Source organism: Quercus lobata, chromosome 5 (genome assembly GCF_001633185.2).
Source record: "Quercus lobata isolate SW786 chromosome 5, ValleyOak3.0 Primary Assembly, whole genome shotgun sequence".
Taxonomy (NCBI): Eukaryota; Viridiplantae; Streptophyta; class Magnoliopsida; order Fagales; family Fagaceae; genus Quercus; species Quercus lobata.
Window position 1 is genome coordinate 51616356 of NC_044908.1, and position 72089 is coordinate 51688444.

At 33.0% G+C, this 72089-nt stretch overlaps 3 protein-coding genes across 5 annotated transcripts in view; 2 read left to right on the forward strand and 1 right to left on the reverse strand.

The window, feature by feature from the left end:
- Positions 1-2851: 2851 nt before the first annotated feature.
- LOC115991689 (probable leucine-rich repeat receptor-like serine/threonine-protein kinase At3g14840) lies at positions 2852-36691 on the reverse strand. 3 transcript variants are annotated; one of them, XM_031115539.1, is made up of 24 exons: positions 36580-36691; positions 32671-32848; positions 30562-30633; positions 30403-30471; positions 30254-30325; positions 29850-29921; positions 29651-29722; positions 29441-29512; positions 29277-29348; positions 29075-29146; positions 28911-28982; positions 28312-28380; positions 27893-27958; positions 26333-26395; positions 26206-26241; positions 26055-26095; positions 25454-25830; positions 25190-25385; positions 24751-24888; positions 23741-23859; positions 23403-23613; positions 23056-23293; positions 4388-4538; positions 2852-3793 (listed from the first exon to the last, which is right to left on the reverse strand). In XM_031115539.1, the coding sequence occupies exons 1-24, from the start codon at positions 36680-36682 to the stop codon at positions 3431-3433; spliced, it is 2994 nt and encodes a 997-aa protein (XP_030971399.1). In that variant the 5' UTR covers positions 36683-36691; the 3' UTR covers positions 2852-3430. The 3 variants fall into 3 exon arrangements, with proteins under 3 accessions (XP_030971399.1, XP_030971402.1, XP_030971400.1); XM_031115540.1 differs by lacking the exon at positions 2852-3793 and adding an exon at positions 22877-22961 and having other exon boundaries at positions 4455-4538; XM_031115542.1 differs by lacking the exon at positions 4388-4538 and having other exon boundaries at positions 3665-3793.
- A 2239-nt stretch (positions 36692-38930) lies between these two features.
- LOC115988313 (probable leucine-rich repeat receptor-like serine/threonine-protein kinase At3g14840) lies at positions 38931-60086 on the forward strand. The gene is made up of 25 exons (XM_031111841.1): positions 38931-39180; positions 39509-39639; positions 45962-46139; positions 46615-46686; positions 46777-46845; positions 46964-47035; positions 47334-47405; positions 47535-47606; positions 47744-47815; positions 47907-47978; positions 48091-48162; positions 48259-48330; positions 50524-50592; positions 50961-51026; positions 51605-51676; positions 51761-51799; positions 51923-51963; positions 53169-53545; positions 53614-53809; positions 54136-54282; positions 55098-55216; positions 55321-55531; positions 55640-55877; positions 58591-58741; positions 59486-60086. Exons 2-25 carry the CDS (start codon positions 39546-39548, stop codon positions 59828-59830), a joined length of 2988 nt encoding a protein of 995 aa, XP_030967701.1. The 5' UTR covers positions 38931-39180; positions 39509-39545; the 3' UTR covers positions 59831-60086.
- An 11426-nt stretch (positions 60087-71512) lies between these two features.
- LOC115990650 (probable LRR receptor-like serine/threonine-protein kinase At1g53440) overlaps positions 71513-72089 on the forward strand; it is a 10229-nt gene continuing 9652 nt past the window's right edge. The window contains exons 1-2 of the mRNA XM_031114461.1: positions 71513-71708; positions 71842-72058. Coding sequence (XP_030970321.1) covers positions 71577-71708; positions 71842-72058 — 349 coding nt within the window. The 5' untranslated portion in view covers positions 71513-71576. The remainder of the gene's footprint in view (positions 71709-71841; positions 72059-72089) is intronic.

A 72089-nucleotide genomic window follows, 5' to 3' on the forward strand; every position in this document is an offset into this window, starting at 1 on the left:
AACAAAATAAGAGAGCCAAGGTGGAGGAATTCGTCTCATATCCTTGAGATCATTCAAAATATCACTTAGCCTCCAAAGAAACATATGCCAAGACATGCACACATCAGATGTCACTCTCTCCCAAAAAATCCCCCTCACCTAACTATCTTGGAAGGCAATGCCCAAGCAAAGCTTCTTGGACTTGAGTTCCAAATCCCACAAGTCTTGTGCAAAAGCACTAAGTCTGTGAGAATTGGGGCCAGGATTCTCGTGGCTGACTCATTCTCATGAAATTCATTTACATATATGTATATGTATTAAAATGTATATCCTAATTTAAGAAACTAACAATTATTTGAAGATATGTGTATTGTATGGTGTGTTCTTATGCAGGACTTATAGAGGTAAAGGGAAAGGGCAAAACTCCATTGCATAATAAGCATGGAGATAGATCTTATAGTTTAAGGAATCAACATTCTGGGTTCCATGGATTATAGGCCTAGTACCCCTAGGAACCACGACATCCCGTTTGGGGTACCACAACATCACATTTAGGGTACCATAACATCACGCTGGGGGAACCAAGTGAATGAACTTTTTTAAATGTTCACACAATAAAAAATAAGCTTGAAATATTCTATTTCAATCTCCTTTTCATTGTGAATATTATGAATAATTATTTTACTTATTTAGCAAGAGTAAAGAGTCATTCGTTGACACTAAAACACTTATAATGGTATTTTATTGTTTAGGAGGAATCGCATTTTTGCCTTGAGGAACTTTATGTGACTTGCGCACAAACTGGTTCATATAACGGCCCCAATAGGCCGTGGAGAATTGGACCCAGTCTAACCATCCATCCTTGGAGGCCTAAGATCCCTTGTCATCAATGGATTTGGGTACTTTCCAAAAAAGGAACCCACACAATTATTACATATTATATTCTATGAGACAACAATGGTGAGACCAATTAATTTCTTCCTTTAAATGCTTTTGGTAGTCCAAATAATAACAATGACATGAAAATATAAAAATATGTAATTAAGCTAGAAACATGTAATTAATTTTGAAATGGGAAATATGAGAATGCATACAATGATGACACGTGTACTTTTCTTAAAGCATATGAGAATAACACGTAATAAAATCATTATAATCTATTTTGATTTCATAAATATAATTAGGAAAAAATTATAAAGACAATTAATTTCTTCCCGTTAACATTTTAGCAAACGAGGAAAAAAAACTATTAATGATTGGTTACAATTAACCAAATGTTGTGTGTTTAGTACTTCTAAAATTGTTTCTAAAAAAAAGTACTACTAAAATTTTACCATAAACGTTTTAGGAAGTTCAACAGTAAAAGAAAAACAGCTTTATTTTTTTTAGTTTTGAGAAACCAGCTGAAGCTTTTCAGTAACAATTTGTCAAGAATTATAAAACTGTTAGCCTCATAGTGAATATCTTCCCTCCATATCTGTGGACCAGTAGAATTTTTGGCTAATTTAGCCAGTTTATCCGCTACAGCATTACCTATACATTTTACATGGAAAAAAGAAGCAAAGCGAAAATTAGAAACTAATTGTCGAGTCTCATCAGTTATGTGTCCAAAGGAAGCCAAGCTTGATGAAATTGCCGAAAGATGCTTGTAAACTACTTCGGAGTCTCCCTCAAAAATTACCTCTTGGAGACCAAATTCGATGACAAAAGTGATTGATTTTCGCCATGCCATGGCCTTTAAATCATCAACTGATGGAGGCAGCAGTACCCTCCACTAAAATAGGTTACAAAATAGTGTGCGTTTAATGCCACTAAAATTAGTGGTGTATTAATTAAAAAAATGGTGTATATTTATTATTATTATTCTAAACAAATTGATAGTATATATTACTAATAATATTTTCAGTAAATGTAATAACTAATAATAATAAATTAGAAATGCATGAAGACTAAAAAAAAAAAAAAAAAAAAAAAAAAAAAAAAAAAAAACCAAAAGTGTTATTTTGGTATCGCATTACCCTATAATTAAAAACAATTCCAAAAGGAAATAATGGGTAATTAAACTAATGGTACAAGTACGTTAATTTCCATGCATCACAACAACAACAACAATAATAATTAGTACTTTTAAAAAAATTTGTTCAACACACAAGGGTTTATTGCTAGTTAGATTTTAAATCCATATTTTAAAATAAATAGATGAATATATATAGGTATTTTAGAAGTTTTAGTAAAAAATTCATTAAATCTAATTCTTTTCCTTTCTTTTCCTTCCAATTTGGGGGGGGGGGGGGGGTGTGAAAATTTGAGAGAATAGAGTCCATTCTCTTCCACTTAAACTCCCGAACAATGGAATAGAAAAATATTTTAAACTTATTCTTTTCATTCCATTCATTTCCCTTCTCCCAAACGAGTTGTTATAAAGATACAAGAGAGTAAATGACAAATTTTGGGGTAAGAGAGAGCCTACAATTTCACAAAATAAAGAAAATTAATGTCATGGCATCTAGTTCTTTTTTTCTAATGTTAGACTTAGATCTAATAAAATCCAATGATTCAAAAATATTGTAACTCTAGTGAAGATAAACCAAGTATAACTTAAACTCATCCAGTTCGACAGATTGCAAAGGTTTATCCAAAGGAATCAAGCTGATTGGTGGTTTAACCCCCAAACCAAGCCCAATTACCCTTGGCAATTGGCATAGAGCATATTTTTGTCCACAAGCCGACAATGGGCTAAATAGATGAGTGTGCCCGCCTCACTCCCAAAAAAAATCCCATCCGAAGTATCATGTTGGAATTAAAACCATAGAGCTTAGCTTTTCACTCCTGGAGTAAATATAGTTTCTTATCATTAAACAAACATTTACCTGTCTTATAAGTTTAGAGGGCAGTAGCATGCTTTTACGTTACCAAGAATCAAGAGTTATAGGATAAAGATCCTGGGCAGATGTACAAGAAGAGTATATACATCTCTATAATTAATAATAATTACATGCTCAACACTATAGATATAGGGAACAATTCCTCAGTTTGTAAAAAGTACATGGAGTTTCCTCTTACAAATGTTGGAGTTGAAAGTTGAAACCACATAGCTGATCTTTCTTTCTTTTCTTTTTTCTTTTTTTTTTACGAGATATCCAAATCTTTTTGAAACCTAACTAATCCCTAGGCTGTTTGGAGCAATAGGCATAGGCAATCCTCCTGTGGCACATTCATGGATAAATTTCTTAGGTAACTGCAAGTCTGCAAGGAGCATAGGAGTTGGCTGTATACTAATAGAGGGAGTCAAACTCAAGATCTCAAAATGAGAAACTTGAGACTAATGAACCACAAGACTTAATCACATAGCTAATCCATTTATCTTTTGGAGTTAGTGAAACAAATATATTGTTTCTTATCATTAAACAAGCACATATTAGTTGATTATATATGTTACCGAGAGTCAAGATTAGTGGGATAGAGATACTGGGGCTGATGTAGAAGAAGACCCAATCCATCTAGCCTTTAATGACTGAGTGAGGCTCTGACTTTCCATTGAGCTTTCACGTTGGCTCTGACCAAATTGGTCACTTAAGGAATCTAACGCCCATTCATTACTATAAACTCTTAGATCAATGTTCGATTCATCAACGACTGTTTGTCCTTCAAGCATGCTCACTACGGCACTCATGGTGGGCCTAAGCACTGGTGATGGATTAATGCATAATAAAGCTACCTTAATCATTCTAAGTGCCTCTTCCTTACTGAATTCAGTCCCCAATTCTGGATCTACAAGCTCCATCATATTCCCCTTCTGATGTAAAATGATGGCCTGAAGTGACAAAGAAGAGAGTTTGGGAGTGAGAAGGAAACCAATGGGAAAAAAAAAAAAAAACTGATTTAATTTCGCAATTTTATATTAATGAGCAAACCAATAGGCTTCTTATTCAAATGATGAAAAAATCAGTGAGTAAACTAATAAAAGAATTTTTTTTTTTTTTATAATTTAAATATAAAGCAATTAATAACAATGTCTTTTTGTAGGGAAATTCATCCTTTCAATTTTTTTTTTTTTTTTTGCAAAATATAATTAAATTTTCTAGTGTTTTGAAGAATTTTAACAAAGCGTTAAGACATCATCAGCACATCACTTAGATTTCTATGAAAAATTAGTTATGCAACTTGAGCCTTGAAGACGCAAGCAAAAAATATTGTTCAATTGGCTAAATTCTTGCCTCATATAACTGGGGGTCAGACAATTTCAACTAAATTATGGATGATGATTTTCCACCTTGAGCCCCGCGAAGCATAAAGCAGGTTGACCTAGTCAAATGAAGTAGCTCCAAAAGAAGCAACCTGGGTTCATGCTTCATACGGTGCTTTTAGCTGCGAAGTTTCAAAAGAACATTGGAAGGATGTATCTTACCCAATCTAGAAGACATGCATGGTTCTCGTTTGGTCCATGTTTCCTATTGTTCTTCCCAGAAACAATTTCCAATACAACAACTCCAAAACTATAAACATCTGCCTTGTAAGTTAAAATACCCCATAATGCATATTCTGGTGCCATATAGCCCCTGCAACATATACATTCAGCTATGATATTTGGTTCACTAGTATGATAGTATAAATTTCTAAATCCAACAGGACTGACAGCAGTTAACTCTCAACTTTTATTAAGCGTGCAATCATGTAATTAAGACAGCCACTATATGAGAGAGTTTAGCTTCACTGAACTAGAAGTGATAACAAAACAATAAAGGAAAATATTAGACCTACTACAAATTTTATTACAAAAAACTTACAGAAGTATAAATAAATGTGATTGGTGCCAAATTAGCAACATAATAAAAAAATTTCTTAATTACTTTCTTGGTTTATGTTTTAAAAGTTGACTCATCAATTTGTAAGGTCTACGTAATAAAATTAGTAATAGTTTGTTTTTAGAAGAAAATTAGTAATAGTTGTAACATAAAAAATAAATAAATAAATAAAAGAAGAAGAGCAAGAGTAATAACTAATACGTATATTAAATTAGAGAGATTAAGTTTTTTGTAAGTGGCAAAATGATAAATGTTTTTTTTCTCCTTTTTTTTTTGGGGGGGGGGGGGGGTGTTTGGATTGTATATAATGTGGTGTGAATCCTAAATTAGGCCTGTCAGTAATTTAGTACCAATTGATTTTGTTGGACTTGATTGATGTTGGTTAACTCTTTCTTCTTAGAAGAAAAAAAGGGACTGGTGTGTGTAATCATTGATTCATGCCCCATGGTACATTGCCACTTAGGTATTTTAGTAAGCCCATGGGTACCACCATTAAATAGTAGGATGTGCTACTACTTGAACCCATTACCACAATGTCTGCATATTAGGAAATATATCATACCGCTAACCAAACCGGTACCCGAAATATATCATACCGCTGGCCAAACCAATACAGCCTCTGGTATGGTATTGACTTCCTTAACCACTACACCACACTTGCCGGCGGTATGTTGATTAACTCTAATTGATGCTATTAGAGGGATTTCATTTTTACCTTCATATCTTATGTAATCTTATTATGATTTTATTTTCTTTCTATCTTGGATGTAAAATTTGGAGAGCCTATTGTGAAGCACATGGATTTTCTATTGTAGCTAGTTGATTATGGATTAATGTAAGGATTTTTTTTATTCTCATACATTCACTTTTATGTGTTAAATGTTGACATTTTTAAAATGTGAACATTCTCACATCAATTGTGAATGTATGTTTGAACTAGTGTGAAAGAATTTTTCCTTAATGTAATTTGGGTTGAATTATTCTTCTACTTGGTGCTAATCTATATATATCTAAAAGTTAAAGTGTAGCATTTATTGTTGTTATACTCCGGTCGAGCCATATCAACAACCATATTGTAGGGCGAAGGGGTCCAAGAATGCATATTGGGCCTTGAGCGTTGTCTGAGGACGCTTATTGGTCCGAGGACAGATAAACAGTAATGAAGACATAAGACCCAGAGCTCCACGAGTAAGTTACGACTAAGAAGGTTAGGAAAGGTAGGTTGAGGAGGAGTGTCTCCTCGGCTAAGCGAAGCAGAGGTCAAATGATGTGTTCTGTTATCCAGAGTGACATTCTAGGAGTTTCTATTGATAAGGATATAATTCATGGAAGTGCAGGACAAAGAAAAAGCTATGAAATATCTGAGAGAAAGCTGCTACCACTGCATTAAATACTCTGTAACTAACTCCTTAGCCGCATTAATGAGGAAATGATACCTAAATAGTAATTTTCAGCCTTACAGCTGCCCCCCAAGACTTTAGAAAATGGCTGATAGGACAAGGATCAACACCAGCAATCTAATATACAAGTGAAGGGTGGAGATAGAAGAAAGAAAAGAGTATAAAATAGAAAGATGTCCCTAAGAGAAGGGGATCGGAGATTTGAGAGAAAAACATTGTAACAACAAGAGCTACACTTGTAACCAAAATTCAAAAAAAGATTTACTAGAATTAATCTCCTCGGACTGTGCCGAGGACAATTTTCTTTAGGAAAAACCATTTTATTTTTATTTCCTTGTTATCTGGATCCACTTTAGTTGTTGTTTTAACTCATCAAGGCCTAATTTTACAACTCACTCTCTACAAATTCATTATATTAGGCTTTTTGGGCCTAAATCCATCCATCCTTTGGGCTTGGGAACCAAATTGCGTCCTTACAATTGGCGCCGTCTGTGGGAAATTCTGGTGTTGCTGTGAGTTTAGCGTTCAATTATGGTAGGTTTAAGTCCAAACCAAGCAGAATCTAGGGGGTCCCAACGTCAAGATCATTTCCTCCTTCTTGAACGAAGAAGGGATCGAGAGGGAAATGTGCATACCATCCATACTAGCAGAAGCCAATCTCGAAGTGGGGGTCACGTCTCTCATGAGGAAAATGCTAGAAACATGCAGCTTAAGATGATCATTTGCAAAAGAAGTTGCGCCACGAACGACGGAGAACTCCCTCAGTTTTTGCTTCTTCTTTTGGTGGAGAAGGAGATGGCAGTTACAAACCCAAGTCGAGGACTACCCTAGTGAGTCTTTCTCGTATGATGAGGACTACCATCATGAGCCCCGAAATAGGAACTCGTTTTGCAAAGGCTCAGGAAACGATGCGATGAGAAAAGTGTTGAGCCAGATTTCCAAGTCGCCCTTCACATGCAAAATTGAAGGAGGGAGAATTCCTCGACGATTCACTCAGCCAACGTTCATCATGTACAATAGTCGAATAGACCCTACGGAGCATGTGAGCCACTTCAACCAGAGAATGGCTGTGCACTCCAAGAATGAGGCCTTGATGTGCAAGGTATTCTCATCCAACTTAGGGCCTGTGGCAATGAGGTGGTTCAATGGCCTGGGAGCAGGCTCTATTGGTTCCTTTAAGGAACTCACGAGGGCGTTTGGATCTCGCTTTATCTCATGCAGTAGAGTTCCTCGGCCTTTAGATTCCCTGTTATCTATGACCACGCAAGAAGAAGAGACCTTGAAAAACATACTCAGACAGATACTGAGAAATGTTTAATGAGATAGATGGGGACTTTGATGACGTGGCCATAAGGACTTTTAAGGTCGGCCTACCTGCCGAGCATGATTTGAAAAAGTCTTTAACCAAGAAGCTTGTGAGGAGTGTGCGTCGGCTCATGGACCGTATTAACGAGTATAAACAGGTTGAGGAAGACCAATAGTAAGGGAAAGGAAAAGCTAAAGTTATCCCTTAGGATAGGAGGGATTTCAGGTCGGACAGATATAATAATAATAGACCCCAAAGGAATTTTGTTGGGCAATCTAGGTCTACTGCTACTCAAGTGATTGGCACAGTGTTTCGAGAGCCCGTGCATCAGGTTTTAGAAAAGATCAAGAATGAGTCATACTTCAAATGGCCAAACATGATGAGAGGAGACCCTATGAGGCGCAACCAAAGCCTTCATTACCAATACCACTAGGAACGAGGACTTACTACCGAGCACTATAGAACTTTGTGGAATCATCTGGAATAGCTGGTCAGGGATGGAAGATTGATATAGTTTTTATATTGGCCCAATGGGTAAGGGGATCAGGCAAGATCGGGAGCTCAGGGAGATGCTTCTTCAAGGCCACCTTTGGGCATAATTAATGTCAACTTCGCTGCTCCAGTGAGAACGGGTTCTCACCCTTCCAGGGTGATGTTTATATCTTGACCACCAGCTGAGGACACTAGCCCTGAGCTAAAGTGAGCTAGAGTGGAGGTCCGACCAGTGTTAAGTTTTTCGGATAAGGACAAGATTGGAACCATACAGCCACATGATGATGTTTTAGTGGTCACCCTCAGGATAGAAGGGTATGATGTGAAGAGGATGTTGGTAGATCAAGGCAACAGTGCAGAAATCATGTACCCTGATCTATATAAGAGCTAAGGTTGAGACCTAACGACTTGGCATATTATGATTCACCTTTGGTAGGCTTTGATGGGAAAGTTGTCATTCCAAGGGGTCAAATTAGATTAACAGTACAAGCAGGGTCTGAAGTGGTGGAAGTAGACTTCATTGTGATAGATGCTTACTCCCCCTACACTGCCATTGTGGCAAAGCCCTGACTCCATGCCTTGAGAGCTGTTTCTTCCACCTTGCATTTGAAAGTGAAGTATCCGTCCGGGAACCAGATTGAGGAGCTAATTGGGAGCTAGTCTGTGGCTAGGCAGTGCTTGGTAGCTGCAATTATGCATCAACCTAAAATTGAGTCCTCGGCCTCTGCCGAGGGTGGCTCATAGCAATCAAGGTTTTCGGTCCTATCTACGGATGCGATGTCAGAAAGGGCAAAGTGTGAGAAGCTGAAGAAAATTGTTATAGATGGTGATCCAAAGAAATTTTTTCAGGTTGGAGCTCAGTTGCCTCCTCGGGAGAAGGAAGAGCTGATAATATTTCTTAGAATGAATATTGATATGTTCGCAAGAAATGCTAATGAAGCTCCTAGGAAGCAACTACCTCGACGCTCATCTAAAGAGCATTCTAATGCTGTCAAGAAGGAAGTGAACAAGCTTAAGTAGGCTGGGGCTATTAAGGAAGTGTTCTACCCTGAATGGTTGGCCAACGATAGTAGTGAAGAAGAAAAATGAGAAATGACATGTGTTGACTTCACAAATCTGAACAAAGCTTGCCTCAAGGATCCTTTCCCTATGCCTCGAATAGATCAGTTGGTGGACGCCACTATGGGCCATCCCCGGATGAGTTTTTTGGACACCTTTCAAGGGTACCACCAGATACCTTTAGCTTTAGATGATCAAGAGAAGACAGTTTTTATTACTTCTACTAGGAATTACCACTATAAGGTGATGCCCTTTAATTTAAAGAATGTAGGATCTACCTACAGAGGATGACGATCAGGATGTTTGAATCACAGCTAGAAAAAAAATTTTTGAAGTCTACATAGATGATATGGTGGTCAAGAGTAAGTTAGAGTCCGAGCATGTTAACAACCCCAGTAATATCTTTGAGATATTGAGGAAACACAATATGCGCCTTAATGCTTCTAAGTGCTCTTTTGGTGTTGGTTCAGGAAATTTGTTTGGATACATGGTCACTCACCGTGGAATTGAAGTCAATCCTGACCAAATTAAAGCAATTAATAGCTTGCAACCACCTCGGAATCCTAAAGATGTCCAAAAGTTGACAAGGATGATTACTGTCCTGAACCGATTCATTTCTCGGTCAACAGACAGATGCAAGCCTTTCTTCTAGTTGTTGAACAAGTAGAAGAGATTTAAATGGATCGAGGAGTGTGCCTTGGCCTTCAAGCAGTTGAAGGAATACCTTTCTCGGCCACCAATTACGTCCAAACCCGATGTGAATAAGGTTTTGTTTGCTTACATTGATGTGGCTTCCCATGCGGTGAGCCTGGTGTTGGTGCGAGTTAATAGTGGCGTACAGAAACCAATTTATTATGTGAGCAGATCACTACATGAGACCGAAATTCGTTACTTACTGCTGGAAAAGGCTATTTTGGGAGTGGTGCATGCTACACATAAGCTCCCCCACTATTTCCAATCTCACACGATTATTTTAACTCAACTTTCACTTAAATCACTTCTTCGGAGTGCTGATTACACTAAAAGGATTGCCAAATGCGGTACAATCCTTGGGGTTTTTGATATCAAGTACATACCTTGAACCTTTATAAAGGGCGAGGTCCTTGTTGACTTAGTGGTTGAATTTGTTGAGCCCTTGCTAGAAGAAAATTCCTAGAGGCCGAATATAGATGAAAAATCAGTTAGCACGATCTCCCTAAAGGAACGTCTACCATGGAAGGTGTATATGGATGGTGCAGTAAATCAAAGAGGATTAGGAGTGGGGCTGGTTGTGATATCACCTAAAAGGATCGTTATTGAGAAATCTTTAAGGCTGAACTTCTCGGCCACGAATAACAAAGCTGAGTATGAAGCTCTATTGGTAAGAATGACTATGGTTCAGAAAATTGGAAGAAAAATAGTGGAGCTGTTTTCAAATTTGAGATTGGTCGTAGGCCAGGTAAAGGGAGAGTTGGCAGCCAGGGATCTGAGAATGCAAGAGTACTTGAATCAGGTTAGACACTTGCGGTCAAGTTTTAAGTCTTTCACTTTATTGCAGATTCTTAGGAGCAGAAATACGCATGCTGACTCTCTTGCCACACTCGCAACCTCCTTGGCATAAGATTTACCTCAAGTTATCCTTGTGGAAGATTTGTGTAAACCCATTGAAATGAGAAGAGTGACAATCCATATTCATCAAGTCAGAGTGGGACCTAATTGGATGGACTCTATTGTACTATTCCTTAAAGGAGAATATCTTACCCGAGGGGAAGTTCGAGGCTGACAAAGTATGAAGAAAGACTCCTCGGTTTTGGCTATCCGAGGACCAAAAGTTGTATAATCGCTCCTTTTCTAGACCATATTTGCTATGCATACACCCTGAGGTAGTAGAACTACTCTTAGAAGAGTTACATGAAAGGATTTGTGGAAGCCACACAGGGCGCAGGTCCTTGTCTTATAGGGCCCTTACTCAAGAATATTGGTGGCCAAATATGCAAAGAGAAGCGCAAGAGTATGTGAAGAAATGCGATTAATGGCAAAGATTTGCCCCAAACATTTATCAACCTAGAGGTGTCCTTAATCCTTTGTCCAACCCTTGGCCTTTTACTCAATGGGGCTTGGATATTGTAGGGCCTTTCCCTAAGGCAGTAGAGAATAAAAGATGGCTGCTGATCGGCACAGATTACTTCACCAAATGGGTTGAAGCTGAACCACTAGCAAAAATTAGGGACATGGATGCCAAGTGATTTGTCTGGAAAAATATTGTTACTTGGTTTGGAATCTTTTGTACACTCATCTCAGACAATGGTCTTCAGTTTGATAGTAAAGCCTTTAGGAGGTATTGCTGTGATCTAGGCATTACAAATAGATATTCCACCCCAACTTATCCACAAGAGAATGGACAAACCGAGACTGTCAATAAGGCCATAGTGAATGGACTCAAGAAGAGGTTGGATGATGCAGAGGGAAAATAGGTAGAAGAGTTGCCATATGTTCAATGACTTATAGGGCCGAGGCTGTAATTTCTCTAGAACCTAGATTCCCAACACTGAGGATGAGCTCTTTCACTCCGAACAATAACGATGGGCTGCTAGAGAAGAGTTTCGATTTAATTGAAGAGCGAAGAGAAAACATCATGGTTCAATTGGCATATTATCAACACAAGCTCAAGCAGAGGTACAACTCAAATGTGAAGTTAAGGCCATTGGTGCCTGGGGATTTGGTATTAAGAAAGGTTTTGAGAATTGCTAGGAACCCAACATGGGGAAAATTAGGGCCCAACTGGGAAGGACTATATCGTATCACCTCGGTCGTTGGAATACATGTATTACCTAGAAGATCTAGACGAAAAACTTGCACCCCGTCCCTGGAATGTAAATAACCTACGAAGGTATTATTATTAATAAAAGTCATTTTTGCTACATTTTTATTACATTATGCGTTACATCTATCATCCGTTTAAGTATCAAATAAAACCTTAGTCATGCCCAGTTTCTTGGACCACGTACCTTGGATAAATTGATATTTTAAGTCATTTTTCTAAGTGTTAAACAGAATCTTAGTTATCTCTGGTTCCTCGAGCCACCTACTTTGGGTAAATTAATACTTCATGACATTTTATTCAACATTTAAATTCAGTCACTTCCTCCATACTTATGCAGCACAAATAAATAAATAAAAAATGGCAAGACACACACCTGTCTTCCTTTACCATACATTATGGTTATATAATTTATAATTTAGATAGCACTCTTTGAATGTGTCTAGGCCTATAGATTGAACAATTTGTAGACTTAAAAGGCTATTGAAAATGGACTTTTTGAATCAAGACTAAAAAAAATACGGACTACTATATATCATTTAGATAAAAACATTTATCATAGATATATTAATTTTTTTTGCCACAAATTTAAATCACGCAAACTTAATAATTTTATATTATGCGTTAGCATCGTCTCTGCTTCTTATTCTTCTTCTCATAAATATTATATATCATCTTTAAAGGATGCCAACAATATTGATTTTATGGGAAAAGTTACATAAATATTGAGAAAAAAATGTTTTATATTACAATTTACCAAAAATGCTTTTTAAAAATTTAAACCTTTCTATTTTTCATATCACTGATGTGTTTTACAGCTACCATATGTGATAACTTAAGTCTTAATATTCTTAAGTTGTTTCAGCAAAAAGAAAAAAATTAAAAAAAAAAGGTTTGCAAATGATGGAACCACTGGCAACAATATTTTCATAGTTATAGTTCTAGCTAAAGCAATCAACGATACTTTTAGTCTTCAAAAAACACATATCTACTAGTGGTTAAATGTTCATTTTAGGTAGTTTTAACTTTTCACATTATTTTACCTTTACATATTCATCTATTTTAATTTAGATTTTTTTCAAAAAAATTATTTAGATATTTATAAGTAAATAATGAAATAATGATCATGAATAATAATGAAAAATTATCTATACATATTTCTCTTGTGCAATCTACTTTAATTTAGATGTTTATAAATTTTTGATACATGATAAAAATTCTACTTTAGCCTAACTAAATGTATATGTGTGTGAAGTTCTCTCCTAGAGACTTGAATCTCAACTCTTACCATCGACACCCTACAAGAACTTATACTTATGAAGTGACCACCGCACTAATGGTGCGTGGCAGTGATGTTTATAACTTAATAATGAAATTTATAAACAAGGTAATTTTTTTTATCAGATAAACAAGGTAATTAAAATTCAAAAAGTCCCCATATCTTTTCTAAAAAAAAAACCTTTTACATTTCCTTGGAATTTTGAATTTTTTTTTTAAAAAAAAAAACTTTGACATACCACTAACCTAACTACTTCACACATTAAAGAATTTCAAGGCTCATTATTAATTCCTTCAAGATATTATGAATGTCTTAATTGATTGAAACCCAACTAGAGAAATGTCTTTCATATTTCCTTGAAAAAAAAAAAAAAAAAAAAACCTTTGATATACCACTAATATAACTACATCTATAACTATTTAAGTTATCCATGATATCTATTTCTTAATGATAACCATAAAAACTACAACTAGCAAGGGAACATACAAAGTAATCAAGAATAAATGATGGAAGAAAAAAAGAAATGAAACCAAACATCAATTTTAATTGTTATTTGGAAAATAAAAAAGTGGCCAAAAGGAGTAAAAAATAAAATAAAAATGACTACATGGAGGACACCGAAAAATTTATAATGCAATAAAATCAACTATTAAATTCACTTAATTAAATCAATAATCAACAATTAAATATAATAATACAAAATTTAAACTTAAAACTAATCAAACTCTAATTAGGGAAATTATATTTCCTAACAGAACTAAAAATGAGATTTTCTCCAATAATTTAGAAATTATATTGGAAATAAAGTTGAAAAATTTTATAATCTTATTTTTTGACATTTCATTTAACCATATATATATATATATATAATCATAATTTGCATACACCATAACTTAAAAAAATCTAATGAACAATTCTACCTCTTATTTAATGTCTATATTATGCAAATCATGAACCAATAAATATAGAATCCGAATTTGGTAAAGATGGGGTGTAAAACTCATGTTTTACACCATCCAATAAGAGATTGCCACATCAACATTTTACTTAAAATTCAATACATCATACCGCATCTAATAACATCTCAATAAACTTCCAATTTGGTTGGATTTATATATAAATATTTGAATTTATTGAGTGTGGTTGTGTTTATTCTTAAATATGTAACAAGATAATGTGTTATGTTAGGATTGAAGAGGTAAAACATGAGTTTTACACCACATTCTAACTAAATTAATCTCATAAATATTTGATAATAATAAGAAATGTTATAAACAAGATTATGAAAAGTATGATAATACTATTTTTTTTTTTTTTTAATTCTATACAAAGTTTAGGGACTAAAATAGTATTTTACCTAAAAAATTATCACGCACTATGCGCAGGTCTACAACTAGTTCAAAGAAAGTCTATGTACTGATTCTTGGGTTCTTATAATTCTCCCATGCTTGGTTATTACTTGTTGGCTATATATATATATATATATATATATATTTCACTACTTGGAGCTAATTCCAAACAAATCCTAGGCCCTACATGCTTTATTTCACTTATGCCTATACATGGTTTAGTTCTCTATCCTTATTAACTGGTCTCCTTGTGGGTTTTTTGAGAATTATAGGGAGTTAAGACAACGAGACCCCTTGTCTCCTTCGTTTTTTGTCATAGTTATAGATGCAATCAGCAGAATGTTGGATAAGGCTATGAATGAAGGTCACTTTTCAGGTTTCAGTGTGCCTAATTCAATAGGAAACACTTTGATGGCATCTCATAATCTCTTTACAAATAATACTATGATTTTTTGTGGTGCTGATATGGAACAGCTTCTGAGAATTCATTTGGTGTTTATCTAGTTCAAAGGTTGTGTTGGGTCTGAAAATAAACTTGGGCAAGTCTAAATTGGCTCATGTGGGGGCAGTTACTAACATTGAGGAGTTGGTGGATGTCTTATGTTGTAAGTGGGGCTCGCTTCCAATGAAATATTTAGGCCTTCCTTTTGTTGATAAATTTAAGGAGAAGACTATTTGGAATGCTATTTTAGAGAAGGTGGAAAGGCGGTTTGCAGGGTGAAAACAGTTATACTTATCCAAGAGACATAGAGTCACTATAATTAAAAGTACTTTATCTACTTTTCCTATATTTCTTCTCTTTATTTCCTATGCCAGCTGATGTGTTTAATCGAATTGAATAATTTCAACAAAACTTTTTATAGAGTGGTCTTGAGAATGAGTCCAAATTTCATCTAGTGAATTGGACTAAGGTTTGTAGTCCTTTCCAGCAAGAGGGTTGGCCATTAGGAGTTTGAGGCATTTCAATGAAACTTTATAAGGGAAATGTTTGTGGAGATTATGATTATGTTTGTTCATTTAGACCCCTTAAACAAACTGTTTAACTTAATTTATTAACCAAGTGATTACTTAGATTAATTTTCAGATTTAGGTTAAACACAAATAAATCATATCATGCAAAGATGCAAAAAAGTAAATAACACCACGATATGATGACCTAGGAAAATCGATGAAACTAACCGTTTCCAGGTAAAAACTTGGGGAAGATTTGATCTAATTATCCTCAAGGTAAATTAAATCCATTATAAGAGAATTGAAGTTTTTACAATTAGATTTAACTCTAAATCTATTGTTACCTCATGTAGTAACCAACTAACACGATCACATGCAAGCTCCGAATCCATAGACTCCTACTCTTCTTGGATTTACACCAACATAAGCCGCCTTGTTTGTGACCTTGAGATCTCACTCAAAGGTTTCAAATCACCTTCAGTAATGATCTTGATACAACAACTATGTCCTACCAAAGCTTGATTGTAGTTTTGGCTCCGGTAGATTCTTGTGTAGTTAGAAGGTATAAAACCTCTCTGATCTCACAAAGAGTAACACACGTCTTCCAGAAGTCTTCAAAACATGGCTAAGGTTTCCCTTTTATATGTGGAGAAGTTTAGATGAAATCTTAAACGTTTTCACGGGCTTGATCCTGTTTAAAATTTTGCAGAAAAAACTGGACCTGCGATTTTTGATCGGTCTAGCCTAATTCTCGATCGGTCGAACAAGGCAGAATCACACTCCTTTTTTCTGCAATCAGCTAGACTTAAACCTTGAAACAACCACTTTTAAGCATTGCCTAAAATCCTAGTCTAGACATGTTTAGTTCTCGGTTTGCTAATAAAATACAAATGTGATTCTAAATATTTAAATCTAAATCTTTGGAACCTAACAGATTAAGAGGGATGCACTTTGGAGGAGGGTTAATTGAGGAAAAGTACGGTTGTGAGTGGGGAAATTGGTGTTACAATTAAGTTTTTACTCCTTATGGAGTCAATTTGTGGAAGAATATAAGATGAGGTTGACCCAATTTTATCTAGTATGAAGTAAGGGATGGGTATAGAGTGAAGATTTGGTATGATTTGTGGTGTGGGGGAGCTCTCCAATGATGTGCTTTCTTTGAGTATTCTAGATCACTTGTGATAAGGAGGCTAAAGCGGATGATCTTATGAAATTCACCATTATGGTCCTTCATTAGAATGCGAATTTCATGAGAGCTATTCAAGATTGGGAATTAGAGTGCCTATCAAATTTTATAAACTCCATCTATGGCATTCCAATGAAGGGAAGTGGGGAGGACAAGATTTGTTGGATTGTAGCTAAGAAAAAGCGTTTTGGGGTTAGTGGGTACTGTCAGGTCTTGCTTAATGCTAATGATCAGTCATTCCCTTGGGAAAGCATATGGAAGTCAAAAATCCTATTTAGAGTTGCTTTTTTGTATGGACTATTGCCTTGGGAAAATTTTGACAACTAACAATTTATAGAAATAGAGTGTTTGGATTTTGGATTGGTGTTATATATGTAAATGAAACAAGGAATAGCAAACACCTATTACTCCATTGACCTATTGCTACTAATTTATGGTCTATGGTGTTTGGCTTGTTTAGATTTTGTTGGGAGAAGTCCATGACTGTTGTTGAGTTACTAGCTTGTTGGCAATGGCATTATGGTCTTCATCAAAATGGTCGGATTTGGTTGGCTACCCCTCACTGTTTGATGTAATGTTTTTGGAGGGACAGGAATAACCAATGTTTTGATTATAAATTTGCTTGACCTTGAACTATTTTTCTTTAGAATTCTGTTGGATTGGACGTCAGTTTTGTGTAGTTATACTATACTTTCAGTTAGTGATTTGATAGATTTGTGTAATTTAAGTGATTGATTTCATAGCCCCAATTGTATACTCCCTGTATACTTTGGGTGACTCATATTTTTTAACATCAATAAAACTTTATTATTTATATTAAAAAATTCTTCTTATTGTTATTGTCACTATTGATGCTCAAGTTTATCCTTTGGTGGTTTGTAAGATAGGCTTATGTTAGGAGATAACATCTTGGTGAGACTTCATTTGAGAAGTTAATATAACATATAAGGACACTACTTAACCCAAAAGTTTAAGCCAATGGATTTGAGCCTTTTTATGATGTATTAATCACTCACTCTTGTGGTTATTTTCCTGTGTAGGACTTCACCTTTTAGTTAATTATATCATTCACATGTGAATAGTGTAACAAATCCCCCCTTCACTTGTGAGCCTTCTACTACATCACTTTTGACTACACTTCATTTGGAAGCCTTTTTCTTAACAATTCTTGGTTTCATCCATTACCATCACCGATAGAGTGCCCTTTTCTCAACCATGAATACAACAAACATAGGAGTCTTCCTTGCACAACAAGGTGAGTCACTAACAAGCATAATTGCCTTAGACTAACCACTAAGTTGAACCTTTTACATAGTGGACATGGGAGTCTTCCTCATTCTACTTGGTGGGACCCACTAATGAACACTCATCACTTTTTTAGGAGATAGCACTTTGTGGAAAATCTAATTAATAGGTCAATATAACATATAAGAACACGATAACCGAAAAGCTTAAGCCTAAGGGTTTGGACCTAGTTATGTTATATTAAATCCCTTGATCATTTACATTTTCTCCACCTGAGACATCCAAACACATTTATTCCTAACAATCTATCCCTCACGTGTGAGCCATTGCCTCTTTGTAGGTTTTGAGAACTCTTTGTAGGCTACGAACAAGTCTTACTTGCTCCTTTCCTATGAGCTCTTCTTCTCTTGTGCGTCATCCATTTTCCTCTCATACGCTATCCACGAGAACCACATGTTAACCCCATATGCTCATTCATGAGAACCCTATACGTCCACTTTCATGGGAACCTCTTGTTGTGTCTTCCTACTTTGATCTAGCATTATTGGCGAAAATATTTTGTTGGGCCAATTTCCAAGCTCATTTGTGGGGACTTTATGGGCTTGCTTAGTATGATGCACACTTTTGTGGGATCCAAGTACACACACCCTGTCCTAGCTCTAATTGCAAAAGGGATCGTGATAGCCTTACCACCTTACTACGCACCACCATATTGACCTTAAAGAGACTTAAAATTAAGAAGTTAATATAACATATGATGACACCATTTGACTCAAAATATTTATAAAAAGAATATATTTGAGCTCAATTCTGTTATATTAATCACCCATTGTTGTGGTTATACCCAAAATGGGACATCACTTCTTAATTAACTTCATCACTCACACGTGAATATTCCAAAAGCTTGGATAAGGGTTGGCTTTCTATGTGAAGCCCATAAATAGGAATCACTTGGTGGAAGTTGTTTTAGAAGCTTATGGGGCAATTGATGAATCAAAGGAAGAAACTCAATTCTTGACTCAAAATAGGAACATATTTGACTAAAGTACATTTTTGGCCTTAAATTTTCAAGAAAATAAAAGATACTTTTTTGAGTTGAAAACCACATTAGGAGGTTTATATGCCACCTTCGCCAAGGGGACCAGTTTCTTCACATACAAAAACTCTTGCATCACGAATATTGATTTTTTTAGAGTTGTTAAGGACTGTTTTTCGGCCCACGTGGCATTACTTCATTGGCACCCCATGCCACATCAACATATTATTGGTTTTTTTTGGGTAAATCTATTTAAAACCCAAAATAAGCTCATATCTCATTCAACTACATGGATTGGGCTCACATGGCTCGCAAGATCCTTATTTCAAGAGACAAATTCATGGTCCATATTTTCTCTTCATCAATTAGGATTATAACCCCACGACATTATCAACATCAACATATGGATTAAACTTAAGCAATGAATCAAAACTCACAGCCCATATTACCTCTCTTACACTTATGGCAAGCGGCTTCTTCAACAAGAGCCCATATTTGCACAAAATAACAACAAAACCCGAGGTACGTCATCTCATCTTCGGCTTATGACCCAAGCTCATAAGTCTCTTTGGGGAAACTTTGGAAGTCATGGTTTGGAGGGCCAAGAGGTATGTTCAATAAAGCTTCAGCGATTTAAAGTTGATAAAAGAAAAATGTTGTTTGGCATGTCTTCTCCAACTCCCTAAACTCTGATGAGTCCATATATAGCGGGTAACATATGGTAAGCATCTCTTATCACATAGCACTTTAAATGATAAAATTCTCCATTGCTCTTTTCCTAAATCTTAATATTCATCATGTGACAAATACTCAATTTCTCCAGCCATCTAACTACTGGGAAGATAACTGTTCATTCAATCCCCAGCTGTTGTTATACAAATTTAGAAACTTCATTATATTATTCTACATAAATCTTATTACTTCTTTCAGCTAAAATCCAACTCAAATACATAGTCTGATTGGCTATCTTTATTCTCCAACTACATACAAAATATTCATGATATCCTTTATATCTAGCTGCTGTCTGCCACAATAAGACCATATATTTCTCTGCCAGTTGCTAGAGCAAAGCATTAAATACTCTTCTTACTCACCAAGATTATGTCACAACTCAGTGTAACCTTGACCAAATCTCTAAAACTTCCTTAGCCTTCAACCAATTCTTCTATTACTTGCTAGAAGTGTGTTGTAATGAAACCTTGGACCAAAAACACGAACACCCGAAAAGGAAACATTTCCAACTGAATCACAGCAGTGCATTCAGCACTTGACACCTGGCTGGAAGTGATATCATCAACCATTTGATGCTGAAATCCCAGCAACCAACTGTTATACCCAAAATAGCAAGATACCCTTCAAAGAGATCTTACCAATTTTCAGCCAAATCCATCCAATAAATGCTGAATGTCCTCTTTAGCAATCTAAAATCACCCATCTGACCTCATTAGCTTCTGCTCAAAGTAAACAGCTTTTCCTAACAGCTGGGATAGCTTTTTCATGATAGCTGTCATAGGTTTTTTTGACAGCTGGGACAATTTTTTTCATGATAGCTATCACAGCTTTTTCTAACAACTAGAACAGTCTTTTTCAGAATAGCTGTGACAGCTGACCCAGCAGCCTAAACATCACTGATTTTTCCACATTTGGCTAAAACCAAAACCAACTATTGAAACTACCTTTCTCTTCCTAAAATATCTTCCTTTTTCTGTTGCTCTTTCCCCAGCAGTTCTTACTTGAAACAACACGAATACCTTAAAACTAAACATACCATTTTTGGCCAAATCTTAAGATGGATTTTCTGAAAATTCATTGCCAGTTGGGACAGATTTTGATTGATATTCTTTGCTAAAATACCCCTTTAAACTCAGCTCTAAAGGGACCCTTCATAAACACCTCAAAGGGGACACCAATGTAGGAGAACAACCCTCTCATAAAGTTCTCTCTCCTTCTAATTATCTTCTAAAGCTCTTAATGAAGTACTGAGCTTCTGAGTTTTTTAGTTTCCAGATTAGGAACTAAACTCTTCAGCCCTTAGCTCATAAATGCCTTTATAAGCCTTCAAATAATCCCAGCAGAAAATCCCAACAATTTTGCTAAACACATTACAATACTATTACTCTCATATACTCATTATCTCACTTTAAAATTCTACGGTTTTGCTGCCCATAAACACATGTCAATACTCTTCTACACTTATCTTACTGTTCTTATCTCCAAATACCTAAACACATCTTCATACTCTTCTCTTACAAAATCTTTTCTCTTGGAAAGCAATCTCTACAACTTCTCCAGCGGTTATAATATCATATATTTTACTATCTTTAACCTCCATATCTCTCATACTTCCATATATCATACATATTACAAATACTACATCTCACAAAACATCTATATCTTTTACCATCTCCACACTTCTCAAGAAATATCAAACACTCATACTAAAAACCCTTCTCATGGAAGGCATGAACTTCTATTACTAAAGTCCTTCTCCTAGAAGGCACCAAGATCTCATATCAAAGCCCTTCTCTTACAAGGCACAACTACTTCTTACAAAAGTTCTTCTCTTAGAAGGCACAACTACTTCTTACATAAAGCTCTTCTCTTAGAAGGCACATATACTCCATACAAAAGTCCTTCTCATGGAAGGCAACTCTATTCATAACTTCACAACAATTAAAAGAATATTATCAAAAGGGAAACTCATTTAAGTGCATGATAAGAGGGGCAAGCTTAACCAGCCTCTACACACAGCTGGGCATACTCTCTCTCTCCCTCCAGTTGCACCCATTTTTTCCCTTTAATCACAAAGTTATCATGGCAAACTGCCTCTCTACCACTGGAGTCACTCTGCTAGGATATTATCAACTCACAAAAGCTATACAGCTGAGCTACAAACCATACAAAGATAAATGACCTTGCTTCCTTATTTTTAAATTTACATCATTGAGTATATGATTATTTCACATTTAAATACTAGATTTCAACTATTATTACAATTACTAATCAAAGCTACCATATCAAACGCATATTAGATATTTATTCGACCATTATCGCGATTCTTAGACTTTGTCTTTAATGATTTTATAGGTTTAAAAAATACGCCAGTAGCCGTTGGACCACGTGGCCCAATGTTGAGTTCTAGACGCAACTCTCCAAAAAGAACTCGGGCCTAGTAAGGTCATCCCTCCAACGGACCACACGTGGCTAGGCATCCGAAAAAGGCCCCCGAACAAGAGTTGTTTGCATTTTGGCTTTTTATGTTTCAGAATTTTCATTTTGACCCTTCGTGTTTGTTTCATTTTCATATTAACCATTTATGTTTTAAAATTTTCATTTCGTCCCTTCATGTTTGATTTAAAATTTCCATGTTTGGCCCTTCAATTTATGTTTGATTCAATATTTTGTGTTTGATTCAGTTAATAACTCATAATGAAGATCTATAGAAGATGATATAGAACAAACAATCCTACTAGTAGAGGGATCATCGTAGGTTGCAACGCAAAAAGCTTGGCAAGTGAAAATACACTAATAGAAATCCATGGAATTGGTAGTAGAATCACAAGAAATTTGGTGACTTGAAAGGAAGCGAGGTGGGTAGTAAATTCACTACTTTCCTAAAATTTGTAAGAATTCTAGCTTTCTTGTTGATTTTGGGACATTGCAAATTCACATGTGAGTGATAGGGTTAATTAACAAGTGATGTCCCATATTGTTCACAGCAAGAGGTCTAACTTTCTTGTTAATTTTGGGACATTTCCTAAAATTTGTAATGTCATCTTTTCTAATATTCTCAATTTTGTAGTTTTTAACAATATTTCCTCTTTGTTTTTTTTTAGCCTAATCCGTGCCTAACACAAATTAAGGGTTATTTGGGGTTTCCCACCCACCTATGGTTGCTCCAATGTTTTCCTATATAAGTTAGTGGCTATAGCCCACTAGGCATCAAGTTATTCAGTAATAAAATTCAAGAGATAATTTTCTTCTCTTACCTTTGCCTCGTGGATTTAAGGTTTTCTCTTGGTACTTAGGGGCATTTCTTGAGTTAGACATGTTCTACTTCTTATGGCTACTTGACTGCGTTAGCAAAGGTGATAAAATAGAAATGAATTGGGGGAAAATAGACTCCAAAGCAAGTTAAGAGGGGCCAAAAGAAAGGGAGGTAGCTCACATTGTTCCAGCAATTCTGGTTTTAATGCTTGTGTTCTCATCTTCATCGAGCTTGGCCAAACCAAAGTCAGAGATCTTAGGGTTAAGGTCCCTATCAAGCAACACATTAGTAGATTTGATGTCTCTATGAACAATTTTCAGTGTTGATTCCTCATGCAAGAAAGCTAGACCTCTTGCTATGCCAACACATATTTTCTGCCTTGTAAGCCAATCCAATTTTAACTGACCATCTGCAGGACCTGAAATTTATGTTCAGAACCCAATCAATGAACTTCATCATTAGTGTTTTGTCCTTGTTATTTTGTTATCAACATAAAATCAATGGTAAGGTATAAAAAAATGTCTTACCAAACAGAGTATGTGCAAGGCTATTGTTTTCCATGTACTCATATACCAACAATAATTGTTTTCCTTCAATACAACATCCATACAATCTAACCAGATTTGGATGTTGTAAACCAGACATAATGCCTATTTCATTCACAAATTCACGACTTCCTTGCTTTGATTTTGATGAAAGTTGTTTAACCGCAATTACAGTACCATCTAATAGTATACCCTACATCAAGAATTGAAAAATAAACATTTTCTTGTATGTATTTCTCCAAATGAGTGATCAATAAGAAGAACAAAGAAAAGGATGGAAAACAAATTCATTCTAGAATAGAGAAAAAGTTCTCAGATACCTTGTAAACTGATCCAAAACCACCTTCTCCAATCTTGTTTGCTGTATTGAAGTTATCAGTGGCAGCTTTTATTTGTCTATATGTAAAAAAGCCCGTTTGGAGATCTAATCTTCTCAACTCTGTAAAAGGAATCAGGCTAAGATGTCATACTACATCTTACGGTGAAACATATCCAATTTTTAACCAAATATTTGTGTGCCTATTGACTTGCTACAGACTTAAAGAATGAAAAAAAAAAAAAAAAAAAAAATTGCTTTTAGAAGGCACTCTATTGTAGTTGATCAAACAGAAGCTGTAAGAAACAAAAAGAAGATATATGAACAGGTACTGAAAACCCAAAGTTGATAGGTTTATCCTTTTGCTTCTTTCTAACTTCTGCACAGCAATAACAAGAAGGTCTAAAAACTAAATGAAAAAAGAGTGATATTCCATTAGTTTATTATAGAATGAGATGTGCTTAACGCTTAACACTAGATCATTTCACAACTGAAATAAGAATATTAAACAGATGAACCAAATTTCATGTGACTTTGAGGACATGTCAAAACTGAATTCATTCAAAATTGATAACCTTTCCTCCCAGAAACTTAATTTACGCACTTCATCAGACAATTGCTCAACTACAGCGAGCCTACGCCATCCATGCAATATTCATTTTAAAAATTACTTTATGCAGATTTTACAAAAAAGCAATGATACTAGGCTTTTGCATAATTCCATGGGCTCATTTATCATCATAGGTAGAATTAAATCACAACAATCATCATGCAAATCCCAAGATAAGTTCATATGCTTAACACTCTGCAATCCCGCAATCATGCAGTTTCTTTTCAAATTGCATTTTGGAAAACTGATCATCTGTGGAAAGATATGGAAAAATAAAATATTGAACTGCAATAACATACAAGCCCTTCTATACTTTTTCCATACATTGTTCTAACTTCCTGCCATAGATGGAGAAAATGAATACTGTCCTTTCTAATCTTTACATCAATATTTGCCGAGGTTACCTTTTTCCCTTGATATCCTCCCTCCCAAATAGCCTTTCCACCGAAGAATGCCCAAAATCATAAAAATGAGAAGTAGCGCCAAAACTACAGCTCCAACCACAATGGTCATCTTCATCTTATCATTAAGGTGAATGAAACCTATAGAAAGAAAAATAGCGCAGAACAGTGATTATAAGATTGCATTCAGAAATATACATCATACCATACAGAAAATCCAAATCAAGATTGATTAGTTCAAAGAAAACTTGGCAGGGCATAGTTATTATAAAGTTTTGGTTGTCTTCCATCTAAATGCACGTTAACCTGGTTTTGAGTCTTTCTTTTTAAATGCAGATAATTATGGAGTTCTACTTCCAATAAATTGCTATTTTTCATCAATTTAATCTGAATGTGGAAGAAGTTGGACAATGACAAGATTCTTAATCTCCAATACAGTTACCAGATTCCACAGAGATAGCTGAAATGAGAGGACCATATATTCCTGTCTCTGGGGCAGTTGTTGTCCCTTTCCCAGCCCAATAAAAGCGAATCATCAAAACGCTATTTTTAACAACTGCATTAAATTTCATAACAACTGCTTTATCAACCCCCGGTGCAGTGTTTTCAATATCAAAATCTTTCATCACCCGTTCCTCCTGCAGCAAATCAATTCGTTCAACTCCTCCACTATAACATATAGATAAAAATAAATTTGATGGAATACCTGGAGATAAACATCAAATATCCGCCTTCCAAGACTGTAAAAGGATCTGTTGTCTCTGAATACTATCTCCGCAAAGTGAAGTTTCACTTTATAACGTCCATTTGCTAAGCAGCGAGCATAATATGTGATTGAAAGAGGAGATAGGCGTGCACTTGTGTACAGTTCAGACTCTTTCATTGTAAGTGCAGATACATTCTTTGCTACATAGCCATTTGAGGTATTGCCATCCCAATTTCCAGTGCCACTGAATCCCCAATTCTTCCTCTCCATCACAGGAAAAAATACTGCAGGACCAGCTATGCCATCATCCTCTTCATACATTATGTTTCCAACAGTGGTTGCTTTCCCACCACAATTTATGTGCAATGAATACCGATCTACATAGATGATGCACCCTATTATTGATCAAATACAAAAGGACATAATAGAACAACAATGAAGTATCCATTGTATTGTTAATTAATTTATGTACTTATTCTGTACAAGATTAAATATTTAACCAAAAAGGTTTCTCCATTTTGGAAGGAAACTACAAAAGAGGAAACCACTAAATAGCTGAAGCATACACCTCATAACTTGATTTCAATGGATCTATGATTACCTTTTGAACATGGAAAGTCCTTCAGGCATTCATTAAGTATTCTTAATCAGTGAAGTAGATAAAGAGTGTCAGTTATTCAACATAAAAGTGAAGAAGGAAAAAAAAAAAAAAGCTTTGGTTCTTCTTAGGAGTCTACAAGTTTGAAGCTTACAAGTTGTTCCTTCCAGAGAAGCTTTTGAACAAATTTCTGGCGCAATGGAAAAATCAGTTAGTTTCAGAAAATTGGAAAGGTTATCAAGAGAGAAAAGTGTGTAAAGCTCCAGTAGGCAGAAACTTACAAATTTGGTCGACAGGGTGGTGCAGAGTGCTCTGACAAATTATTGTAAGAAAGATCTATATGGCTGCACAAATTATATTACAACTTGAGAAATGCTACTAACACCTTAGCATAATATTTAGACCCCTTAATCAAATTTTACAGCTTAAACAAAATAAGACAAAATCAACCAATTGGTCCAATATATGTGTTTAGCCAAAATTTCATATTGCAAGCATATTCACGAATGAACTAAAACATATAAATAGTAATATGAAAATGCGGAAAATAAATCAAACCAAATGTAAACACGAAGACGTGTTTACAAAGAGGAAAACCCAAGCAGTTGGGTGGAAAAAACCTCTCTGCTGACACTTCTATTAAAAAACTCCACTAGTATGAATAGTTGCAGTACAAGGATGATTATAAACCCTCCAAGTCTATATCCCCCTAAGTACTTGAGCCACCAAACTTGATTTGGATTTGAGATAACTCCAACAGTTTCCAAACTAATCAATTCTCTAACACTCAAATATGGTGAAGAATATGATGGTTAAAATATCCTCTTTAAGATATATTAATGGTGAGAGGGAAAGGAGAAGAAAGAATGAAAGAATTCACTCTAACGTCATGGGTTCTCTCTCTCATACAAAGGTTGGGATGAACAATGCTCACTCTTGGTTTATGAGCTTTGCTCACACTCTTTTCACACATCCAACATCCAGAGAGTGTGTTTCTTGGCTTATATGTTAAAGTTGGAAAAATCAGATCAGGCCTGTGCAAGACATTCTGTATGCATGCAGCTTGCGACCACTAGTTGTGACTTGCATAAATAAAAGACTCCATCTTTAGCTTCCACGTGTCAACTTGTAGGCTAAGCAGGTCGCAGGCAGGGTGCAGAATGTAGCTTTGACCAAGATTTGACCTAGCTCAAGAACATTCTACCCAAAAACAATAATGCCCAAAAAAAAAAGCATAAAAATGAGAGAATTAATTATAAGCAAATTAAGCCAAAAAAAAACATGGACTTAACATAACTCACTACAACTCGCAACAAAAAAACAAATTGATACTTTATAAGAGTATTTAGCTAAAATTATTAATACCTTAAATTATTCAAAATGGATATAAAATTGGTAAAAAGAAATCGTTTCAATAATTCAGAAACAGCATCACAGAAAATATGTCCTTTTGAAGTTTGAATTAATTGTCAGTCAATATTATCATTGTAGGCTTTCTTCTCGAAATTATCTACGAAAAGAAAGATTTTGGGCAATGTATAAAGTCCCTAAAGTAGCATTATGATAAAGTGTAGAGTAATATATCTTACGTATAACACTGTTCTAATATCATGAAGTAAGTAACATTAAAAATATGTTTGTGCAAGAGTAATTCTATAGACAACAATTAAGTTGGCAAGTTTCATTGGTTCTCATATATGCTCATCATTGATATCACTTTTTTACCAACTAATAACTTGCCACCACAAGAGTTGTTAATTTTTTTGTGACTCTGAACTTATTGTTTGTCTAGATTCACACATAATTGCAAAATTGATGTAGAATTTAGGATAAAACCATACAAGCGATTGTCTCTGCTCTTAATCCAGTCTGGAATAGTTCCATTGAGAAAGTTGCTTGTCAGATACCTATTAGTAAGAGATCACACAATATCATCAATAAATATTTAATAGCATGACTATATTTGGGGGTCTTGCTCTATTTTCTTTTGTAATTTTGGTAATATTTGAATACCAAATTTTCTTAAAAGGCCCAATTAGGTCCTTTTAGGTTAGTCTATGGAGAGGATTCTAGTTTTAGGTGTATGCGGAGTGAAGCTCCTCGCAGATTGACCCATAGATGTTGACCAAAACTCATTGTCCAAACCCAATTACATAAGGTCCTTTTAGGTTACATATCGTTGTGTGCTCTAGCTGCTTGAATGTTTGTTTGAATTTACTCTACAATTGAATCTGATTAAGGGTTTAGTAGTGAAGCTTACATGAACTTCAACGCTAATAGACCATCCAAATGTGGAATACGTCCCTCCAATCTATTGAAGCTGAGATCCCTGTAAGAATATAACAATACAGATGTCATAATAACAGAAAAGATGGTTTATATTACTGTACAGTTGAATATAGAAAAACTTATAAAACAAACAATGCCCACTACTAAAAAGCATGTAAGTCAAAATTGAAAAAATAATATTTTGTGAAAACAAAATGATAGAGAAACACAAAAAATGTTCAATCAATCAAAGGATATAAATTTTAGCTCGGATACCACATCTCTGTCAAATAGTACCCAATTTAGCCTCGTTTCTTTTTTAACTTTATAAAATATTGCCAAAATTTTTATTTTTTCTTTTCTAATTTTGATTTTTGCCACAACTTTTATTAAAATAATTACGTCCTCTAATTTCTAGAAAATAAAGAATTATTGAAAGTCGAAGTCTTTAAACTTCTTAATTTCTAATTTCGATTTGAACTTTCATATGCATGTATAATAAGTAATGGGATAATTGAGCATGTTTTGTCCAATCGTATAAGGCTGCAGTTCACTTATTTTCCAGTAAAAGAGAAAGTATAGAAGAACTACAAAATTTTGAGTTGTGTCATGTTTGATATATATGTAGGAATTTGTCCAAAGATATTACAGCTCCTCAACATCCTGCAATGTAAACAAACATCAGGTAAGGTGAACCTGCTATAAACTTTGTATTATTCCAATTCGTTGCACTTTACAACAAAAGAAAGGCTTACAATATTGTCATGCTTGTCATGCTACTTAAGTTTGGAAAATTTGAACCCTCTCCAACTAAGTCACTGATCCTTCTACATGGAGTTTCATCATCAATAACTATTAGTTCCTCAGGAAAAAAAAAAATCTTAAATTTAAAAATTAAATGACTATATCCTAGTGATTATATGACACAAAAACTCTAACTTAGCAGGCAGAACTCACAGCTCTGTTAAGTTACTCAGGATAGAAATGCTAGAAGGAATTGGCCCCTCAAAACCACTAGCTTGGATCACTCTGTTAACAACACAATTCAAATGGGTTTAGATCACACCTGAAACCTTTTACTATAAAGAGATTTAGATAAGGATGTAAGAAAAAGCACGTACAATTTCTCTAGTTGTTTCCAACTTCGGAAAAAGTCAGGCATTCTTCCAGTGAAGTTGTTACTGCTAATTCTACTGCATGTATCCCAAAACAGAAATATTATTGAACAAAATACAAACAAGAAGAATGCTACAGTCACCAAAATGGCTAAGATTTTTTTCAAGCAAAATCTAAAGGTACTACCAGTCACAAAAAAGGCTTTAAACACTTACAGTTCCGTTAATTTGGTCAACTTAGTAAGAGCGAATGGCAACTCTCCTGAGAGATTGTTAGCACTAAGAATGCTACAGTCACCAAAATTAAAGTTGAGGTCATTTCATGTGTTCAGGATTAAGCAAATCAATGACAATTTAGAAATGACAAATCAAAATTTATTTGAAAAATTAAGGGAAAAAACACAAAGAAACTCACATATTCTCCAAGTTAACCAACTTTCCAAGCTCAGGGGGAACCATTCCTGAAAACAGATTGTTCTCGATATTCCTGAATGTATAATATATTCTTAAATATTAAAGCCGGTTAGACCAAATGGAAGTATGACATAATTTATTGTCTATATGACGAGTGATGATAGAAATACTTCAATTTTTTCTGCTCTGATGTGTAACCAATCACCAATAAACAATTCAAACATTCATTCATTTTTTTCTGCTCTGATGTGTAACCAATCACCAATAAACAATTCAAACATTCATTCATTAGGTGATTGACGTTCACTGATTACTTTTATTGCCACATCAATTTATAACTTTTATATTGTTAAATTGGTAGTAACTCGGGTATTTTCCAAAAAGAATGATAAAATAAGAGCATACATATATCTAAGTGTGGTAATGTTTCCCAAGAAGCTTGGAATTGGTCCTGATAAGTTGTTCACAGTGAGGGACCTGTAGCAAATTCATTTAATTAAATATGAATGAGCCTATAATGGCTAATCTTGGACATGAACTGAGGAATCACTTACAAATATTCCAACTTTGTAGAAGCCCATTCGTGGGGTATGTTACCACTAAGGAAGTTACGAGTGAGATCACTATAATCAACAGGAAATTGTGCAATTATGTGGTTAAATCAATTATGGGAGTGCTATTTAGTAAAACAAACAATGGGTACTCTTTCTTACAGGTACGTCAGGTAGGGTAGCTTCACCAGAGATCGTGGAAGCACACCGCCGAGATCCTGCCCTTTAAGAATCCTGTGTGACAAGGATATTTTGAATTGCTTAGATAAAGAGGGAGAGAAAGAGAGAGAAAAAGAGAGAGTATTAATAAAATTTTAGGATAAGATCTCTTATTAATGCTCTATTTCCGTCTCATTTTAAAAAAAATTAAATTAATATTATGTGCTTACAACCAATAAAAATTTGAGAGAATCAAGATTCAATTGGAATAGAGGAGATCATTTTCCCAAAATTTTAAAGAATAATAGAGTATTTATTACATACAAACTGTTTTACACACACTCCAAAAGTAATGGAAATAAGTTTGGATTTAGAAATTGTGACTTTAATTTCAATTGAATAAAGGCGAAAACACCATTTTGGTCCCTACATTTTGAGGTCACAGTCAATTTGGTCCCTATACTTTTGTATCGATCAATTTGATCCCTATTATTTTAAACTTACAGTCAATTTGGTCCTCACTAACGAAAAATGCTTATGTGGCAAACAGGTTATACATTTGGCATATTTAATATTTAAAAATTAGATCAGATGCTAACGTGTCTAAGTTTAAGTGGCCATGTCAGCACTTAGGTAGCGAAAAAAGCCATATAAGCTTTTATATATTTTTTTTGTCTTTTTGTTTTTTATAAACCTACAATCTCACAAAAATAAAACCAAATTTCTTAAATAATAATATTTCATCTCTCTCTCTCTCTCTCTCTCTCTCTCTCTCTCTCTCTCTCTCTCTTTGCATGATGAGGAGCCAAAGCCAACAACAATCATTGTCACTCCAATGCCATAACCAATCCTTCGACTCAAACTTCGTTGTTCTGACCAACATCCATGTGCGATGAGGAGCTTGTGGAATGCTATTGTTGCACAAGGTGGCGACGATCCGAGGCTAGGTCCATGCTAGTCGAGCTTGAGACGAGTAGATTCGAGTTAGGTGGGTCAAGATTGATTGGATTTGGTTTTCTTTGGGGTTGTTGGCCACGGATTAAGCTCTATTGTGGATCTGGGTTTAGGATGGTATTGGACGGTAGGGGTATTGGTGGATTTGGGTTTGTAGTCAACGATTTTAGGATTAGTTTGAATCTTTAAATTTGGGGCTTTTGTTTGAAATATCTAGAATTAGTTTGAAATTGGGTTTGGTGGACCTGCATTTGGGTTTTCTTTTAGGCGAGGATTTAGTCTTTTAGAAACAACATGACCTATGTTGATTTAAGATTGTTGGACTAAATTATTGTTTAGTTACCAAGAAATTACAAGAAAGGAAAAAACCAATATCAATAAAATAAAAATGAAATTCTACCAGGTTAAGAAAATTGTGAGAAACTTAGAAGAAAAAAATACAAGACCGAAAAAATTAGTAAAGAAAAGAAAATTATTTTTTAAAGTTGATGCGGTTTTTTTTTTTTGCCACCTAATCGTTGACACGGCTACTTAAACTTAGACACATCAGTATCTAATACAATTTTTTAATATTAAATAAGCCAAATGTACAAACCGTTTGCCACATAAGCATTTTCCGTTAGTGAGTTAACGGCAAGGATCAAATTGACTGTAAATTTACAATAGTAGGGACCAAATTGACTGATAACAAGACATGGGGACCAAATTGACTATGACTTCAAAATGTAGGGACCAAAATTGTGTTTTTGCCTTGAATAAAACAAACTCTACATGTTGTATAATTTCTCAAGCAATACAATAAGACCCGCATATAGTAGAGGTGGCAATTTTTACCTAAACCTATTAACTCACATATGACCCACTTAATTTGGATAATATTAGGGTTAAATGGACAAGACCCAAATAGGTAATTCAATTAAATAAGTCCTAGTAGGTAAGCCAACTGGGTACTCAAGAATCCATCTAAAATTTAAAGTTTAATACATAAATAAATAAATATATATATATATATATATATATAAAGAAGGAAGAAGCTACAGTAAACCCTAATAAGCTAAACCAGCTGCCACTTCTTCCATCTAATAAGGAGAAAATTTTCACACTATGCAGTTTGTTCTTTTGGTTGATTAGCAAAATAAAAGTTTAACTTTTACTTACAATGCAACGACGTGGCATACACTATCAGGGTAGGAGCAATTGCAAAAGAGAGAATTGTTGGATGGTGGGTTCCAATCCAATTTTGGCGTTAACCAACTTAGGTCATTTATGCATGGTTCCACATTGGTATTCCAGTCTTTCTTTCCCAATTGTTCAGCTATTTCGCCAAGGGCTTTCACTGCATGATAAATCAAAATTAATCAATTTTCTTTTAACCTTTTACATTTTTGTTGGCTTTAGATTTAATATAGTCAATAGCATTCAAATTCCTTGACCAAGTAATAAACTCAAATAATGTAATATTATGATCATAAAAATATGAATTAAAGTTTAACTTAAAAGTGTTATATCCACAACATTTTTACAATAAATCTTAAATGCTAGGTTACTATTAGCGGTTATGAGTGGATAAAAAAGTAATTTAAGCTGTGAATTCAAATTAGAACCATAAAAACTTACCACCGTGAAACTTGAACCTTAAGATGCACATTAAAAATTTTAAGAAAGAGAAAAAAATCCAATTGTAATGCCTCATTAATGAATAAGAAATGAGCTGCCTCAAGCAAATTAAAAGAATTAAGATCAAAATCTTCAAAGTTATCTCAAGATCTTTTCTTCTCCCACATTTTATTTTGAGCTATGAGAAATTGAATAAGCAATTGGGCTCTTTCATTGGGCCAATTGACTATGGGTACCCTATCTATCTATGTAAAGTACTAAAATGGTTGGGCTAATGAGGTGGTACTGAGTTTGTAATGCCTTCATTTCAACTAATAGGTTGAGAGGCTTGAATCTCACCTGATACCTTTTAGTGTTTCTAATTTAGCTGTTTAGGGAAGCAAGATTTAAACATAATATTGAGGACAAAGTTAATTCCAAATTTTATTATTAGTATTAGAAAAAAATGACTTAATTTATTAAATGGAAAAAAAAATTAAAATAGTAAATATAAGACAAATGTAACCTATAATTTGTTTTCCCATGCTTGGTTTCAATTGATTTTTTCATGCCTAGTTTAGAGTTAGTATATGCTTAAGCTATTCATTTATAATTTAAGCTCACTATAAATAGATATTTCGAACAAGTAAAAAATATAAATAATCAATATATAGTCATTCTCTTATGAAGTTCAAACTTCAAAGATTCATATAAATATAAGATATTCACACAAATTACCTGAATACTTAAAAAGTAAAATTAAAAATAAATTAACATAGAAGTATATATCTACAACATGATCATATATTTTAAAATTTTAAAATATTCTATGTAGGCCTTGACTTTCTAAAGATGATGCATGAGTTTTTATTTTTTATTCTTTTGATTAGCTTAAAAGTACCAATATTTATTCTTTCTATCATAGATTTCATTTTGAAGTATCAAAATATGTGTTGATTGAAAAGACTTTAAAATGTATATAACATTGTTAAAGAATTATAAAATTCAACACATTAGTTAGAAAATATTGTGATAATATGTTATGATTTCAATGTTACATATAAGAATATTTTCCTTGATTACAATAGTAGAGTTAAAAGTTATTTTTATAACAATAAGTTTTAATTTTGGAATATTATATTCTTGGCGTGATAGCCACTCCGCAATTATGATTACTTGTGGGGTATGAGAAGCAAGGGTTCGGATTCAAATCGTTAAAAGAGAGCTCCATACACATATACGTTTAGATTAGGTTAGAGTAGATTGAGGTGTTGATTTGGGTTTTTGGTAATATGGTTGATTAAGTTTGGTTTGGGTTTTTGGTTGGGTTGATCATGGTGATTTTTAGTTGGGTGCCAATGGTGTTGTTGTCAGCTGTGAGTGATCTACTAGTGGGTTTTTGGTTGGGTTAATCACAATAAGTTTTTGATTGGGTGTTGGTGGATCATGGTGGTTTTGGGTTTCGATAGTGCATTGGTGATGTGAACTAGTGGGTGATCATGGAGGTTTCAATGGTTGCTATAGGTTGTGGATGATTCTGGTGGTATCATGGGTTATAGGAAAATGAATTTTATTGGGTTGTATACTTGTATGTTAAAAGAAGATAAAATGTAGAGTGTATTTTTAAGTGATGTGTTAAAATAAAATTAAAAAAACAGCCTTTTAAGGTGCAAATTAAAGGTTGGTTTAAGAACCACTTATTTTGCTAAAATTAAAAACTTTTTACTGAAAATATGTAAAAATATAAAATAAAATAAAAATAAAAAAAGAAGCTAAAAGTTGACTTTTGAAGCGATGAGACCAACTTAATAGCACAATGGAACCTATTTTAAGAGAAAAATAAGCTAAAAAATAAAATAAACTAACTTTTTCTCAAATTTAAATACTCTCATCCCCAAAAAATTTGAAAAAACATGCAAAAGTAAAATCACACATGCAGCTTGTACGAAGACAAATCAATAACCGTCCATACTAAAGTTTTTTTTTTTTTTTTTTTTTTTTTTAAACCTCTATACTAAAGTTGGTGACGAAGGATAGATTTGAATCCCGTTCTCGTTCTATAGTTAAGCTTCTTTTTTTTTTTTTCATAACACGTTCTATAGTTAAGCTAGTGCAAAAGAGAGAGTGAGGTTGAGAATTAAAAATTTTAATTTTCAATCTTAACCTTAGGTGAGAAAAGTTGAAAAATTAAAAACTAAATTAAACTCTCACACTGTCAATCATTGAAAAATTACTGTATCTCCTGAGTCTCAATCCCAGAAGGAAACATGTGGCTGTGGATGATATATGTTTGAAAAAGACAGGTCCATATGTATCATTTATATTTATTTTTTTCCATATAACTGTCTTTCTCGTATCCATGACCAATTCTCTGGCCAGCCAAATTTCGGTGGGTTTGTAAGGTTTTTAATATATATACATATAACTTTTCTCAGGAAAAAAAAAAAAACGCCAACACAATCTCTCTATTTTTCTAATCTTCCTTCCCTCACCTCTCCTCTTCTCTCTGCAAATTGCCGCCATCACCTGAGCATGAGAGGCCCATCAATGGAATCTTTATTCAACACAAGATTCCAAAGGAAATCAAATCCAACAAATCAGATCCAGTACCTCTCTTCTCTAGATCTTTTACCCAGAAAGACAAGAATTAAAGAGAGAGAAAAAAACCAACTCAAGAATTAGAAAAACGCCAACTGAATTTCTCGATTTTTCTCATCTTAATTTCATTCTTTGGCTGTCCTCCTCTCTACAACATTACCGCCGTCACTGGGCAACTGTAAACGCAACCCACGTTGCAAGCTATGATTCAAAACCAGATTTCAAAGCAAATCAAACAGTGGCTCGTCGGTGTGGATGGGTCTGCAGTTGGTGATAAGAGGCGTCAAAATCCTAATTGGGACTGTCTGCCGTTGGAGGTTGGGCATGGTGCTTCTGCTATGTTGTAATATTCCCTCCTTTGTGATCTATATTATGTCTATATGGTTCAAATAAATTAATAATGGTATTGTCTTCGGATTTTTATATTGTTATATTAATTTAACAATGATTTTCGCAGCAGTTTTTTTTTTTTTTTTTTCTTCTTTTTAATTCTTGTCTTTCTGGGTAAAGATCTAAAGAAGAGAGGTACTGGATTTGTTTTGTTGGATTTGATTTCCTTTGGAATCCTGTGTTTAATAAAGCTTCCATTTTGCAGAGAGAAGAGGAGAGGTGAGGGAAGAGAGATTGTGTTGGCGTTTTTTCAATCGTTAGACTAATAAAGTAATCAAATAACAATAATCAATCGGAGCAATATATTGGACATCAACTATATACTGTTTTCGCCTACTCCTAGCTTCTAATGTTGACGATTTTTATTGAACACAGCTGAATGTATAGATGTCCAGTTTGAAATAACAGATTTGATCCTATATATGAAGTAAAAATATACAGAAATATTATATAGATAGAAAGCAGAGCAAAGAATGTCCTGACCTTCATCACCATGAGTTGTCCGGCCTGTTCCAGGTTGTGCTGCCATGCATGTAAGTAACAAGAACACAATGAATCTAACGTAAGGAAGAACAAGCCTCGCCATTATTGTTTGCTCTGCAGGGCCGGCTCAATGGTATAAGTCATTGATGCGGCCGCCTAAGACCCCATGTGAAAAAAAGACCCCTAAATTTTAACCATAGTATTAATTAAACTAAAATATTAACTAATAAATAAAATAATATTTTCTTATCAAATGAAAAACAAATGAAAAGGATAAAGAAATACTATGTCTATAATATTTTTTACAATATTTTTATAAAAAATTTTAATAGCATATTATTAAAGGTTGTTATTGATAGCAAAAAAATAATTTTAGTGACAGGTTCAACTAGAAAACAAGAAGCAACTTAACACCTAAGATTTGTCATGAAAAATATTATGAATGTAACACTTCTAAAAGAAAAAAAAAAAAAAAACAATTCACAAAAAAATTCACAACATTTTTCACAATAGTCAAGTTAGCAAATTTTTACTAATTTTCAACTAGATTCACCATTGACATCACTCTTTTACTCACTACTATTAATCTGTTACATCAACAAATATAAAAAGTTTTGTCAATTTTTTTTATTTATAAAATTAAAAAAAAAAAATTCTACGTGATTTATATTGATTAATAGTAATTTTATATATAAAACAAGATAAACCAATTTTCACCTTATACCTCCAAACACATCTAGCCGCCCTCTGCCGACTAGCTATTCCACGAGCTCTGCTTTCAAAAATTCCATGTATATAGATATACTTGTTAAATGTTAAGGGACCCTACAATTTTTGCTTTCGAATCTTCAATATGTCAGGCCGGACATATGGGCCCTACTCTTAATGTCCCATCCATATGTCAGGCTTTTTTTTAGGTTTGTCACGTGCTTTTTCATTCAACGTTTAACTTAGGGTGTGTTTGTATTCGCATTTGCTGCGTTGTGTTTTACTTTCTACATTTTTTTTTTTTTTTTTGTTCACGCGTTTTCTTCCTCACAAGTGGCTACTGTTTATATACAGTACATGAATTGACCAGTTTTATATAAACAGTGCATTTGTGTACTGTTTATGAACCCACAAATTTCATTTTTTATCAATTTTTTCATTAAAAATAGGTTCCACGATACTATTTACACATTTAAAAATTATTTTGCTACAGTGTTTTCAGTTTTCAGTTTTCAGTTTTAGCAAAATAAGTTCTATCCAAACACACACTTATTTGTTTGTAAGTTTCTCAAAAAAAAAAAATAAATAAATAAATTTCTCAAACAAAAATGTTTATTTATATAATACTGATTTTTTGAATATTATTTTTTAAATTTCAAGTATACTTTAACTAAAATTTTAAAAAATAAATAAATAAGTGAAAGAAACTTATGTCAAACTGACGGATGATCTTTACATATAGCCCGTAAAAGTCTTTAAATTACGATTATGTGGGTTTATTATTATTATTATTATTTTTTTCTAGTTTTTTTCAATCGGTAGTTGGAAGGATATGGATTTGATGCGATAGTCTTATTCAATAGTGAACTAACGGCTGAAAATAAAAGGTTGGAAAGTTATTTTAATATCAGCCCTTGAATTAGAATTTTTTATCCATTGCACGAGATCTCAATCTATAATAAGACATGGCAAAATGGTCTGTTGGGGTTCGGGTTCGGGTTGGGCCAATCGAGTTGTGGGTCAAACGGATCATTTTAAGTAAGTTAAAAATGAGTTCGAGTTAATCAGGTTGTGAGTTGGATCTACCCGTATTTCTAACATGAATTTTTTTATTTTTTATTTTTATAAAAAAATAACATATATTTGGCATTTGGAAAGTTATGCAACAAATTACTTAATGTAAAATGTATTATTTTGAATTTACCATTTATATCAAGAATGAACTCAATTAAACTTATAAATACTTATTCAATAATTTTAAAATTATATAAATCCTAACATTGATATATAAAACAAAATAACACAAAGATAAGCAAAACAAATACACAAGTTTTATTTCTACACAATATCAATATTTCAAAATATAAAACAAATTTACAAATAATTTTGTTACAATATTTTCAATTTTCAGTTTTTAATAAAATAAATTGTATCCAAACGGACCATAAGTTAACAAAATACCTTATAAATAAAATAAACTAATAGAAAAAAAAAAATATATATATATATATATATATTTATATATATATGACAGCTTGCTCGCACTTGTTTTGAGGATATATACTCGCACTTGTTTCGAGGATATATATATATATCCTCGAAACAAGTGCGGGCAAGCTGTCAAACACCAAGTACAAACCAATTACACAGTTATCAAAGTCTATAGTAGACTCACAATTTCACGTTCACAAATGCACACACGGGGTTATCAAATTTACAAACAAAAACTATAGAGTTTTCTGCTGATCAGTGCGACAGAGGAAGCAAAGCAAAAATTTTAAATTAAAAAAAAAAAAATAAAAAAGGAGAGAAAGAGAGTCAGAGAGAGAGAGACCAAACTGCTATTACAGATCTGGATGGAGGCGCGCTGTAACTCAAAACGGTGACTACTATGTAAGAATTTTCTCTTTATTAGAAGTATTTCTGATTCACATGGAAGAGGAGTCCTCGAACAAAGGTTTTTTTTTTTTTTTTTTACATACCCACACTAGTTGATTTTAAAAATAGCAAAAAACAAAAAAGGAAATTTATTATTGAATTTTGACGTTGTACTTATACATTCTTCTGATAATGTGCTTGTCAACGAAGTCAAGCTAAGCAAGGCGCACTTCATAAAATTAAATTCATTTGGGACCCTTAAATGTACTTTCCGTGATGTTATGTTATGTTTTTTGTTGAAGCATTATGTGATGATAGTATCATACTTTCTGTGATTCAAAAGCAAGCAGAGATCGTGACTCAGCGGAGGAGCAGACACGATGAAAAGGGTTCTTCCTGATATTAGCTTTACTGTTGCTGTGTTCTTGTTAGTTTTGTGCATGGCAGCACAAGCAGCAACTCCTGTTAATGAAGGTAAGGAAGTCTTAATTTCCACTTCTATCTATTTCTAATTCTCTGTATATATTTCTTCATCTCGCTTCAATTCATACTATTTCAAACTGGTGGAAAAATGGACATCTATGCATTTAGCAGAATTTAAATATGGGCAACATCAGGAGCAGGCAAAAACAATATATAAGATCATATCCAAGATATTTATTTAATTATTCGTATTAACTAGTATTTTCTTTCTTATTCATGTTAATTTTTACATATTCTTTATGAGAAAAAATTCACACCGTATTAAGCGTGATAGGTCACTTTTACGCCATCCAATTGTAATTTGCCACCTCATATTATTGTAAAATAAAATAATAGATTAAGGACAACCACAAACTATAACCCCTAATACAATCTCCAGAAAATCAAATCCTCCCCAGCTGAGACTCCTCCAGCGACATTGTCGGACTAGAGGAATGAGGAGTCATCTCCTTCCTATAATTTTCTTCCTACATAAAAACCCATTTCACAAAACTGCTCAATTTTAACAAATCAACATTTTGTTTTTAGATTTGCTTGAAGTTCCTCTTTTCTGGGTTTTTTGTTTTTTCGGGTGAATGAAGCACTCTTCAGTTTACAATTATTGCAACTGCAACTATAGACAAATTTGTTGAAGTTGTTACAACTCTTTGAAGAGTAAAGATGGAGGGTGTAAATGGGTTTTGCTATATAAGCATTTTCAACGGATTTCTTTGATTCCGACAACGTTGTCGGAGGCGTTGACAGCTTTTTGAATCAACGATGGGGGAGAGAGTGATGGGCTTGTGGTGGGTGAGTTTAGCATGGTGTATTTAGCTTTCTTTAAATTGTTGATGTGGCACCTCCTCATTGGTTGCTGTAAAACCAACCTTTTGCGTCAGAACCGGCCCAAATTAACACTCTTTCTTTATTACTATTATGTATGCATCATAACTTCCCATAAAAAAAAAAAAAAATGTATGTATTGTAACTAGGAGCAAGAGTGTACAGTATTTAGGTGATGTTTTTTAGGTGTTATTTTTAAGATCCTGTCGTGTGGATTTTTTTTAAGGGATAGAAATATATTTTTTAGTTAAATAGCCACATGGCTGAATTTTAAGAGGAGAACCTAAAATACAGCATCTAAGATATCGTATCTAAGTTTTGTCCTATAACTAAACTATGTCTTGCATTTTCTAACACAGTACCAAAGTTATGTTTTATCTTTTATAATATGGAATCAAGTATCAAAGAGAGCTAACCACCAAGTGTGGTCCAGTGGCTTGTCCACCACTGGGTAAGGCCCTAGGTTTTGACTGAGTTTGCTCCCTAGTTCGAGTCTTAACAGCTGCAACACCTTGTGGCTAATAGCAAGCTCCTACTGCGAGTGGGAATTGGTTGAGGTGTGTGTAAGCTAGCTGGGACATGAAAAAAAAAAGTATCAAAGAGAGTCGAGGATTCCAACAATATCCCAAAAAGGAAAAAACCTAATAATAAAAAATAAGAAGACAAAAAACAGGCTTTATTGTTTCAAGTTTTAACATAAATATGCCGTTTAAAGGAAAAAAAAAAAAAACAAAACAAAACCTTACTGCACCACCATGAGCTGCTTCCAGCCTCCACTCGGTGACTTGTGCCAACTCTTTCCACAGATCAATCAGCACCAGTATCTCTTTATCTCGCTCTCTTTCTTTCTTGCTCTATGTAGAACTCTCTTTCTTTGTCCGCATTGTATTTGTGTCTCTCTTTTATTGTTGTGATTGTTTGTATATCAGTATATCTACTCTATGCGAAAACCTAAATAATAGGTAAAGTTTAGAGAAAGTTTAATTAGAATTTGAAATTAGAATCTAAGTTTGCATCATATGTCTAAATTTATGTGGAGACCACACCATAATTATACATTTAAGTTTTTTAATCTTTGTGTGAAGTGAGTTAATGAATATAAAATACTAAGAATCTAACATTAATGAACTATAAGATTTAAAAAAAAAAAATCAATCACATAGACTCAATAAAAATCACCGCACAATAAAGATCACCACACGTTTTATTTTATTAAAAATTAGAAAAAAAAATGATCATAAGTAGTATTAAATTTAGGTAAGAATTTTAATATGTGACTAATTACGTTTACTTTAAAAAAATAATTTAACTAATAATTTATATTTTTATAATAAAAATTGTGTTTAATCTTAAATGTATCTGTATGTATGCATGTGTTACATGCTAATTTAAGATAAAAAGTGCTCAAAGGTCAAGAGTTACTGTTTAATATTTCAAATGTTGAAGCTTTAGATGTTAAAGCTCCTAAAAAGGCTCAAAGATGAGAATTGAAGAAATAATATATTGCTTCCTTAAGATGATCTAAGAGCATTTGCATTGGTGGAGCTAAAATTTTTAGTTTTTATTTTCTCAAAAATTTACTTTATCTATTTTACAACATCACTTTACAAAACAAAAAACACCTAACATCAATGATTTTATTTTAACATTCAACACATTAAAATAATATAAACAATAAAATAAAATAATATATCTATTATAATAAACAACAGCCACAACTACCACTAGAGTCATGGAAACCACCACATAGTCACAATCACAGCCATGAAAAACCCAACAACCCCATATTGCAAACCGATTGGTAACCCACCACAACAACCCAATCAACAAACCGCCAACCCAACCATTGTCGTTGCCATAGCCAAAACCAACACCACACAATCAACGCAACTCAACCATACAAACCCACATCACCACTAAAACCACTGATCCAAACCACCCAACCAAACAAACTTGAAATCCACCACAAACTCGGCAGTGTGGTAATCGTGCTTGGTTCGGCTTGGGGCTTGGGTCGGCCACGAGTGGAGGAAGAAAGATGGGTTGAAGTTGGGCAAGGGAGAGGGAGGAATTGGGCTTGGGTCGGCGAGAGTGGAGGAAGAGAGAAAAAAATGAAGGGGAGAGGGTGAGACTATGTTCATGAACTGAAGAGAATGAGTGGAATAGGAAGAGGGAAAAAAAAAAAAAAAAAAGAGAATAAAAAGGAAAGAAACAGAAACATTATTTTAATGAGAGGACAAATAAAATAGATGATTTTGCTTTAACATTTGAGTTATAGTGCACAACTATAATATCTGCATTTGATTTTCAAGTTTTGCTTCTATTCATGTGGTCCATAATATAATATATGCTATTTTCTCATATAAAAAAAATTTACACCAATAAGAAAAACTAAAGAAAAAGTTATTTTTTTCTTAAAAAATAAAAAAGAAAAAAGAAAAAAGAAAAAGTTGTCTTGTGAGTTCCAGTTAGCTCAACTGATAAAGTCTTTAATGGTTGAATAAGAGATCTGTGGTTCAATTTCTATTTGCACCAGAAACCAATTGGTGTCTTGGTTTGATGATAAAGAGCTATTATTAAAAGCGGATGTCATAGATTGAAACTCTTTCTTAAAAAAAGAAAAAGAAAAAGTTATTTTCATCTATGGAAAAAAAAAAAAACATAACTCCTTTGCATGAAATCTACAATTGTACTTTCTTTATATATATATATATATATATATAGTATCTATATATCTAATTCTCCAAGCACAAATATTTATTATTAAAAAAAAAGCTTTGGTTTTTGGAAAATAAAGAAGGTTTTTTTTTTTTTTTTTTTTTTTTTTTTTTTTTTTTGGGATAACTAAGAAGGTTTAATTGAAGAGATTTATGTTTCTATTCTTAGAAACATATATCTTGAATATAACATGGTTTAATAAGCCACTTATGCTATAAAAGTAATATTAGAGCATTTACATTAGTACATGCAAAAGTTTATGCCTATTTTAGAGGGAAATGATTAATTATTAAATCATTTCTATAATGTAGTGGACTTTAAAAATAAAAAATAAAAACTAAAAAAATCTAGAGGAGACTATAAATTAAATTTTATTTAAAGGAGCCTTTAACTTTGTTTTTTTTTTTTTTTTTTTTTTAATTTGTTTTATCTCTTCTAGTATTGTTTTGTAAACTTTTGAAAAATCATATTCTTTATATTTATTCCAATATATATTTGTTTAATTTGGATAAATCAACCCAATATTAGATAAACATTGATTAAATTAGATTTAATCTTCTATAAAAATTTAATTATATTAGGTATGTCCTTTTTGCTAATTAGCTAATTTAAAATTTTATTTTATTTGTACTTAATAATAAAACTCATATCATACATAAATACTTTTGTCAAACTTTTTGGAACATTGAACGAAGACCAGTATGTATTAGCATTTTATCACCTATTTGTACTATTATTTTTTTAAAAGATATCTCATTATAAATCATATTTATAGATCAAGTTTACTATGATTGATATTTTAAGATATTAGAGTATTTGCATTAGCATGTGCAAAAATTTATTTCTATTTTAGATTAAGAATTTATTTTTTATTTATTCTTACACAACCACTTTTCAAAAATAGATACATTAGATTATTTATTCTACACTATATTTTATTAAAATATTATTTCTTTATCAATTTTTTTCTCTCTCTGTATACAAGTAAATAAATATTAAAAAATATATTTACATGTGAATAGTAACCAGTATATTTACACTATTACTATAACTCACAAATTCTTTTTTCACAAGTTTACATAGACTGATGTGAGTGATTTTTAGGGTTATATTTGTAAAATTTACCTCCTTGTGCTATTATACATTAACTAATGAGTAATCAAACTATTTTTTTATTTTTTAATACAAAATAGAAATTCTACTTAGGGTCTGTTTGAGATCCGCTTATTTTGCTGAAATTGAAAACTTTTTGCTGAAAGTATTGTAGTTAAAGGTAAAAATTAGCTGAAATAATATAGTGAGACTCATGAATAGTACAAAAAATAACAGTGAGACCCATGAATAGTAGCAAAAACAAGTTAAATAGTTAAATAAGTTGGCAAAAATAATCTTTGCCAAATGGACACTTAAACCTAATCTAAGTGTATATGTGTGTGAAAATCCCTTATAAAAACTTGAACTCCCCTTGTCTCTCTCCACACCCTACAAGCACTTGTGTTATTATACATTTAACTAATATGTGTAGTCAGACTTTAAAATTACAACATAACCCACTAAACTAACGTGTGTGCATCATTAAAAAAAAAAAAGAAAAAGAAAAAACTAATAACGCTTGTGCAGCCGAAGAACTTTGTTTGAACCATGGCTCTTTCCATGTGTCACGTCATTAGCCCGACCATTTTACATAGATAGACGTCTAGGGTAAAAAAGGTCAGTAGGCCAATGGAAAAGCCCAACCAATGATTCTATTTATCATGGTTCAAAAGAAATTGTGGGAGAAGAAAATTGAAAATACCTTTAAACAATTTTGAATATTGGGATCTTAATTCTTAATATCTTCCTTTTCTTCCCCACAAATATATTTTTGGTTTCTAAATTTTAGTTTATGAGTGAGATTTTCGTCCCTAAAAATTAAAGTGGTTATTTTTAGTTTTTAACAAACTTAAAGCGATCACTTTTGCTCCAAATAATTTAAAATAGTCAGTTAGTTCCCAACAAAGGTAAAATGGTTGCTTTTAATCCCTATCAAGTATGTACTAGATTTTAATATATTTCAGGTCTTTTTATTTACTTTTGATAATATGGAAAGCTTTTATTGAAACAAAGAACAATACAAACTCAATTTAAAATAGTCAGTTAGTTCCCAACAAAGGTAAAATGGTTGCTTTTAATCCCTATCAAGTATGTACTAGATTTTAATATATTTCAGGTCTTTTTATTTACTTTTGATAATATGGAAAGCTTTTATTGAAACAAAGAACAATACAAACTCAACAAAAGCTATTATTTTGAAATTAAGGCATTAATAAACTAAAGTGCCACCTCATTAGCCTAACCATTTTAGTATTTTACATAGATAGTTAAGGTACCCATTGTCAGTTGGGCCAATGAAAAGCCCAACCACTGATTCAATTTCTCATAGCTCAAAAGAAAACGAGGGAGAAGAAAAGACCTTGAAAAACGCATTTTAGTATTTTACATAGATAGTTAAGGTACCCATTGTCAGTTGGGCCAATGAAAAGCCCAACCGCTGATTCAATTTCTCATAGCTCAAAAGAAAACGAGGGAGAAGAAAAGACCTTGAAAAACATTGAAGATTTTGATTTTTACGAGCATAATATTACATTATTTGAAATTTTTTTTTTTTGAAGCCATTACATTATTTGAATTTATTACTTGGTTAAGGAATTTTAATGCTATAGACTATATTAGAAAATCTAAAGCCAACAAAAAAGGTAAAAAGGAAATTGATTAAGTTTGATTCATCATGCAGTGAAAGCCCTTCGTGAAATACGTCTACAATTGGGAAAGAAAGACTGGAATTTCAGTGTGGACCCATGCATAAATGAGTCAAGTTGGTTAACGCCAAAATTGGATTCGAGGCCACTGTACAACAATTCTCTCTTCTGCAATTGCTCCTACCCTGATAGTGTATGCCATGTCATTGGATTGTACGTAAAACTTTCATTCACTAATCAACCGAAAGAACAAATTGCATAGTGTGTATATGTTGGGTCTTCTTGTATAGCTTGTTGACTGAATAGAATTTATATAATACATAGATATTTTATTTTAAAATTAAATCTTCAAATTTCCTCAAATTTTTAGTTGGATGTAAAACACATGATATTTATTTGATTTTTAAATGCCACCCATCTTACATCTAAATAGAAATTTGAGTGAATTAGACCATTGAGAATCTTCTCCCAAAAATTTGTTAGTGTATGTATATATCAACAATTTGGACTACATGAGACCTTGGGTGGGAGTTTAGTGGTCAAGCACTTCGTTGGTTTGTCCCCCTCACCTTAGCGCTTTGGTTTGAGTCGTGTGGAGCACACGACCTGCATTTGGTGGGGCTTTTTTATTTAAAAAAAAAAAATTATTACATGTAAATATTCAACAGTATATATCCTTGTCACACAGGTTTCTTCAAGGGCAAGATCTTGACGGTGTGCTTCCACGAGCTCTGGTGAAGCTACCATACCTGAAGTCCCTGTAAGAAGAGTAACCATTATTTGTTTTACTAATTAGCACTTCCAAAAATTGATTTAACCACCTAATTGCACAATTTCCTCTTGATTGTAGTCATCTCACTCTTAACTACCTCAGTGGTAACATACCCCACGAATGGGCTTCTACACAGTTGGAATTTCTGTAAGTCATTCCTCAGTTCATGTTAATTGAATTGAATTAAAAAGGCCAACAAAATGTTAATCGTCTAAGGTTAGCCATTAAATTCTTATTCTTATTTAATTAATTGAATTTGCTACAGGTCTCTCTCTATGAACAACTTATCAGGACCACTTCCAAGCTTCTTGGGAAACATTACCACACTTACATATCTGTATGCTCTTATTGTCTCTTTCTTTCTCACCAATAATATAGGGGAAAATGCTAGAGCTACTGCGAATTTAACAACATAAAACTTATGATATGACAATGAAAGTTGATAAGTGGACTTCAACCACTGATGAATGAATGTTTGAATTGGTTTTTGGTAATTGGTGACACATCGGTTTGTAAACTCTATGTAGTAAAATTTGTAGTATTTCTATCATCACTTGTCATATAGACAATAAATTATGTCATACTTCCACTTGGTCTAACCGGCTTTAATATTTGAGAATGTATTATGTACTTAGGGGCATAGAGAACAATCTGTTTTCTGGAATGGTTCCCCTTGAGCTTGGAAAGTTGGTTAACTTGGAGAATCTGTGAGTGTTTCTTTGTTTTCTTTTTCTTAATTTTTTAAATAAAGTTTGATTTGTCACTTTTAAATTGTCATTGATTTTCTTAATTCTGAACACATGAAATAACCTCAACTTTCCTTTTGGTGACTGTAGCATTCTTAGTGCTAACAATTTCTCAGGAGAGTTGCCAGTCGCACTTACTAATTTGACCAAATTAACAGAACTGTAAGTGGTTGATACATTTTCTGTGGCTGATAGTACTTTTAGAATTTCCTTGAAAAAAACTTAGTCATTTTGGTGACTATAGCATTCTTCTTGTTTGTATTTTGTTCAATAATGTTTCTGTTTTGGGACATATGCAGTAGAATTAGCAGTAACAACTTCACTGGAAGAATACCCGACTTTTTTCGAAGTTGGAAACAGCTTCAGAAATTGTGTGTGCCTTTTTCCTTGATTTTTTAAATATAAATCTTTAAATAAGGTTTCAGGTGTGATCCAAATCCAATTGAATTGAGTTGTTAACAGAGAGATCCAAGCTAGTGGTTTTGAGGGGCCCATTCCTTCTAGCATTTCTATCTTGAGTAATTTAACCGAGCTGTGAGTACAGCCCTCCAAGATAACAGTTCTTGAGTTGCATAATCCCTATGATAGGTTCGTGTGATTTTTAATATGACAAACTAACACTTATTGATGATGTAACTCTATGTAGAAGGATCAGTGACTTAGTTGGAGAGGGATCAAAATTTCCAAACTTAAGTAGCATGAGGCGCATGTGGAGATTGTAAGTCTTTTGTTGTAAAATACTAAAATTCAATGAATTTGGAACAATACAAAATTTCTAGTAGTCTTGCTTACCTAAGGTTTATTTACTTTTCAGGATGCTGAGGAGTTGTAACATCACTGGATCAATTCCTCCATACATATCAAACATGAAAATGATTCAAATTTTGTAGTTCTCTTTTTCCCTCTATTTATTATAGATACATCTATTTATATATATCTAAAAGCTGAAGCGTTGCATTTATTGTTGCTATGCTCTTGTTGAGTCACATCAGCGGCCACATCATTTACCTATTTCTCATTTCTCTCCATTACTTCCAAACATAACTTTTCTTTTACCTTTTCATCTCTCCACTACTATTAATTTTAATGTCACTCTTCGGCTATCTTTTCTTCTTCCTTTTATTTTGACTCTTCTTATCCCCGTTTTATTACTATAAATATGATATTTTCTATCCCATTCTATGCATATTTTCTCACAAGTAAAAGGTTATTACTCTCTTTCTCACTCATGTTTTATTTTTATGTGAATTTTTTATTTTTTGTATCTCTACTTTAGATTGATGTATTTATGTGTTCTTTAGAGTTTTACTTTGGGTTGCAATTTGGTTTTGAGCTTTCAAGTTATTATCTTTTTTTCTTTTCTATAATTGTTAAATGTTATTTTATTGCATATAAATATAGTTTACTAGAATTTAATGTTATTCTATTATATATTATGACTTGGATAATTTGGTGTTTGACTTATGACTATATTTTTTATTTGATGCTTCTTCTCATTTTATTTTTTATTTCTCTCCTGAAAAAGGTGATCACTCTCTCTCTCTCTCTCTCTCTCTTTATATATATATATATATATATATATATTCTTTTTTACAACTTTACTTTAGGTTGATGAATTATTGTATTTTTTATAATATACTATTTTGGATTAATACAATTTGGTAGTGTGTTTGATTTTTTAAGTTTTCTATCACAAGTCATCTCTCTCCCTCTTTTAGCTTTTGTTTGACTTTTTTTTTTTTTGGGACATAATACTTAGTTATTTTGGAAGTAAAATTTTGAATTTATATCAAAATACAATGTTGGCTATGTATTTGAATGTGTCTATCAACTATTAAAATTAAATTGTCCAAGATGAAGATATATAGACAATATTTTTATTTCAATTTTTCATTGATTTATTATTTAATTATAAAATCAAAATTAAAGTAAATGAATATGTAAAGTTAAAACTGTCTAAGATGAATTTGTAAAGCCAATATATTTATATATATTTAATATTGTCAAAAAATTAAAAGTTAAAAAAAAATACTAAGAAGAATAATGATGAGGCCAATGATATAATGGATGAGAAGGCTCAACAGAAGTATAGTAACAAAAATGTGATATGAATATCCAATTAAAGGCAATTAAATCTTAATAAATAAAAGTGTATGTAGTCAAATATATATATATATATATATATATATAGATCATGTTTTCTCTTTATGATATACAGATTATTTTCTTTCATTTCGATAGGTGAAGTGTTAATTTCAGACATAAAGTCTAATTTTTTCCTACATATTATTTTAAATATTAAAGTTATAATATGGTATAGTCCCTTAGGAATGTTTAAGAAATATGCAATTCCAATTTCATGTATCTATATTAGTAAACAAAACTCAATCAATAGTTCGAAACTACTTCTATGATAAGAAAAATTATAAATATAATAATCTCTTTTTAAGACAAGGAAAATTTTGAATAATATATTTGAAACTCAAAGAGTTTAGTTGTACAGGAAAAACAAAATAGGAAAATATAACGCACAATAACATAAATTATCAAAATATGGACCGCTTAAAAAATGAATAATATATTAATCAAATAAATCCAAATAATAAAATGATGATATATTTTTTGAGATAAATAAATGAAAAATAATTTTAGAAACTGTTTAAGTTTTTAGGAGAACAAATTACTTTCCACAAAATTTAGAGAACAAATTATTTATATTATTCTCATGCATTGCATGGATCTGCAACTAGTACATATAAAATTCAAATCATTTTGAAATCTAACTAGATGTTCATATACAAAAGTTTACGGATTTTAACTTTAAACGTAATCATATAAAAAATGGCATTACTTTTTAAAATTAGATTAGAAGCTAAAGCTAAAATAGGTACTATTTGACCGAGATGTGGCGTCAGAGCGCATATTTATCTCCACTGATAAATGAGCTTTCTAGGAGTTCTCTCTATGAATTAGCTGTTAAAATAGTATCATGTTTTTAATTTTGACATACATCCTTTTTTATGCTTGACATTTTGTTCGATATACAAAATTAGAGTTATAAACCTTCTTTTTCATGTAGAGATCTTAGCTTCAACAGATTGGAAGGAAGTGTTCCAGATTTAAGAGATCATAAAAAGCTGGAATACATGTAAGCTTCACAATCAAATCCTTAACTTTGCTAGTTCAATTATGCAGCTAAAGTACACAATGATATATAACTAGGTTTGACTTTTGGCTTACATCTGTTGATGAATCTGTAAGGAACTTCACTCTGTATACACCTAAACAAGAAGCCTGTCCATCTGCTGTCTTTTAGAAGAAACCTAAAAGGGCCTTATATATAACTGTGTCTTTTATTTTGTCAAAAAATAAAATACAATAACTTTGTCATTACAACTTACAATAGAAAATAGAGCATTGCCTTTAATATAGTCATGCTATTAAGTGTTTAACAGGTGATATTGTCTTTTTTTTTAAAAAAAAAAAAAAAAAAAAAAAAAAAAAAAAACTAAATAGGTATTTGACAAGCAACTTGCTCAATGGGCCTATTCCGGACTGGATCATGGGCAGTGACAATCAAGTGTACAGATTCTCATCCTGAATTCTAGTTCAATTTTGCATGGATTTATGAGTTTGGAGAAGCTTATTTTTAAATTATATTTATTTTTTAAGCTAATGAGGGGGAATTCAAACCCAAATGTGACAGAGAAAAGTTATAAGGTAAAAAATTAAAATGCTAAAAAAAAAAAATGATCCAAGGGTAGAGAATAAAAATGAAAATTTTAACTTTCAATTTCAATTCTTGTAAAGGAAATTGCACAGTGCAATAGCTAGGATCGGATCTCAATTTGGTCAAATTCAGATGTCTCTCTTTCTGGATCGGTAGCCGATCTCAAAATAGTACATGTTAGGGAAGAAATAACACAATTTTCTGGCAGCTTTGCTTTGCATCTTGCTCCATGTGGCTCTATTAAAAAGGAATTTATGAACAATTTTACTATCAATTGTTTAATTGGTTGTCTGATACCTGGGAAGAGTTTACTGACGCTAAAATTTGAGCTGACTAGAGAAGCTTGTTGGAATGAGCCTGAATTTTTGTTGGATTAGCACTTACAAACCAGTTGAGTAGTTATAATATAATAATTTTGCTTTTTGTGCAGGAAATATTTAGATCTTTCTTACAATAGTTTTTCAGAAAGTTTTGACCCAGCTTGTCAAGACACATTGCAAAAGTCTCTGCCTACTGTAACTTTATACACTTTGCTCTCTTCATAACCTTTCAAGTTTTCTGAAACTAACTGCTTTTTCGATTGCAGCAAAAATTTGTTCAAAAGCTCTTCTGGAAGGGACAACTTGTAAGCTTCAAACTAGTAAAATTTTACAAAGAACCAATGCTTTTTTTATATATAAAAAATAAAAATTCCTTTTTCACTTTTATTTTGGATAAATGACACTTGTTATGTACTTCAATGATTAAGAATACTTGATGAGTGCCTGAAGAATGTTCCATGTTCAAAAGGTAATTATATATCTATTCAAATCAAATTCTGAGATATATGCTAGTGTTATCTAGTTAGGCACTTCTCTTTTGTAATTAGGAAGCATTTAATTAATTGTTAGAAATGGTCTCTAATTCCTATTTGGATTTGGTTTCCTTGGAGTGGAGGGAAAAGGTTTTACTTGGTGTGGAAGAGAAGTGTAAAACTCACGGTAAAAACTAACCTAACCAACATATCTAACTAAACTCTACTGGCTACCAAACAGTAAAAGCAGAAAATAACTAACATCACAATCTCATAGAAAGACCAATAGATAGGCTACATGTGTCTAACACTTAAAACAAAGCTAAAACTGATTTATCTCTATGACAGAAATGATCTATCATGTAGGCATGACTGATAACTTGAGCTTAAGCTACATGTCCTTTTCTCTCTTCTTCTACCTTGCATTATTACTGTTGCTGCTTAATCTTGGGTTGAATGCATCTCAACAAGAAGTTTCCTTGACATGAAAGGAAAAAAGTAATCCTTATTCAAAAAGTAATTGAGTATTCCTTATCTATCAAGGAATTGAATTGGAAACTCTTAAATAAGTAAGGGTTTGGTGGCTTTTGCTTAAAGGATCTTCTCACATGGAGAGAGGAAAAACTTTTTATTTTTATTTTTATAAATTTGATAATTATAATGGGGGTGGAGGGATTTGAACCCTAGTCATCTCCTTTGTAAATAAAAGGAGGTGCCAGTTGAGTTACTAGACTCATGGCAGAGATGAGAACACTCTGAAACGAACATGAGTTGGGTTTCTCAAATGCTAATTTGGTAGATTTTTTTGGGTTGAAAGATACCCATGTTCATGAGTTAAGAGGTTTTATTTGTATTTGTGGGGGTTTTTTGTGTGAGTACATGAGTTTGTGTGGCTTTTGAAGTTTGATTGAGAATGGTTGTAATATATATTTGTAATCTATATCATAGATTTTGTTGGCATTGCCTATAGATGTAGGGTTAGAGTAGGCTGAATCATGTTAAATATTGTTATCTTGTGTGGATATTTTATTTTCTTGTTCATAGGAATGAACTTTGCTAGCTTAGCTCCGATCACAATATAAATATTCCATCTTATAGAAGACAACTACATATAATATTAACAATACAATCGAAATTTCATTGTTGTTCTATTATGTCTGCTTGTATTTTATTGCCAATAATATGGTGCTGCTTTATGTAGATCGGTATTCAATGCATATAAATTGCGGTGGGAACGCTATCACCATTGGAAACATAATGTATGAAGCGGATAGTGAGCTAGGTAGTTCAGCGAAATTTTTTCATGAGAAGGAGAATTGGGGATTCAGTAGCACTGGACTTTTTTGGGATACAGACGCTAGCCTATCCGACTACATTGCATATAATGTATCCATACTTACAATGAACGAGTCTGAACTATACACAAGTGCACGCCTATCTCCTCTTTCATTCACATATTATGCCCGCTGCTTAGCAAAGGGAACCTATAATGTGAAACTTCACTTTGCGGAGATAGTAATCAGAGACAATAGATCTTTTTACAGTCTTGGAAGGCGGATATTTGATATTTATGTCCAGGTATTCTATCAAATTTATTTTTCTCTTTATGTTATAGTAGAGGAGTTAATTGAATTAATTTTCTGCAGGAAAAACTGGTGTGGAAAGATTTTGATATTGAAAGTTCTGCAAGAGGGGTTGATAAGGCTGTTGTTAAGGAACATAAAGCAAATGTTACAGATAATGTTTTGATGATTCGCTTTTACTGGGCTGGGAAAGGGACAACAGCTGCCCCAAAGAGAGGAACATATGGTCCCCTCATATCAGCAATCTCTGTGGAATCAGGTAACTGTATTAGAGAATGAGAATCTTGCTGCTTTCGGCACTCAGATTATTAGATTGATGAACTATATAAGCATAGCAATTTAGTGGATGTAGAACCCCATATTTGTCTGAATATAGAAAAGTCTCAAAACCATGTTAAAAGTGCATTTTAGTTGGAAGACAACCAAAACTTTATTATCATTTTCATTTATAACCTTGCCCTGCTAATTTATCTTTGAAGATCTATTGCTATCATGCTTTGGATTTCCTGTGTGGTGCTAAATAATTAATATATTTCAGAATGCAATTTTATAATCACTATTCTTAGCTATTTGTCTTGCCTGTAGATTTCAGTCGTCCTCATGATGGCAAGAAGAAAATATCTATTGTGGTACTGGTTGGAGCTGTAGTTGTGGTGCTACTCCTCATTTTTATGATTTTGGGCATTCTTTGGTGGAAAGGCTGTTTGGGAGGGAGGTCATCAAGGGAAAATGGTAATCTGTGCAAATCTTGATGTTGAAATTAGAGAGGACACTAATCGTTTTCTCCAACTATGGCTGGAAGTTTAAACAATGTACAGAAAAAAAATAGTTTTATCTTCCCATAGACATGTTCCAAGGTACAACTTGAAAAGCAATAGCATGATTTCAGGACTGTAGAGCATATGAACTTTGCATGGGATAATGCATGATGATTGGGGCCATTTCGTTCCAACTTTGATGACAATGAGCCAATGGAATCAAGCAAAAAAAAACTAATACCATTGCTTCTTTTTCTAAAATTGGCATAGAAATAAAAAATGCATTGTTGGTTTAAGCTCATTGTAGTTAAGCAAATGTCTAATGATTCTCATAAATCATGTTTCTGATAGAGAAAAGACTACCACTTTTGAATGAATTCATCTTCTACATGTTCTGAAAGTCATATGAAATTTGGTTTGTCGGTTTAATATCTTATTTTAGTTTTAAAATGAACTTTTGTTAAGTCTTAAGCACATCTCATTCTATGATAAACTAATGAAATATCTCACTCCCCCCCCCCCCCTTCCCCCAAAAATAAACTACTTGTGATTGAAAAAGTAGCAGAAGACAATCTGAAAAACTTGTGGTTTTCAGTACTGGTTCATAAATTTTCCCCCTTTCTAGATTCTGTATGATTTACTACAATGTCCTGCCATCTAAAGGAGTTTAATTTTCTTGTCCTTTAAGATTCATCTAACTAGTCAAGAGGCATGCGTATATTTGGTTGAAAATTGGTCTTGTTATACTATAAGCTGCAGTCTGACATCTTAGCCTGATTCATCTGACAGAGTTAAAAGGTTTAGATCTGCAAACTGGTTTTTTTACATATAGACAAATAAAAGCTGCCACTAATAACTTCAATGCTGCAAACAAGATTGGGGAAGGTGGTTTTGGATCAGTTTATAAGGTATATGAACATTTTTTCCTCTTCCTTTTCTTTTTATTCTCCTTATTGTTCTTTGACGTTTGAAGAGATTCATGATGAAATACAAAATTGAAAATGTTAAGCAGGGTATACTACTTGATGGTACTGTAATTGCGGTTAAGCAACTTTCACCAAAATCAAAGCAAGGAAGCCGTGAATTTGTGAATGAAATAGGCATGATATCTAGTTTACAACATCCAAATCTTGTTAGATTGTATGGATGCTGTATTGAAGGAAAACATTTATTGTTGGTATATGAGTACATGGAAAACAATAGCCTTGCACATACTTTGTTTGGTAAGTTAATGTTTTATAACTTACTGTGAATTTTATATTGATACCAGAAGAATGAGAACAAACTCTAATGATGAATTTCATTGATTGTGTTTTGAACATCAATCCTAGGCCCTGTGGATGGTCGGTTAAAATTGGACTGGTCCGCAAGGCAGAAAATATGTGTTGGCATGGCAAGAGGTCTGGCTTTCTTGCATGAGGAATCAACTCTGAAAGTTGTTCATAGAGACATCAAAGCTACTAATGTGTTGCTTGATAGGGACCTCAACCCTAAGATCTCTGACTTTGGTTTGGCCAAGCTTGATGAAGAGGAGAACACGCACATAAGCACTAGAATTGCTGGAACAATGTGAGTTACCTTCCTTTCTTTTGCCTTCTCCTTACTTCCTTCTGGACTCTTTTTTCCCTAGTGTCTTCTATTTCATCACATTTGCAGATCTTGTTTATGAGGTATTGTGAATAGATGTTGATCTGATAGGTCTTTAGTCTTGAGTTGCTCCTCTCAAAGAATATCAGAATATGACAGCAATGAAATCTCTGCTCTTAAGACAAGTAGAGAAAATACTGTCAGTATAGTATTCGCCAAGTCCTTGACTAAATTTTGTGTGTTTGGCATCTGTTAAAGATATTAGTTTATTACGGCTAACCATGTGTAATGGCTCAAGAAGCCAATAGGCCAATATATTGTCTAGCCCATACAGGGTTAATCCCAACTCCTATAATCCCTATATTATATATGTATATATCCTATTTAGGGTTCATTGTAATTGTCACAAGCCATTGTCAAAGTCACGTGCCCCATGCTCTAGTTAGTTTTCATCTCACACGCCTCTACATGCAGCACACATCGGTTCAAAATTGATGATGCCATCATGACACATCACATTTTGGTCTTGCCAACTTCAATCCTATCCATGTCAACAGTGACGTAAGCATGTGTGCCATGTCTAACAGCCAGGTCAGCCATATTTGCCACATTAGAGTCACACTCTTGGCTTGTCATTCTTTGCCATGTCACTTGCACATCAACTCCACTTCAACAGTCTTTGCCGATCAGCAATCGTTACTACATCATTAGTGTCCATTATACTATCTGAACCAACGTTGACCCGAGCCGATTTGACCCAGATTCAACACTTACTAAACCGAACCTTTGACGACAATTGACCATTGACTTTCCTTGCCTTGATCACTAACTTTGACTTTGATCAATTGTCTAAGGTTCACTTTAGTTTTTTCAACTATGCCTATCCAAAGTCGTTTTTTGCATACATTTTGATTTTGGGTCTATTTTTCCATATGGCTCTTACATCCCTCAAATTTGATCATATCTCCTTTTGGGTTCACTTATACACAAAATTTGCCAACTCACTCACATATTCATTCCATATTGGGTCGGATCCACAATCCATCCAATGCAGCCATTCATGGACACTTTCATGTATCATTCAATGCATCTTCGAGGGATCTTCCCAAGTTTATGTTCCAAACTCAAGACATCATCAAAACTCTACCTTGAGTTTGAGAGAAAGTGTTGAAGATATTAGTTTATTATGGGTTGCTATGTGTAATGGTACAAGAGGTCCAATACATGGAATTTTCCAAACTAAATTCAAACAATTTATTATATAAACTTGAAAAGAATATAAGGAATAAGATCCTTGTTCATTTTTATGGCTTATGCGCATAACTACAGAAATAATCAATGCAAAGTCGCAATAATATTGAATGCATGATATGATGTAGGACAAAACTCTAAAATGGGACTTAGTGTTTAGGAAACAAAATGAAGAATAAAACAAAATTAATATGATCTAACAATCAACATTTAGGCTTGGTTTAAAGAAAAATTTAAGTACAAGTCCTTAGAGGTTGTATCTTAAGTTATCCAATCAAATTCAACCACATGATTGCATGGCCATGAGGCCACATAGTTGAATTTAATTGTCCTTAGTGGAGGATAACATTGTTTGTACTGCATTGGTTAATGCAAACATCATGTTGAATTTATTTTGAGAACCTAAGATTCAACAGAAAATAAATTGTACCTCAGTTTTGCCCTTGTTTGGAATCAACACCACAGCAATGAGAATAGAAATATAGTTTTTTTTTTTTTTGATTTTTTTTTATTTTTTATACAAGATAGAAATTCTGCTCTAGCCTAATCTAAGTGTATATGTATGTAAAGCTCCCTTTTGGAGATTTGAACCCCAACTCTTGCCTCTTATATCCCACAAGCACTTATATTTATAGAATGACCATCACGTCAAGGGTGCACAGTGATAGAAATATATACTCCAAGAATCATTACTTACGGTTTCTTAAAATCGCTACTAAGCATAAGAGAATGAATGATAGGAACTCAAGAATCAACACATTGGCTTGCATGTAATGGGAAACGAATATTAGGAGAAAAATTAATAATCCGAATTTAATTAATCTATGATCCCTAGACTTTATAATTGGCTCTCCAATTTATATCCTACATGGAAAGAAAGTAAACCCATAATGAGATTACATAAAATATATAAATAAAAATCAACATCAACATCAACATCAATTAGGTCCAACAAAATCAATTAGCACTTATAGCTATAATTTTGTGTTCACACCACAGTATCAATCCCCCCCCCCCCCCCCCTCTCTCCCCCAAAACCAATTTAAAAAAAAAAAAGAGAATGAAAATCATAACTTGGCGGTTTAGAAGAGCATTCATGTGTACTTTTAATTATATGACTTTTTTAATGAGTCATGTGACTAGTTTAAAAATACACATTAATAGTCTTATGAATAGCCACCTAAGGGTTGGAGCAAGATAACTCCAAACCAGTTTGGAACCTTGTCCTTTCTTTAACTCTTACTTTTGTGTTTTGTTTTCACATCTAGTCAAATGAAACTAAACTTATGGTTATGGTGGCTTTATTAATTGCATTATTGCATGCATAACACTTGATTAAATAATTTGGTGCTTGGAAATTGACTGATGTTTGCCTTGTTGGATTTAGAAGTGCATAAGATCATAGTAGTGAACTAAATATAATGGCTTAATGCATGTGTTGAAGAGGCTACATGGCACCAGAATATGCACTACGAGGTTATTTAACCGACAAAGCAGATGTTTTCAGTTTTGGAGTTGTTGCATTGGAAATTGTAGCTGGGAAGAACAACATGAAATATCAACCAAACGAGAACTTTGTATGCCTTCTAGATAAGGTAAAATATATCCTTTTATGTTCTTTGAAACTTGTGGCTACTAGTAAACTATGAAGTACGAACCCAGGTTGCTTCTTTTGTAACTACCACATTTGACCAGGTCAAGGTGGAAAACAAATGTTATATAATTTAGTTTGAAGTGCCTAGCCCAGTAATGTGCGGCTAGAATTGGAGAAGCAGTATATTTGCTTGCATCTTCAACGTTCAACCTGCATACCTAATTTCTCGAGTCTTCATTGCTATTAAAGTGATGTGCTAAAATGTGTTAATGTCTCATTATAATTTTTCAACACACTGGAAATGCGATACCTCAAACTGTGTGAATTTAATTGGATTAAATTGTATTGAGTGTGTGTTATATAGGTGTGTACTGAGTTCCATATTGAGAGTTTACTTGGTAAATCTTGGGTGTTTTAAGTGATTACAAAGAGTTCTCATTACAGCTTGAGTAGTCTGTTTGGTGATTGAATTGTATGAGTAGTCTCCTTATCATGCTCTCTACTCTCTGGACTCTAGTGACTAGAGTAACATCACTTTCACCGTTGACACCACTTCTACTATGCACCAATCACAACAGACTATATTAGTAATTAAAAAAAAAACTAGGGACTGATGTCCCTAGTTTTTTTTTTTTTTTTTTTTTTGGTATCCTATTGTTTGCTTACTTGGAGAACAACATAAATTGATAAAAGCAAAATCGAATAGTGTATTTTTATTTATTTATTGAAGTTTCCTTTTCAACAGGCTATTGTTTTACAACAGAAAGGGAATTTGATGGAGTTGGTAGATCCTGAATTGGGTTCTGAGTTCAGTAAGAAAGAGGTAATTAGAATGATTAAAGTAGCATTATTATGCACTAATCCATCCCCAGCACCTAGGCCTACCATGACTGCGGTAGTGAGCATGCTTGAAGGCGGGACAGTTGTTGATGAATTGAACATCGATCCAAGTATTTATGGTAATAATGAATGGAGGTTTGAAGGCTTAAGAAACCAACTTGGTAAAAGCCCACAACCAAGCTCAAGGGAAAGTCAGAGCCTTGCTCAGTCATCAAATGCAACATGGATGTGCTCTTCTACATCTGTCTAGGATCTCATTTCAATTAATCTTAACTCTCGGTAATATAAGCACCTAAGTATGCTACTGCCCCAGGTTATGTGACAATCATAGTGCTTGTTTATTAACGATAAGAAAGTATATATATATGTTTGTTTCACTAGCTCCAAGAGTTCAAAAAAATCAGCAACGTAACCTGAACGGCTTATTATTGGGGTCCCTTATTTCGAAGAGCTCTAGATATCTTGTTAAAAACAAAACCAATATATATATATGGTTTCAACTCCAACATTTCTGTGTGAGAGTTAACTGAAATTATTTTCACAAATTTTATTTTTCTTATATTTTGTAGAATTGATTCCTTTAGATGACTATATATATGTCACCTTACATATCTGTACTCTAAAATCTTGATTCTCGGTAATGTAAGCATGCCACTGCTACCATCCAGCTTATGCGACTGGCAAAGTGCGTGTCTAATGATAGCAACTATATGAGCTTGCTTAAGATCATTTACATCCGGCTTCTTAAAATATTTGCTATTTTACACCCTAAAAGCTACTTTGTTCATTTTACCCCACAATTTCATAATCCACTTAACATCCCAGTTTTTATTTTAACGTACAATTTATTAAAATAATATAAACCATGAAAAATATAAACAACTCATTTCTCTCTCTCCCCAAAGCATTCACAGCTAGGTTTGTTAAAAAAAAAAAAAAAACTATTTTAGCAAAAAAAAAGTTACTTTTTCTATTTTACGATTCACTCAACATTCCATTTCTTATTTTTCACATCACACCCAACACTATTAAATATTTTGTTCATTTAACTCGTTTTCTTTTCCTCACCCATTGCCATTTCTTTCTCTTCCTCATTGTCTCTCTCTTCACCCATAGTTTCTCTCTCTTCCTCACTATCTCTATCTTCACCCATAGTTGTTTGTGTCTCTTCCTCATTCTCTCTCTCTCTCCTCACCATCTCTCTCTTCAATCACAATCAAAACCCATCCCAAAACCAAACCCCGTGGCAAAAATAAATAAATAAATAAATAACCTCAACCAGAGGAGCCACCACTGCTTGGATTCACTACCACCACTAGTAATCACAAAATAGTTAGCAAACTTTTCCATAAAATATAAAGTTTTCCCATAAAACATACAAACTTTCCCACCAAAATATACATATTTTTCATAAAATATATAGAATTTCTCATAAAATATACAGACTTTGTCACAAAATTAACGTACAAACCTTCATATAGAATGTATGAAATTTCACACAAAGTGTACAAATTTTTACACAAAATATACAGATTTTCCCAATAACTATACAAGATTTCCTAATAAATATATTGACTTTCTGCAAAATGTACAAACTTTTCCATGGAACATATAGACTTTTCAATAAGATATAAAGACTTCCACACAAAATTTATAGACTTTCCAATAGAAAATACATATTTATACAGAGTTTTCCAAAAAATATACAGACATTTTCATATAACATACAAACTTTCCCACCAAGATATATAGGCTTTTTCATAAAATATATATACTTTCCCGTAAAATACAAAGATTTTATCACAAAACGTGTTGATGCTTTGTGGCCTTCAACCACCCCAGATAACGATGTGTGCTCTCCACATGTGTGGATAGGGGTAAAGATAGATGGGCACTTGTGCCCCCCCCCCCCCCCTTCCTTCTCTTCCCTTTTTGAGAATGATGCATGGTTTGGGTGTGAACTATGACTATGAGTTATTTTTAATTAAGGTTTGGGAGTCGCCACCAATCATTGGGTTTTTTTAAGTGTGATTGGTCACGTAACTCTATTTTGATTTTTTTACCAATCCTAGGTTAATGAATAGTCAATTTTTCCTAATCTAAACCGATGATAAAAAGCTTGATTCTTGGATTTGGAAGTCTAGTCACGTGTGGGGAATGTGTTAAACACCCCCACAATGCCTATCATGAGACAATCCTTTGTTTTGGTAAAATCTTAATTTTTGGTCATTGGCAAATAAAAACAAGTTATTGGTAGTAGCTTTCAAGGCTTTGAAGAAATTGGGATTTGAGATTTGATTTGGGAAAGGTGTGTGGCCTTCATCAATGCTTTGCTAGCACATTGGAATTGCTACCAAATTTCTACAATGAAAATCCGATAGCATTTCACTTTGTTTTCATGGCAGAAATTCGGCAGTACTTCAAGTCAAGTGCGTCGTGGCACACACAACGTGATCCTCACCAAGCTTTCGTGGTGAAAAAGAAAGCTACCTTATTTTCATGGTGAAAATCTAGCAGAGTTTTGCGTTGGGTGTGCCATGATGTACCGGCAGGGTTTCATGCCTATGAATACGACATGCATCAATATGCTTGGTCTAAAGCACGCCGAGGCACACTAAGGTACCAAACATGTGGTGCATGTCATATACAAGGGGAAACCAATGTCATTAGTTAATTAACATGGATAGGGGCAATCACACATGCGGTAGATCATGCACCCAATAAAGCATGAATATCTATCTACATCATTCGAAGTGTAGGACTACTTTTACAATATATAGTATGCACAATATATCAACACAAAGAGCAAAAATGTAGACCTATCCACACCTAGAAGGTGTGGCCCAAGTAATGTACAAGAAAAGTAGACATATCCACACTTAGAAGGTGTGACCCAAAACAAGAAGCTAGAATAGAACCTTAATTTAGGGAAGCAACTAGACATGATTCTAAGGAAGTTATAAGGGAAGAATGGACCTCACGGAGGGGCTAAACCCCTATATTTACTAATCAATTCCATTTTGCTTACTTCTTGGAAGTTGCGCGCATGCTTCTTCCATCATATGCAACAAAACAAGCAAACAAGCAAGCAAAGAGAATCAAACAAACCAAACAAAGAGAGCATGTTAAAAAACAAACTATCAAAGAGACTATATATTCACAAGGGACAAATGTAGGTTTGGATTTAGCATCCATAGATCCATTGAATTGAATTACAGATGATAGACGTGCCAACAAACAAAGCTCCTAAAAGTAGGTCTCGGGATTTCATGGATAAAGATGTGTGTGAACCCGCAAGCAAAAACATGCATAAGCAAGACAAACAAGCATGCAAGGGTACAACCGACACATAGAGATCACACAAGGTGGTGTAAAGCAAGCAAGGCAATAAGCACAAAGGAGGCAAAGCATGTTATCATCACACTCAAGGATAAAACTAATCATGCCATAACGCACACTCAAGGCTAACATGAGAAACCCTAACATGCAAAGCTGAGCAAGAGAGAGAGGCAAGATATAAGTGTAGACACTCGATTTTGCACCCATAATTTAATCAAGGAAGATGACTAGAGTGACCAATCATATATCCAAAATTGATGATTGCATTACATACGTTAATTCATTCATTGCATATCAGAAAAATATTCTTGAGGATCTAACGGTCGCGACGGTATGCTCGATTTCCAAATCGGACTGTTGGATTGAAAGATATCGCATGATCAAGTTTGCATGGTCTACATGCATTGTGTTTAGGTAGAATCAACCACATATGATTAATTTAAATTAATTTGGATTGGCTAAAAAATTAAAATTAATTAAATAATTTTGTGATTGGTTGTTAGTGAGTGTCAAAAACAGGCTTGCTTGCATAGGAATAAAGGGGATAATCAGATAACAATAAAATTGTAGATAATCAAGACTTTTTGGAGTATTTATCTACAAGATAATCATTGCTAAAAATACTTGAATTATTAGAAAAATAGTTTAATTTTTAGAATATGGATTAAAAATGTGTCTAAGTGCAAGTCCCGGTTCAAAAAATCTCAAAAAAAGGAGTCCAAAACGGACCAAAATTCGAACACAGGACCGGCACCCAAAAGGGCCATTCGGCACTTTTGGAGTGCTGATTGACACAAACTCAGGCCCCGGCCCGAGGGCACTTGGATTAAGTTGAAATACACCCTTTTCGATTTTTTAGAGATAAGGATGTGTCCCAGTTTGTATTCTGATCATTATCTATTTTTTCGAGCCTCCCAACCTCTATAAATAGAGGTTGCATCTCAAAATTCAGCACACTTTTTCACGCTCTCTAATTTCCCCTCTTTCTGACTCCCCTTTTCTATTATTTTCTCTCTTACGTTCAAGACATTTTGGAGGCTCTAGCCTTAAGAATTTCTTTTTTGTAAGCAAGGTATTTTTGGTTTCAAAGATAATTGAATAAATTTCTTTGAACCCTAAAATAATCCCTCATTAAGAAGAGTACATCCACGCAAGAGGTGGTTTTTCTTTACCCTTTTTTCTATTTTCTTTTATTTTGATGATGCATGATGTAGATATTCTTTTAGTTTCAATTTCTAATGTTCATGCCATGTGTTGTTAATGTTTTTGTTGAAATATGCTCTTAATGCTTTTGTTGTCATGATTTACCTTTTGAGTTTCGAAAATCTGCACATTATCACATTTTTTTCAAAACCAAAAACAGATTTATATCTTCCTTAGATGTAGATCTGAATTTTTTCTAATACAAAAACATATTTGTATCTTTCTTAGATGCAGATTTGAATTTTTTCTAACATAAGAATAGATTTGTATCTTCCTTAGATGCAGATCTAAAATTTTTTTTAACATTAAAACAGATTTGTATCTTCCTTAGATGCAGATCTAATTTTTTTTTTTAACATAGTAGATTTTGAAATAAAAAAGAAAGTCGTAAGTCATGTTTTGTTTGTTTGATTCATAAGTAGTGATGTTTTGTTTGTTTTGTTTAATGCAAGTAGCGTAGGTTTATTTCATGGGTGTAGTCCTCTTATAAAAAAGAAATCTTTTTCTTATTTTATTTAGTATAAAAAACAGATCTAATTTTTTTTTTTACAAATCTTGATTTTCTAACTTACAAAACAAATCTGGTTTTTTTAATGAATCAAATCAAATTTTTTTATTCACAAAAACAGATCTGAATTTTTTAAAAGAAGAGGACACATTCATGAAGTAGATTTATGTGATTTAGTTTAGGGTTAAGTTTGTCATGTATGCAACATATCATTCATATCATGCATTAAGGGTATATTGGTCATGAGAGTCTAGAAGACCAGACTCTGTCTAGGCGGAATGGGTGCCTAACACCTTCCCATTCCATAAACTAGTCTTCGAATTTAGTTTCTTTTGGCCGGATAGGTAGACCTAGGCTTTATCTTTCTTTTTATTTTTTGGGTAGATTGTAACTAGGACAAAAAGCCATGTATCTTTGATAGTTTGTAACTAAGGCTCAAAGCCTTATAATATTCAATCTATCAAGTTTGTACTTTTTATTCAATTAATGATAATGGAACATTTCAGTCATGTAAAGTTGTATTTAATTTTTTTTTTTTTTTTTGTATAAAAAAATAAGTGGTGACTCCACACCACTTACCCAAAAAGAGAGGTGTCTTGAAAAGGCACCTGCAAATCTCTTTCTTGAGAGCCACCTTTGCCGAGTCCTCTCACAATAAGCATGCCAACATCATCAACATATGATCTCATATGAGTGGTTGCACCCATACAAGAAACATTGGGAAAAGATGCAACCAAACAAGACAAGAAAAAGCACAAAGGTGCAAACAAACATGCTAAGGAAAACACAAAAGGTGCAATGAAACACATAGTAAAAGGGAGAATAAAAAGCATGTGAACCTAAATCTAAGGACACAAGAATCAAAAGATAAACATGGATCTAAGCACGGAGCATCCAAACATGGTATCATGATATGAAGGATTTAGGAATTAAACACATAAAAGCAAGTAAATAGCCAAGCAAGCATAAATATGTATTTAAGACTCTAATCCAAACCCTTTATTGAAATTGGGTGTTTGGATGTAAACCTTGACTAGAGAATCAAGATCTACACCCTACCAATGACACAAGACACAAAATCAAGGCATAGACAATTTAACCAAACAATAGGCACTCAAGCACAACTTCCAAACATGCAAATATGGCATAAAAGAGTACAAATAAGAAATTTAGATATATCCTAGCCAAGAAGGTTAGGACAACATCATCAAAGTAATAAAAACATGACAGCAGAGAAGTTAAATAAAGAAATAGACATGATAGGAAATAGAAATAAAGTAATAAAGTGCTAGAAATTAAATAGGTGTTGATTGTAGCTAAAAAGCTACATTTTCAACTTCCAAACCTCAAAACCAAGGAAGAAGGACCAAGGAGGAGGAAATGGAAGCAAGAACACTACCTCTTGATATATGGAGGATGAGAGAATCAAGGGTTTTGATGTATGTTTTTTGAAGAGAATTGTGAGAGAGAGAGAGAGAGAGAATTGCTCTACAAAACTGCCCTAGGACCCCAATTTTATTTATTTATTTTTTTCCATTTGGGAGCAAAGGGGTTTTTATATTTTAGTTTGTGACACTGTGTCTTCTGGTGTACACTTTGTGTATGCCCATAAATTCCGAGCACACACATAGTGCATGCTAGCAGACTTCTAACGCACACTAAATTTGCATGCCATCTCAATTTCTGACTTTGGGCACTCATCTGAAGGTCTTACCAAGCTCTAATTGATCTTACTCCAGTGTCATTGGAGAGATACGAATGTCTAGTTTCCAGATCATTTGACATTTTGGAGATCGAATGGTCGGATCAAAGGTTATGGGCTCGGTAGGCGAGTTAACACGCATTGCATGGTTTTCATGATATCTCAATCGTCTTAACTCTGATTTTGACTCGTGAGCCATCGTTTTAAAGGGAATTCAATATTTTTTGCAATGGAATTGGTTTTACCCCAATCGGACTATCGGATCAAAAGTCAACTTTCGATCACCACAAAAATCAACCCTAGGTCAAATTTGGTCAAAGTTAACAAAAAGCTCCAATAATCTTGGATTTGATATAGAAACCTGAAAAATGTCATTTTGGGGGAGTTTTGACCAATTTTGTCTTTCGGTTAACTTAGGTTGACCGAGGGCATTTTGGTCACTTTGACTTGAAATAGCATTTTGAGCAGTCTAACGTCTGATTGGGTTAAACCACAATAATTTGGAAGTTCCCACGGTCCCTCGATGAAAAAAGATGATTTTTTTTTTTTAGAACTTTTGAGGTCCAACATGCAAATCGAAAGCGGAAAAAATACGGTATCAACAAAATGTATAGACCTTCCTATAGAATGTTCAAACTTTTGTACAAAGTGTACAAACTTTCTTACAAAATATATAGATTCTCCCATAAAAATATACAGAATTTCTTATTAAATGTATAAAATTTTCCATTAAATTAAATACTTTACCACAAAATATACAGACTTTCCCATAGAACACATAAAATTTTTCATAGAAGTTAAAGACTTTCCTATAAAATATACCAACTTTCACAGTAAATATACAGATTTTCTAGTAAAATAGATAGTCTTTCCCACATAGCCAACAGACACCACCACCGTCAATAATCAACCATCCACAATGACGGCTCCAAGATTTGTTTCTGAGGGGTCAATAATGTTGGAGTTAGGAATTTGTTGTGGGGTGAGTAAAGAAAAAAATGATTAATTTTTTTTTCTCTATATACTACTTTCATATTATATACAATAATCTAAAATAGTATTCTAAATACAATTTAGTATACAATATAACTATATTGTACAGCAATCGAAAAATATTATTAATAGTTTAAAGATCAGTTAGACAACAAACATTGAATACATAAATAAATATAATTAAATTACTAATTATACATTTTTGTCAAATTAATAATAATTTATTATATTTATATGTAATATCAATTAAATAAAAATATATGATAAAGAAGAGTAGTAACAAACCTAGGTGTAGGACTAGGAGTAAATGAGAAACTAGTAAAAAAAAAGAAAAGTAAATGATATAAGTTTTTACTTTTGAAGTGTATGGCTTTTTATAAGTGTGCTCATTCTCTTGAAATTAGAGCAAACACTAAAAGATCTCCTGGACTTGGAAATCTGAAGAGCACTTATCAAACTACTTGATTAGATGAAAAGATAATGTAGAAGGGAGAAAGAGAGATAAAGAGAATGAGGAAAGAATCACATATGTAGATACTAATTGGTTGGTTGTAACAAACTATAATTGAGCTGAATGATTTCATGAACCTATCCCCATTCAATTTAGGAGATACTATTGGACCAATTAATTTTTTTATTTTGTGTTCTATTTAGTAGAATTTCATGAACAGTGATTGTGAATTGATATTATATATGTAGTATCCAATAGTGATTTTCAAAAATATATATGTGATAGTAGTATAATGAGAAACTTGACGTAGCCAATATCATGAAAATTGCAAAAGAAAAACCATTTTAGCACCTCCAAATGTCCTAGTTGAACTGATGTCTTATATGTTTAATAACTCAAGATAATATCAATCGCACCACCACAATACATCATTCCTGTGCGTAAACATGAGTTACATTCTAGTTAATCTATATAATAACTAATAGCTGAAACGTTTGATTTTTTGTTGACTGTGCCTCATTACACCACGTGACTACATAAATTAATGCCACATATACATTTAAAAACACCGAATAGTTGTGACTTTTCATTTTTCAATATGCATCTTTTCGGTCAATAGATACATTTTCATTCAATAGACAGCTTTTCGATCATTAGGCACTTTTTCATTCAATAGGTACATTTTCATTCAATAGACATGCTTTCGGCCAATATGCATCTTTTCGGTCAATAGACACCTGTTTGTATATCCAACACTAAAACATTGTATCTTTTCATTTGGTGGAATAAAAGAAATGTTTCAATGATATTTTCACAATATTTTGTCTCTTGGGTTTGGTGTTTGTTACCAATTAACAAACAAACACTTCTCTCTCTCTCTCTCTCTCTCTCTCTCTCTCTCTCTCTCTCTCTCTCTCTCTCTCTCTCTCTCTCTCTCTCTCTCTCTTATTATTCAGTTTTAAGACCTGACTCCAAGTTTCTAAAAAAACCTAAAGAACACACGATGAAATAAGCTTCAATTGCCTCCTTCCTTCTCTCTCACTCCAATCTCTATCTCCAATGAAGATCTAGAAAATCCAATTGCTTTTTGGTCCAATGAAACTGCCAAACTTATAATAATTCTTCTTTTTCTCTTTATCCTTTCTATGAATTTAAGTTTTTAATTTTAATTTTTTTCTTAACACAAAGTCTCACTTTGTTAATTCTCACGTGCTTGTGTGCATAAAGTACTCTATGATCAGATCTGCTATTATCTTCTTTTGCCGCAACACAATTTTCTCCTTAAAACTTCTTTTCCTTCATGATTTTTTTTGAGGGTGGCTCATGCTTCACAATTCACATATTCCACTTATGTATTGGACGACTCCTCTCCTTCTTCGGTCAATGCATCAAGGTTAGGGTTTTTGATTTGTTCAATAAAAATTATAGTTTTGTTGCTTTTTCTTATAAGTTTGTCAATTGTTTGTTTTGTTTATTTATTTGCTAGGCCTGAATCTTTTAATTAAATCTTCAATTTTTTTAACCTTTTAAAAGTTTTAATATTTTGAATTTTAATATTTAAAAGGTAACTCATATTTCTGTAATATTTCTATGTTGTGTAGACATAATTTTTTTTTTTGTTGATTCTTCAAATTTTTTTTTTTCTTTTTGCCTTTCAGAAGTTTTAACATTTTTTGTTTAGTTTTTGCAATTTCTAAAATTGTCTGGTAGATTTCAAAATTCAACACCTATAGACATAGATTTATTTTTAAAGGCTAACTCATCATTTTATTATATTTTCCCATTGTTTAGTCACATAATTTTTGTTTTGTTTCAATAAATTATAGGCTCAAAATCTTCTATTTGTTTGATTTACATATGAATTTTTCAGTTCCTTTTTTGCAATACATTTAATTGTCTGGCCAATTTCAATAGTAGAAATTAAAGCTATAATCATGGATTATTTTTTTGAGAGTAACCCTTCTTTCTATTGTATTTTTCTATTGCGTAATATTATATATATATATATATATAAATATATATATATATATATTTATTGTTTTATTATTTCAATACTTTTGAAGCTTCGAATCTTTTGTTTTTTTGTTGATTTTTTTTGGCCTTTTGGAAGTTTTAACATCTTAACTTTTGGGTTTTATTTATTTATTTATTTTTTTCATTATCTGAAATTGTCTATAAGATTTCAATGAATATCCATGGATTATTATTTTTGAGGGTAACCCATCTTCATTATCTTATATTTCTATTCCTGGCTTTTTTTTTTTCTTTAATTTTTCTGGTTTATGTATCTTTTGTTTTTATTTTTTCTTTAATTTTTTGTGTTTATGTATCTTTTTTTTTTCTTATTTTTACTTTCATAGTGTATGTACATGTTGTGTATGTTCTTTGATTCTTTCTTTAATGGTTTGTGTGTATGTGTCATCGTGTCTTGGTACTTATGCAAAATCTATAAAGACTAAAGATGCTTCTTTTTTATAATGAATCATGTGTTTTTCATGACTTTAGTGAGTTGCATTCTTAAATGATCGAAATGGTTTTCTTTGACGTGGATTTTCTTCATATTGGTTTCAAAGTTTATTTCTTGGCTTATACTATAGATTGTAATATATTTATTTGTGAAACTGTTTAGTTGAGTTTGTTTTCGAAGTTGTTTTTAGTGTTGGACATTTTCTTGAAGCATATTGGTATCATATATTTAAATACTGTTAAGTTGATATAATAATAATAATAATAATATAATTTAATAAATGTCTGAAATGTATAGCTGTTAGCAAATGTTTTAGCTACATGATTTTATTTTACGAATTCAATTTTGGTGTTATAGTAAAATAAACCAAGATTAAATTATATATTGTATTCAATACCTTTCCTGTGCATCGCTTGGGTTAGCGACTAGTATATATATAAAAACAGAGATCGTATATGGGAGAGCATGAGATTTTGCCTTGTGGCTTTTTATTATAGTAGCTTTTGCGTTTGACTTTTCATCTCACCTTCTCTTAAAAATTGGAATTTTAACATCCTTTTAGAATTTGAAAAGATGCAGGTTATTAATTGCTTTAGCAAAAGCCATTGAACCAAATTACCTCTCTTTCTCTCTTAACTGTTCAGTTCCCCTTTAAATTTAATGCACAAAATATTGTTTCTTTAGAAATCAGTATCATTTCACCAAGTTTCTAAATCTCTCTATCTCTCCTTCTCTAAAAGTTTAAAATGTTATGCTCTTCTCTTTCTCATTCAATTTTGAAAAAAAAAAAAAATCAGACTATGAGCTTCTTTGAGAATCTTGGGGATTCTATAGGGGAAGGCTTTGCCAAAATTTGTCTCCAATAGAGCAAATCAAGTTAGCACCTCAAAAAATTTCACTGAAAATTTTCCAACCAAAACTAAATGGAATATGAATAAGTAGCACCTCAGAAAGATGTCACTGTATTCTCTGTTTGTCTTTTAATGTTTTAAATAATTCCAAGAATGTAGGACTAACACAAAAGATTAACGGTCAACTTGTCAAGGTAAAAAATAGAACCTTTGTTTGGGTTTTTTAATGCTATAGTTAAATTCATCCTCAACAGCTCTAATGTGTCAATGGCTATATAGGACAAATCTTTTTCAATAGCTCTATTCCCCCCCCCCCCCCCCCCTTTTTAGATTCTATGTGATTCACTACAATATAGTGCCTTCTAAAGCAATTTAATTTTCTTTTCCTTTTAAGAGCCATTTAACTGGTCAAGAGGCATGAAAATATTTTGTTATAAATTGGTCTTTTTATATTGTAAGACGCAATCTGACATCTTAGCCTGATGCCTTTGACAGGGTTAAAAGGATTAGATCTTCAAACTGGTTTTTTTACATATAGACAAATAAAAGCTGCTACCAATAACTTCAATGCTGCAAACAAGATTGGGGAAGGTGGTTTTGGATCCGTTTACAAGGTATCTGACAACTCTTTCACCATTCTAGAATGATTTTTCCTGCATCTTTTTTTTTCTTCTCCTTGTAGACATTTGGAGAGATTCGTGATGAAATACATACCTAAAAACGTATTATTTTATATTCTTGATGCAGGGCATACTATCTGATGGTATTGTAACTGCGGTTAAGCAACTTTCATCAAAATCAAAGCAAGGAAGCCGTGAATTTGTGAACAAAATAGGCATGATATCTGTTTTACAACATCCAAATCTTGTTAGATTGTATGGATATTGTACTGAAGGAAAACAATTATTGTTGGTATATGAGTACATGGAAAACAATAGCCTTGCACATGCTTTGTTTAATAATGGTAAGCTAGTATTTTTATACCTTACCATGCA

What these genes read in the sequence shown, in the direction of transcription:
- LOC115991689 (XM_031115539.1), bottom strand. Translation starts at nt 36,682, where the DNA reads ATGGCGAGGCTTGTTCTTCCTTACGTTAGATTCATTGTGTTCTTGTTA. An exon ending in TCTACAAAGTTGGAATATTT is followed by an intron (nt 30,326 to 30,402) that starts GTAAGTGATTCC and finishes AATTTGCTACAG; the next exon opens with GTCCCTCACTGTGAACAACT. An exon ending in AGCTATCTCTGTGGAATCTG is followed by an intron (nt 24,889 to 25,189) that starts GTAACTGTATTG and finishes TTCTTTCTATAG; the next exon opens with GTTTCATTCACCTTAATGAT.
- LOC115988313 (XM_031111841.1), top strand. Translation starts at nt 39,546, where the DNA reads ATGAAAAGGGTTCTTCCTGATATTAGCTTTACTGTTGCTGTGTTCTTG. An exon ending in TTGGTTAACTTGGAGAATCT is followed by an intron (nt 47,406 to 47,534) that starts GTGAGTGTTTCT and finishes TGGTGACTGTAG; the next exon opens with CATTCTTAGTGCTAACAATT. An exon ending in GAGGTCATCAAGGGAAAATG is followed by an intron (nt 54,283 to 55,097) that starts GTAATCTGTGCA and finishes TTCATCTGACAG; the next exon opens with AGTTAAAAGGTTTAGATCTG.